The sequence below is a fragment of the Bufo gargarizans genome, chromosome 4, assembly GCF_014858855.1.
Source record: "Bufo gargarizans isolate SCDJY-AF-19 chromosome 4, ASM1485885v1, whole genome shotgun sequence".
Lineage (NCBI taxonomy): Eukaryota > Metazoa > Chordata > Amphibia > Anura > Bufonidae > Bufo > Bufo gargarizans.
Window position 1 is genome coordinate 73259166 of NC_058083.1, and position 72089 is coordinate 73331254.

General features: G+C 45.6%; 2 protein-coding genes across 2 annotated transcripts; one reads left to right on the forward strand and one right to left on the reverse strand.

Moving 5' to 3' along the window:
- Positions 1–22379: 22379 nt before the first annotated feature.
- RSAD2 (radical S-adenosyl methionine domain containing 2) lies at positions 22380–43547 on the reverse strand. Its single transcript, XM_044289196.1, has 6 exons — positions 43172–43547; positions 41316–41477; positions 39125–39354; positions 33035–33184; positions 30668–30700; positions 22380–24175 (listed from the first exon to the last, which is right to left on the reverse strand). Exons 1-6 carry the CDS (start codon positions 43479–43481, stop codon positions 24011–24013), a joined length of 1050 nt encoding a protein of 349 aa, XP_044145131.1. The 5' UTR covers positions 43482–43547; the 3' UTR covers positions 22380–24010.
- A 9541-nt stretch (positions 43548–53088) lies between these two features.
- On the forward strand, positions 53089–59853 carry CMPK2 (cytidine/uridine monophosphate kinase 2). Its single transcript, XM_044289195.1, has 5 exons — positions 53089–53878; positions 56201–56312; positions 58164–58365; positions 58448–58681; positions 59429–59853. The coding sequence occupies exons 1-5, from the start codon at positions 53210–53212 to the stop codon at positions 59547–59549; spliced, it is 1338 nt and encodes a 445-aa protein (XP_044145130.1). The 5' UTR covers positions 53089–53209; the 3' UTR covers positions 59550–59853.
- Positions 59854–72089: the final 12236 nt, after the last annotated feature.

The window sequence follows — 72089 nt, forward strand, 5'->3', positions numbered from 1 at the left end:
GTGTGGTTGTTTTTTGGCTAAAGCCTACATCAGGGTGAAGCTGTCACACCAAGTGCATTTAACCAGCAATAGTCTGTTCATTTTTTGGCCATATACTAAATCAGGGGCAAGCTGCGCCTGTCACCAAGTGCATTTAACCCTCAATGGTGTGGTTGTTTTTTGGCCATATACTACATCAGGGGCAAGCTGTGCCTGTCACCAAGTGCATTTAACCCTCAATGGTGTGGTTGTTTTTTGGCTAAAGCCTACATCAGGGTGAAGCTGTCACACCAAGTGCATTTAACCAGCAATAGTCTGTTTATTTTTTGGCCATATACTACATCAGGGGCAAGCTGCGCCCGTCACCAAGTGCATTTAACCCTCAGTAGTGTGGTTGGTCAAGCTATCACACCAAGTGCATTTAACCAGCAATAGTCTGTTCATTTTTTGGCCATATACTAAATCAGGGGCAAGCTGCGCCCGTCACCAAGTGCATTTAACCAGCAATAGTCTGTTCATTTTTTGGCCATATACTACATCAGGGGCAAGCTGCGCCCGTCACCAAGTGCTTTTAACCCTCAGTATTGTGGTTGGTCAAGCTGTGACACCAAGTGCATTTAACCAGCAATAGTCTGTTCATTTTTTGTCCATATACTACATCAGGGGCAAGCTGCGCCCGTCACCAAGTGCATTTAACCAGCAATAGTGTAGTTATTTTTTGGCCATATCCCAGTCTAATTCTGTCACTAAATCCATACCGGTCACCCAGCGCCTAAATACTAGGCCTCAAATTTATATCCCGCTAAATCTGTCGTTACCGCTGTACTGTTGTGGCTGGGCAAGTTATTTAGTGTCCGTCAAAGCACATTTTTTGTTCAGGGTTGAAATACAATTCCCAATTTAGCAATTTCATAATTTAGTGGTTTCTGCTATATCAGAGCTATTTGAAATCTATCCCTAAAAGGGTATATAATATTCAAGGTGCACATAGGGTCATTCAGAATAACTTCACACACACGCTACTGTGCATTTCCAAGTCCAATTCTGTTAGTAAATCCATACCGGTCACCCAGCGCCTAAATACTAGGCCTCAAATTTATATCCCGCTAAATCTCTCGTTACCGCTGTCCTGTTGTGGCTGGGAAAGTTATTTAGTGTCCGTCAAAGCACATTTTTTGTTCTGGGTTGAAATACAATTCCCAATTTAGCAATTTCATAATTTAGTGGTTTCTGCTATATCAGAGCTATTTGAAATCTATCCCTAAAAGGGTATATAATATTCAAGGTGCACATTGGGTCATTCAGAATAACTTCACACACACCCGCTACTGTGTATTTCCAAGTCTAATTCTGTCACTAAACCCATACCTGTCACCCAGCGCCTAAATACTAGGCCTCAAATTTATATCCTGCTAAATCTCTCGTTAACGCTGTCCTGTTGTGGCTGGGAAAGTTATTTAGTGTCCGTCAAAGCACATTTTTTGTTCTGGGTTTAAATACAATTCCCAATTTAACAATTTCATAATTTAGTGGTTTCTGCTATATCAGAGCTATTTGAAATCTATCCCTAAAAGGGTATATAATATTCAAGGTGCACATTGGGTCATTCAGAATAACTTCACACACACCCGCTACTGTGTATTTCCAAGTCTAATTCTGTCACTAAACCCATACCTGTCACCCAGCGCCTAAATACTAGGCCTCAAATTTATATCCTGCTAAATCTCTCGTTACCGCTGTCCTGTTGTGGCTGGGAAAGTTATTTAGTGTCCGTCAAAGCACATTTTTTGTTCTGGGTTGAAATACAATTCCCAATTTAGCAATTTCATAATTTAGTGGTTTCTGCTATATCAGAGCTATTTGAAATCTATCCCTAAAAGGGTATATAATATTCAAGGTGCACATTGGGTCATTCAGAATAACTTCACACACACCCGCTACTGTGTATTTCCAAGTCTAATTCTGTCACTAAACCCATACCTGTCACCCAGCGCCTAAATACTAGGCCTCAAATTTATATCCTGCTAAATCTCTCGTTAACGCTGTCCTGTTGTGGCTGGGAAAGTTATTTAGTGTCCGTCAAAGCACATTTTTTGTTCTGGGTTGAAATACAATTCCCAATTTAGCAATTTCATAATTTAGTGGTTTCTGCTATATCAGAGCTATTTGAAATCTATCCCTAAAAGGGTATATAATATTCAAGGTGCACATTGGGTCATTCAGAATAACTTCACACACACACGCTTCTGTGCATTTCCAAGTCTAATTCTGTCACTAAATCCATACCGGTCACCCAGCGCCTAAATACTAGGCCTCAAATTTATATCCCGCTGAATTTGAATACAATACATTGGGCCAAATAATATATTTGTTGTTGTGGTGAACCATAACAATGAGAAAAACATCTAGTAAGGGACGCGGACGTGGACATGGTCGTGGACATGGTCGGACATGGTGGGTGACGTGAAGCCTCATTCTCTGCTATGACATGCAGACTGATTCTCTGCTGTCATGAAGCCAGATTGTCTGTTACGGGACCTCTCTGCTCTGCCTGTGTGCTAGGCCTAAATATATGCCAATGGACTGTTGCAGTGGTGGGTGACGTGAAGCCTCATTCTCTGCTATGACATGCAGACTGATTCTCTGCTGACATGAAGCCAGATTGTCTGTTACGGGACCTCTCTCCTCTGCCTGTGTGCTAGGCCTAAATATATGCCAATGGACTGTTGCAGTGGTGGCTGACGTGAAGCCTCATTCTCTGCTATGACATGCAGACTAATTCTCTGCTGACATGAAGCCAGATTGTCTGTTACGGGACCTCTCTCCTCTGCCTGGGTGCTGGGCCTAAATTTATGACAATGGACTGTTGCAGTGGTGGCTGACGTGAAGCCTGATTCTCTGCTATGACATGCAGACTGATTCTCTGCTGACATGAAGCCAGATCCTCTGTTACGGGACCTCTCTCCTCTGCCTGGGTGCTGGGCCTAAATTTATGACAATGGACTGTTGCAGTGGTGGCTGACGTGAAGCCTGATTCTCTGCTATGACATGCAGACTGATTCTCTGCTGACATGAAGCCAGATCCTCTGTTACGGGACCTCTCTCCTCTGCCTGGGTGCTGGGCCTAAATTTATGAAAATGGACTCTTACAGTGGTGGGTGACGTGAAGCCTGATTCTCTGCTATGACATGAAGACTGATTCTCTGCTGACATGAAGCCAGATTGTCTGTTACGGGACCTCTCTCCTCTGCCTGGGTGCCGGGGCCTAAATATCTGAGAATGGACTTTTCCAGTGGTGGGTGACGGGAAGCCAGATTCTCTGCTATGGAACCTCTCTCCAATTGATTTTGGTTAATTTTTATTTATTTAATTTTTATTTTAATTAATTTCCCTATCCACATTTGTTTGCAGGGGATTTACCTACATGTTGCTGCCTTTTGCAGCCCTCTAGCCCTTTCCTGGGCTGTTTTACAGCCGTTTTAGTGCCGAAAAGTTCGGGTCCCCATTGACTTCAATGGGGTTCGGGTTCGGGACGAAGTTCGGATCGGGTTCGGATCCCGAACCCGAACATTTCCGGGATGTTCGGCCGAACTTCTCGAACCCGAACATCCAGGTGTTCGCTCAACTCTACTTTTGAGGAATGGCGCCATTGGTTAGAGGGAGCCAGACACCCTATTACCGTGTTTACCGACCATAAGAATCTGGCCTACTGGGAATCGGCCAAGCGTCTGAACCCGAGACAGGCCAGATGGTCTTTGTTCTTTTCTAGGTTTAATTTTGTGGTTATGATCCGCCCTGGGGTTAAAAATGTGAAGGCGGATGCCCTGTGACGTTGTTTTCCGGGGGGGGGGGGGGACTTTGAAGACCCGAGTCCCATTTTGGCTGAAGGGGTGGTCGTTTCTGCTCTTTATCCTGATTTGGAGGCAGAGAATCAGGCAGCCCAAGCAGAGGCTCCTGATCTTTGTCCTCCTGGGAGGTTGTTTGTGCCTCTCACTTTACGGCACAAGGTTTTTAAGGAGCACCACGATTCTGTCCTTGCTGGGCACCCGGGGAGTAGAGCCACTGTGGATCTCATTGCTCGGAGATTCTGGTAGCCGGCTCTTCGTAACACGGTTGAGGGTTTTGTGGCAGCCTGTGAGACCTGTGCTCGTGCCAAGGTCCCTTATTCACGGCCATTGGGTTCTTTCCTCCCGTTACCCATTCCTTCCCGTCCTGGGATGCATCTGTCCATGGACTTCATTACTGACCTGCCTCGTTCCTCAGGGAAGACTGTGATTATGGTGGTAGTGGACCGTTTTAGCAAAATGGCGCATTTCATTCCCTTTCCTGGGTTACCCAATGCTAAGACGTTGGCACAAGCGTTTGTTGATCACATTGTTAAATTGCATGGCATTCCTTCAGACATTGTTTCTGATAGGGGCACGCAATTTGTGTCCAGATTCTGGAAGGCCTTTTGTTCTCGCTTGGGGATTCGGTTGTCATTTTCTTCAGCTTTTCACCCGCAGTCAAATGGTAAGACCGAACGCGTCAATCAGAATCTGGAGACATATCTGCACTGTTTTGTGGCGGAGAATGAGGAGGATTGGTATACGTTTTTGTCCCTTGCTGAGTAGGCTTTAAATAACTGTCGCAAGGAGTCCTCTGATAAGTCACCATTTTTTGGTGCATATGGGTTTCATCCGCAGTTTGGGACATTTTCTGGAGAGAGGTCTTCTGGTTTACCTGATGAGGAGAGATTTTTCTCGTCTTTGTCATTTATTTGGCAAAAGATTCAGGGTAATCTGAAGAGGATGAGTGAGAGATATAAGCGTGTGGCGGATAAGAGACGTGTGCCTGGTCCAGACCTGAATGTGGGTGATCTGGTGTGGTTGTCTACAAAGAGTATCAAACTGAAGGTTCCCTCCTGGAAGTTGGGTCCTAGGTTTATTGGGCCTTTACAAGATCTTGTCCGTCATCAATCCCCTTGCCTTCCGTCTTGATCTTCCTCAGACTTGGAAGATCCATAATGTTTTTCACAGATCCCTATTAAAACCTTATGTCCAACCCACTGTACCCTCCTCTTTGCCTCCTCCTCCGATTGTTGTTGATGGTAATCTTGAATTTCAGGTCTCTAGGATTGTGGATTCTCGCATTATCCGTGGTTCTCTCCAGTACCTCGTTCATTGGGAGGGTTATGGTCCTGAGGAGAGGATGTGGGTCCCAGTGGCGGACATTAAGGCCACTGGTCTCATCAGGGCTTTCCATAGGTCCCATCCTGAGACGGTGGGCTCTGAGTGTCCGGAGTCCACATGTAGAGGGAGGGGTACTGTCACCACCAGTTCTGTTAAAAAGGTCTGGCAGACGTTCTTCTCTACCTCTTGTATGACCTTCTTTGTTTTGGTTTCACTTTGTCATCTCCTTTCCTTCTGCCAGGTGTCACTTATTTAGACTAATCGTCTTCCTTTATATTCCCTCCCATACTGCCTCACTTTGCGGTTTATACTACTTCCTGGATGAAGTGATCACTGCTGGAGGCTGCTGCTGCTGTTTGCTCAGATAAGTCTTTTTCCTTTATTGTGTTTCCTTGCTGGCTTGATTCTAGGTGACCCTGACTCCGTCCGTATTAAGTGCAGGGAGCCGGTGGTCGTGTCCCCTCACTATTCTAGAGTTTTCAGGTGTCACACAGTCTTAGGTACATGGGCATGCAATCGTCTAACATTGAGACCCTTGCATGGGCATAGCAGTCAGGGAGAGCTCTTAGGGTTTTATAGGGCCAACCTATATGCTCCTTAGTTTGGGATCAAGCCAGTCGGATGTTTATTTATAAGTTCCAGCTATCTGCAACATCATCCGTGACATATGGTCTGATGAAACCAAGGATGAACTTTTTGGCCATAATTCCAAAAGATATGTTTGGCCAAAAAACAACACTGCACATCACCAAAAGAACACCATACCCACAGTGAAGCATGGTGGTGGCAGCATCATGCTTTGGGGCTGTTTTTCTTCAGCTGGAACAAGGGCCTTAGTTAAGCTAGAGGGAATTATGAACAGTTCCAAATACCAGTCAATACTGGCACAAAACCTTCAGGCTTCTGCTAGAAAGCTGAACATGAAGAGGAACTTCATCTTTCAGCATGACAATGACCCAAAGCATACATCCAAATCAACAAAGGAATGGCTTCACCAGAAGAGGATCAAAGTTTTAGAATGGCCCAGCCAGAGCCCAGACCTGAATCCGATTGAAAATCAGTGGGGTGATCTGAAGAGTGCTGTAATAAAATCAAAAGGTGCTTCAACAAAGTATTAGTTTAAGGGTGTGCACACGTATGCAACCACATTATTTTTATATTTTTTCTTCCCTCTACCTAAAAGATTTCAGTTTGTTTTTTTTCAATTGAGTTGTACAGTTTATAGGTCACATTAAAGGTGGAAATAGTTCAGATTTTTTTTTACATCACAGTAACCTGACATTTTAACAGGGGTGTGTAGACTTTTTATATCCACTGTATATACCGCAAAAGGATCCAGAGAGCTCCACATTCGTTGCTTAAATTGCTTTGCTAGATTATCTTTAGCCTGACAGCTTAGTGGGTTTGTCCTTTCTCAGAGGGAGTGTCCTTTCTGCTGAAGCTCTCTCCCTATAAATGCCACAGCAACAGAACATACAGCTGGTGACAGTTCAAGATTTAAACTGAGCATGTTCGAGCAGCTCAGTGAGATAAGGAAAAATAAGGAAAAATAAGGAAAAGAACAAACAGCAGGTAACACGTTTTATTGAATAGCTCACTTGCTATACTAATTACATACAATTACAAATTCAAAAATTTGCTGTGGGGCCTAGTCATTTCTAGTTTTGCCACTGCTCCACAGCAAAGGCAGGATTAAAGTGCTCACCACGAGGCCTCCACACTCGAACCCGACCGTGGTTTGATCCCCCCAAAAAACCTGGATTCATTGCTAAAGACGATACATTCCCATCTGTACCAGTCCAGGCTTGTCATTCACAAAGCACTGCAAACGAAGGCAACAGTGGCTGGCTATCAATGGCAAGGTATATAATGGGCACCTTGACACCAAATTTCCTTCTGCTAAGCACCTGGACAGGCGCGTACATACAGGGGTCGCAGCAGTCGCAGTTGCGACCGGGCCCGGCACTCCAGGGGGCCCGGCCGCCTCTGGACCCCTGGCCCCTGCAGTAGTACTGTACCCAAGAAGGCAGCTGGGGCCCGCAGATTTTTAAAGTTTTATTAGTATATGGCCGGTCGGGCCCCGGCCTCTGTGCCTGGCCGGTGATGCAGAACACTGCGCACTCGCAGTAAGTAACTTACACGGCGGCCCCTCCTCCATCCAGGGCTGCTGCCAGTGCCTCGCTCGAGACCCGTGACCCTCGCACCAGGTCTCGCGGGATCACGCTGCTTGACGGGATGACGCAGCCGACGCACGCCAGAAGACGGGATTATGAACAAGACGGCGGGAGCAGAGCAGAGCAGGTTCAGAGTAGGTAAGTTGTTTTTTTTTTGTTTTTTTTTATAACACAGGGAGCATCTGGCACAGTGGGAATCGCAGCAAATCCTTCATAGAGGCCCGACCCCGGGGGCAAATGTAATTAAATATTTGTCAAAATGCAAAAATTAAATAAAAAATGGAATACATACACAGGGGACAAATGGAATATATACAGAGGGGGCAAAATGGATAAATAAATAAATATATATATATATATATATATATATATATTTATCCATTTTGCCCCCTCTGTATATATTCCATTTGTCCCCTGTGTATATATTCAATTTTTTGCCTCCACTATATATAGTTTCCATTTTGCCCCCTGTAACTGTGAGAGGGACACATATCTGGCCATAACTACAGTGAGGGGACACATATCTGGCCATAACTACTGTGAGAGGGACACATATCTGGCCATAACTACAGTGAGGGGACACATATCTGGCCATAACTACTACTGTGAGGGGGCAAATATCTGGACATAACTACTGTAAGCGGGACACATATCTGGACATAACTACTGTAAGCGGGACACATATCTGGACATAACTACTGTGAGGGGGGACATATCTGGACATAACTACTGTGAGGGGGGACATATCTGGCCATAACTACTACTGTGAAGGGGCACATATCTGGCCATAACTACTACTGTGAGGGGGCACATATCTGGCCATAACTACTACTGTGAGGTGGCACATATCTGGACATAACTACTGTGAGGGGGACACATATCTGGACATAACTACTGTGAGGGGGCACATATCTGGCCATAACTACAGTAAGGGGGCACATATTTGGACATAACTACTGTAAGCGGGACACATATCTGGCCATAACTACTGTGAGGGGGACACATATCTGGCCATAACTACTGTGAGGGGGACACATATCTGGCCATAACTACTGTGAGGAGGCACATATCTGGACATAACTACTGTGAGGGGGGCATATATCTGGCCATAACTACTGTGAGGGGCCACAAGGAGGACATAACTATTTTGAAGGGACCACAGGGTGGGCTTAATTACTGTGAGGGTCCACAAGGTGGGCATTAGTACTGTGTAGTAGCACTTAGGGGAAATGTATGCCATACATTGGCATGGCTCAGTGTTACAGGCCAGCACATCGCCCCCTGCTGGTGATTTGACAGGGGCAGTCACCATCCCTTCCTTATGTGATTATTCTTTTTTCTCTATCACCACAGGGACCTTGTTCTGGATCCAGTGGACATCACACCGATGCCAGCGACACCCTGGATGAGGTAGGACTGGGAGGGGGCCCCATGGATCAGTTTCGCACCGGGGCCCCATGGATTTTGTGTACACCACTGCACCTGGAAATGGTCCGGGCAGAGAAGGGGTGTGTAATGAAGAGGCCACCTGTGTCTGGATGGTGGACAATGAAACTGTGGGATCTGTTAATGCTTATTGGTGGATCAAACGATCCTTTCTACTGATGGACTGTCTGGCCCTGTGAATGTGCCCTCATGTAACCACTGCTCCCCACACCAAGGTCATAGATGGCTGGCAATTAGTCAAAATTACCATCATGCTTCTTACATACCGATGTTTCATCCCCTCTCAACATCTGTCAACTGAACAAAATGTCTTCAAGTGCATCATACAGGCACGTCTAGCTGTCAGCGATCTCTCGCCAAGAGTTACAGTACCCAAAAGTAACCTCTGAGAGCCTTTTTTTTTTATAGGGTGAGCACTTTTATGCCCTTTTTTAGCATGAACTAGTGTTTAATCAGACCACACCTGTAATCATTTAAATATCTGTCTGAGACATAACTGCATGCCGAGTTCTTCAGCAATCTGACATTTCTATCTGGGTAAGTTATTTTTATTTTATTTTTTTTCGTCAATGAGTGTATTTTCTTTTTGTACGCCATATATTAAGCTAAAGGCTTCTGACCTTTCATTTGTTTTTAACACTTCTGCAGTTAGTAATAAAATGCAAACCTATGCTGAAAAAGACCACACTTTCCATTTAGTCTTACCCTTTTACATGCGATAAGCATTTAATGTTTTAAAAATGCTATCACTGTGCCACCTGGTGGGTAAAAGAATATTGACGCTCATTTACAAGTATTCATGCAAGGTGAAAACCTAATGGTAAATTGAAACAGACTTCAGTGGTAAATGATGTGGATCAATTAACCCCTTAAGGACTTAGGGCGTACCGGTACGCCCTGTTTCCCGAGTCCTTAAAGGGGTTATCCCATCATAATGATCACTGTTAAATCTGTTAATGATTTGACAGTGATCATTTTTGTAAATATACTTTATTAACAAATTCCCACCGATTAGGATAAAATTCACCCCCACTTACCTTATTGTTGTGACTCGGTCTCCCCTGGTTACGACCACCGCTCTTCTCCAAAATCCCGATGGTCGCGCTTGCCCAGAAGACTCCTTCTTTTCTCCCGGCCGGGCCGCTCGCTGTTCTGAACGCGCACGCTGCCGCGCATGCGCGACGGTGACTTCTTCCCAGCCAGTATAGTACAGAGCTGCGAACGCACACGCCGGCTCTGTACTATACTGGGCAGGAATAAGTCACCATTGCGCATGCGCGGCGGCGTGCGCTTTCAGTCCAGCGCGCGGCACGGCCGGGAGAAGACTTCAATCAAGATGAAGCCCGCCCCCAGCCAGAATCCAGGAAGTGAACGCACGGTGGCAGCAGGTAAGTTTAAAAACGCAAAGTGGGATAACCCCTTTAAGGACCCAGGGCGTACCGGTACGTCCTAAGTTTAAATTTGCATTGCGGCGCGGCGGGGGTTAATAGGAATAGGAGCATCCTGTCACAACGCCGGGGGAATCCCATGACCCCACAGTATTGGTGATCGCCGCAAACCGCAGGTCAATTCAGACCTGCGGTTTGCGGCTTTTACCTTATCCGGCGGGCGGCGGTGCCATCGGGTCCCCATGGGGCTGTGGGGGGGTTCTGATGGCATGGAAGGCAGCGCAATGTCTAAGGAAGGAATCGCGCTGCCTTCCGGTGAAGAGCCTGTGAGATCCAGCACCCTGGATCTCACAGGCCCCGGAAGCTGTATGAGTAATACACACAGTATTACTCATACAGCCAATGCATTCCAATACAGAAGTATTGGAATGCATTGTAAAGGAATATACCCCCAAAGGTCAAGTCCCAAACTGGGAAAAAAAATTAAGTGAAAAAAAAGTTAAAAAAATAAAGTTTTCCCACAAAAAAATTTAAGTTTCAAGTAAAAATAAACAAAAACGTCATTTCCCCCAAATAAAGTTAACAAAAAATTGGTAAAAAATTGGTAAAAAATAGGGGGGGGGGGGAGTATACATATTTGGTATCGCCGCGTCCGTATCGACCATCTCTATAAACATATCACATGACCTAACCCCTCAGATCAACATCGTAAAAAATAAAAAATAAAAACTGGGCTAAATAAACCATTTTTTGCCACTTTACATCACAAAAAAGAACAACAGCAAGTGATCAAAAAGGCGTTTGCCCACCAAAATAGTACCAATCTAACTATCCCCTCATCCCACAAAAAATGAGTCCCTACCTGAGACAATCGCCTAAAAAATAAAAAAAACTATGGCTCAGAATATGGAGACACTAAAACATAATTTTTTTAGTTTTAAAAAAGCTGTTATTGTGTAAAACTTACATAAATAAAAAAAAGTATACATATTTGGTATCGCTGCATTCGTATCGACCGGCTCTATAAAAATATCACATGACCTAACCCCTCAGATGAACACCGTAAAAAAATAAAATAAAAAAACTGTGCTAAATAAACCATTTTTCGTCACCTTACATCACAAAAAGTGTAATAGCAAGCGATCAAAAAGTCATATGCACCCCAAAATAGTGCCAATCAAACCGTCATCTCATCCCGCAAAAAAATAGACCCTACCTAAGATAATCGCCCAAAAACTGAAAAAACTATGGCTTTCAGAATATGGAGACACTAAAACATGATTTTTTTTTTTGTTTCAAAAATTATATTATTGTGTAAAACCTACATAAATAAAAAAAAGTATACATATTAGGTATCGCCGCGTCCGTATCCACCGGATATAGAAAAATATCACATGACCTAACCCCTCAGATGAACACCGTAATTTTTTTAAAATAAAAACTGTGCTAAATAAACAATTTTTTGTCACCTTACATCACAAAAAGTGTAATAGCAAGCGATCAAAAAGTCACACGCACCCCAAAATAGTGACAATAAAACCGTCATCTCATCCCGCAAAAATCCTACCCTACCCAAGGTAATCGCCCAAAAACTGAAAAAATTATGGCTCTCAGACTATGGAAACACTAAAACATGATTTTTTTGCTTAAAAAAAGAAATCATTGTGTAAAACTTACATAAATAAAAAAAAGTATACATATTAGGTATCGCTGCATCCGTGACAACCTGGTCTATAAAAATATTACATGATCTAACCTGTCAGATGAATGTTGTAAATAACAAAAAATAAAAACTTTGCCAAAACAGCTTTTTCTTGTTACCTTGCCTCACAAAAAGTGTAATGTAGAGCAACCAAAAATCATATGTAACCTAAACTAGTACCAACAATACTGCCACCCTATCCTGTAGTTTGTAAAATGGGGACACTTTTTGGGATTTTCTACTCTAGGGGTGCATCAGGGAGGCTTCAAATGGAACATCGTGTCAAAAAAAACTGTCCAGCAAAATCTGCCTTCCAAAAACTGTAAGGCATTCCTTTCCTTCTGCGCCCTGCCGTGTGCCCGTACAGCTGTTTACAACCACACATAGGGGGTTTCTTTGAACTACAGAATCAGGGCCATAAATATTGAGTTTTGTTTGGCTGTTAACCCTTGCTTTGTAACTGGAAAAAAATTATTAAAATGGCAAATTTGCCCAAAAAGTTAAATTTTGAAATTGTATCTCTATTTTCCATTAATTCTTGTGGAACACCTAAAGGGTTAACGACGTTTGTAAAATCAGTTTTAAATACATTGAGGGGTGTAGTTTCTTAGATGGGGTCACTTTTGTGGAGTTTCTACTCTGGGGTGCATCAGGGGGGCTTCAAATGGGACATGGTGTAAAAAAAAACTGTCCAGCAAATCCTGCCTTCTAAAAACCGTATGGCATTCCTTTCCTTCTGCCCCCTGCAGTGTGCCCGTACAGCGGTTTACAACCACAAATGGGGTGTTTCTGTAAACTACAGAATCAGGGCCATAAATATTGAGTTTGGTTTGGCTGTTAACCCTTCCTTTGTAACTGGAAAAAAAATATTAAAATGGAAAATCTGCCTAAAAAGTGAAATTTTGAAATTGTATCTCTATTTTCCATTAATTCTTGTGGAACACCTAAAGGGTTAACAAAGTTTGTAAAATCAGTTTTGAATACCTTGAGAGGTGTAGTTTATAGAATGGGGTCATTTTTGGGTGGTTTCTATTATACAGGGTGGGCCATTTATATGATACACCTTAATAAAATGGGAATGGTTGGTGATATTAACTTCCTGTTTGTGGCACATTAGTATATGTGAGGGGGGAAACTTTTCAAGATGCGTGGTGACCATGGCGGCCATTTTGAAGTTGGCCATTTTGAATACAACTTTTGTTTTTTCAATAGGAAGAGGGTCATGTGACACATCAAACTTATTGGGAATTTCACAAGAAAAACAATGGTGTGCTTGGTTTTAACATAACTTTATTCTTTCATGAGTTATTTGCAAGTTTCTGACCACTTATAAAATGTGTTCTTTGTGCTGCCCATTGTGTTGGATTGTCAATGCAACCCTCTTCTCCCACTCTTCACACACTGATAGCAACACCGCAGGAAAAATGCTAGCACAGGCTTCCAGTATCCGTAGTTCCGTAGTTTCAGGTGCTGCGCATCTCGTACAGGGCCGTCTTTACCAAGGGGCAAAAAGGGCAGCTGCCCCGGGCCAGTTGCTCCTGGGGGGCCCAAGGCAGCTGTCTCTTGAGCCCTGCTAGCCACTGCCCCGGGTGTCAGGCTGTCAGCTACACAGGGGGTGCTGCCATGCCTGCCGGCACTGAGTCCAGGCATTGTACTGTTAGAGCTGTGAATGTGATCTAGGACCTTAGATGACATCATCACCATGTGACCAGTAACCTAGCAATATTACTGGTCACATGGCTATGAGGTCATCACAGGTCCTACCAGGAGTGTTGCTGCAAGAGAAGCTTGCCTTAACTGTGGAGCTTTTTTTGTCCAGATTACATCAGAAAAAGGTGACAGGGGCTGTTATGCTAATATACTGTAAACTACTGTATAGTGGGGTGCTGTATACTGTGTGGGGGCCTGTATACTGTGGGGGTCTGTATACTGTGTGGGACTGTATACTGTGGGGGGCCTGTATACTGTGTGGGGGGCCTGTATACTGTGTGGGGGCATGTATACTGTGTGGGGGCCTGTATACTGTGGGGGGCTTGTATACTGTGTGGGGCCTGTATACTGTGTGGGGCCTGTATACTGTGGGGGGGGGCTGTATACTGTGGGGGGCTGTATACTGTGGGGGGGCTGTATACTGTGGGGGGCTGTATACTGTAGGTGCTGTATATTGTGGAGTGCTATACTGCTGTACTGTATACTGTGGGGGGCTGTATACTGTGGGTGCTGTATAGTGTAGAGTGCTATACTGCTGTACTGTATAGTGTGGGGGCTGTATAGTGTGGGGTGCTGTATCGTGTATCGCTTGGGGTGCTGTGTACGGTGAGGTGCTATACTGCTCTACTGTATACTGTGAGGTGTTGTATACTGTGGGGTGCTGTATACTGTGGGCTGCTATACTGCTCTACTATAAACTGTGGGGTACTGTATAGTGTGGGGTGCTATACTGCATACTGTGTGGTGCTGTATACTATAGGGTGAGCCGAGCCCTGATCTCCTTCCTGCAGAGCGGTGCCCACTTCCAGCCTGAGCCCAGAGCACTGATCCTGAGCCACTGGAGTCTTCAGAACTGGAAGTATTTACAGTCATTCACTGTACTCTGCCAGATGTGTGGATTTTTGTGTGTGTGTGTTGTGGTGGAGGGCTTGATTGCCTGCTAAGGTGTGGGAAGGTGGGATCCAGGGGGCCCAAGTAAATTTTTGCCCAGGGTCCAATCAATATTAAAGACGGCCCTGATATATGCTGTGAAGATACAAGATGTGCAGCACCTGAAACTACGGATACTGGAAGCCTGTGCTAGCATTTCTCCTGCGGTGTTGCTATCAGTGTGTGAAGAGTGGGAGAAGAGGGTTGCATTGACAATCCAACACAATGGGCAGCACATTGAACACATTTTATAAGTGGTCAGAAACTTGCAAATAACTCATGAAAGAATAAAGTTATGTTAAAACCAAGCACACCATTGTTTTTCTTGTGAAATTCCCAATAAGTTTGATGTGTCACATGACCCTCTTCCTATTGAAAACACAAAAGTTGGATTCAAAATGGCCGCCATGGTCACCACCCATCTTGAAAAGTTTCCCCCCTCACATATACTAATGTGCCACAAACAGGAAGTTAATATCACCAACCATTCCCGTTTTATTAAGGTGTATCCATATAAATGGTCCACCCTGTATAAGCCTCGCAAAGTGACTTCAGACCTGAACTGGTCCCTGGGTTTTTGAAAATTTCTGAAAAATTCAAGATTTGCTTCTAAACTTCTAAGCCTTGTAACATCCCCAAAAAATAAAATATCATTCCCAAAATGATCCAAACATGAAGTAGACATATGGGGAATGTAAAGTGATAACTATTTTTGGAGGTATTACTATGTATTATAGAAGTAGAGAAATTGAAACTTGGTAATTTGCAATTTTTTACAAATTTTTGGTAAATTTGGTATTTTTTTATAAATAAAAATGTTTTTTTTTTTTACTTAATTTTACTAGTGTCATGAAGTACAATATGTGACGAAAAAACTATCTCAGAATGACCTGGATAAGTCAAAGAATTTTAAAGTTATCAGTACTTAAATTGACACTGGTCAGATTTGCAAAAAATTCCTTAAGGTGAAATAGGGCTGAGTCCTTAAGGGGTTAAATATTAAACCCAGGCTTTATAATATAAGGGCTTATTCATGTTACATCAGAAAGCTGTGGAAAAAAAATAAACATGTTTTACTGTGATTCTGTTCTTATCGCACAGAAACCAAAATTATGGTACAACCTCGGCAAAAAACACTGTGCCTTTTTGCTGCACCACCCCACCCCATGCGAATATTGTAAGTCTGTCTGCATATAAGCTGCGGATGAAGCTGCGGGTAAAATGTTCTGTAAAGCATCATTTTCAGCATTTTCTTGAGGATTTCCGCAATAAAATGGAGATTTTGCTACTGTGGAGTACTGGCAGATCTGCTGTAGATTTACCGCTGCAGAAAATCCACAAGATAGCTGCCACGTGTGGCTAGACCCTTAGACTGGATGCATAGCAAAGTCCTAACTAGTTCCAGTTTTGGGACCTAGGGCATGCTCAGTCTTGGGAATCATGCAGACAGCCGCTGGCTGTTCTGTGCTTGTTCCCTGCAACACTTCCTGTGCTTTATTGGTTAGATCATGTGACCTCACTGACCAATCCTAACCCTTCTGCATGTATGTAAGTGGCTTAGCCTCCTTCCCAGATGCCTGAGTTTCAAGGTCCTTGTGTCCTGCAATGGTTGCTGATTTATCTGCTTGTGTTACTGTGTACCTTACCTGTGCTTGTGTTTCTGGACTCCGCTACCGGTTTGATCTCTGCCTGCTTGCCTTGACTCTTCTGTTGCTGACTCAGACTACCTGACCTGTACCTGTGCCGCTTTGCCCTGACCTATTGCTTGTTTGTCTTCACCTCTGCCTCATCCTTCGGTCCTGCACTGTCGCTCCTTGTTACTACACGGCCTGCTGACTACGTATGTACCTCTGGTACCTCCTGGACCAGCTGCCTCATGTGCCAATCCTTCTCAAGAACTAGCGACCTGGAGGTATTGTGAAGAACGAGGGGTTCACTTAGACAACGTCCTTAGAGAAGGTGGGACGTATGGCACAGTGGGTTCATACCCGCTGATTCGTGACAGTACACTTAGGCCATGGACCCCGCTGGTCACCCAAAGCCTGTCCTTCAGGAATTGTTACATTAAATGAGACGTCAGTGCCTCAGGATGTCATGATGCAGTTTATGCAAAATGTCACTGCTAGTCTGGATGCCATCTCTCCTCCAGCTACTGCAGGGTTGCTAGTCGCTGCTACCCCTGCAATAACCATACCGGTGAATCCAGATTTGTGTGCCGCTGGTGTGCAACTCCCTCTGTCATCACGCCATGGTGGGGATCCAAAAACCTGTTGTGGCTTTCTGAACCAGTGCCTGATCCACTTTCAGTTGCATGGGCAGATGTTTCCCACTGAGCGGTCAAAGGTTGCCTTCATTGTGTCCCTGCTGTCTGATGAGGCCCTTGCTTGGGCAAATTTTATTTGGGAACATGTAGGTCCAGAGACCACTAATTTGCAGTCTCTCCTGGCTACCTTCTTTGAAGAGCCTGGCCACACGTCCTCCGCTGCATCAGCTCTGCTGCGTCTACGACGGGGTTCCTTGTCTGTGGGTCAGTACGCCATCCAGTTTCGTACCCTGTCTGCCGAACTTGCATGGACCAATAAGGCACAACTGGCGGTGTTCTGGGAGGGCCTTTCTGACCGGATAAAAGATGAATTAGCTGGTCCACTCTGAATGACATGATCACCTTGGCCACAAGAATGGATATGCGTTTCAGGGAACGTTCTAAGGAGGTTGTATGCACCAGAAGATCCCCTGCTTGGCTCCATCCTTCCAAAGGCCGGTTCTTCCTCTAGTGTCCACCCCTTCTGTAGAGTCCATGCAAATAGAGCACCTTCGATTGTCTGATCAGGAAAGTCTACGCCGCAAAGCTGAGAACCTGTGTCTGTATTGTAGAGGCAAGGCCCACTTTGTGTGTAATTGTCAACAGAAGCCGGGAAACGCCAATGTCTAGGATCAGTTGTAGAGGTAGTCCTAGACAAGGAGAAGACCTCTCCAAAAATTTCAGTTCCGGTGATTATTTCTCACAAGGGAGTCACACTGTCTGTGCCTGCATTCTTGGACTCTGGGTCAGCCAGTAACTTCATTCAGCAAGTTCTGGACTATCGGTACAGGCTGCCTACCATCCATCTAGAAAAGCCTCTGTCAGTGGCTTCTGTTAATGGACTGCCACTTCCCGAACCTGTGCTTTCTGTTACTATGCCCCTTAAGTTGCAAATAGAGGTTCTGCATTCAGAGATGATCTCCTTCTACGTGCTTCCAGCGTCCATGAATCCGGTTATCCTTGGTCTACCCTGGCTGCGTCAGCATATTCCAGTTCTGGACAGGCACTCCGGTCAGATTCTGCATTGGGGATCATCCTGTCAGTCCACCTGCTTATCGGAGGTCCGACCTGCTTCCTCGCCTACAGTACCTAAAGACCTGCCTGGACTTCCGCAGCAGTATGCCAGTTTTGCAGATGTCTTCAGTAAGAAAGAGGCCGAGACCCTGCCTTCTCACCGTCCATATGATTGTCCGATTGACCTTTTTCCTGGTGCCACTCCTCCTCATGGTTGAATCTACCCACTCTCACTTCCTGAGACCTAAGCGATGTCTGATTACATTAAAGAGAATCTCAAGAGGGGGTTTATCCGGAAATCTACTTCGCCAGCCGGTGCTGGGTTCTTCTTTGTACAGAAGAAAGATGGATCCTTACGGCCCTGTATCAACTATCGGGCTGACGAGTAGAAGACACTTGTGACGGTCACTACGAGTATCTCGTTATGCCCTTTGGTCTGTGTAATGCTCCCGCGGTATTCCAGGAGTTGGTAAACAATATCTTGCGGGAACTGCTCTATGTCTGCGGGATAGTGTACCTGGACGATATACTAATCTATTCTCCTAATCTGACCACTCACCGGAGGCATGTACGTTTAATTTCACAGTGATTGAGAGAGAATCGACTTAATCCAAAACTCGAGAAATACATCTTTGAAAAATCCACCGTACTGTTCCTCGGATACATCAGCTCTGATGCCGGGTTGCAGATGGATCCTGAAAAATTGAATGCAGTAATGGTCTTCACGCCATACAGCGCTTCCGTGGATTTGCTCATTTCTATCGTCAGTTCATCCCAAATTTTTCATCTCTTACGTCTCCAATCTCTGCTCTTACTAAGAAAGGGGTGAATGCCAGAGTCTGGACTCCTGAGGCCGAAGCCACTTTCGTCCAATTAAAAAGGTCCTTTGCTTCTGCACCTGTTCTGAGTCATCCCGATGTCTCCTGCCAATTCTTCTTAGAAGTGGACGCCTCCTGTTTTACTACAGAAAGGTTCCAAGGGCAAGATGTTTGCATGTGGATTTTTCTCCAAGCTCTCCTTCCCTGCTGAAAGGAATTACTGTATAGGAGATAGAGAGCTTGAAGCCATAAAACTAGCCTTGGAGGAGTGGCGTTATCTTTTGGAGGGAGCCCAGTATCCGGTGATAATCTTCACAGACCACAAGAACCTTACATATCTGCAGACAGCCCAGCGTCTGAACCCTCGCCAAGCCAGATGGGCACTCTTCTTCTTCCGTTTTGATTATGAGCTTCACTTTCGCCCAGCCGAGAAGAACATCAAGGCGGACGCTCTGTCTCGGTCATTTAACTTCTCCGACCAGCAGGAGGAGCCCCAGTACATTGTAGATTCTAGATCCAGTGGCTCCTGTCCTGGTCAAAGACATCCCTCCCGGGAAGACATTTGTGCCGTCTGCCAAGAGAAAACGTATTCTAGCTTGGGGCACAACTCCAAACTGGCTGGTCACCTAGGGATCCGCAAGACCTTAGAACTTTTGTCTCGCCACTACTGTTGGCCCACACTGCCTAAGGATGTGCGTGATTATGTATTTGCCTGCATCCATCTGTGCTCAGAATAAAGCCTCCAGGACCAAACCACCTGGTCTGTTGTTACCTCTTCCTGTTCCTGATGCCCCATGGCAACACATTGCCATGGACTTTGTTACCGATCTGCCGTCTTCTGCCGGATGTATAGTTCTCTGGGCGGTTGTGGACCGGTTCTCCAAGATGGCATACATTGCTCCTTTGGCTGGGCTGCACTCGGCTGCTGAACTTGCATGGTCGGTCTACCTCAGCATATTGTTTCCGATCGCGGAGTCCAGTTTACCTCTAAGCTCTCGAGAGCTCTTTGCCGGCTGCTCAAAATTGAGCTAGACTTCTCTTCCGGTTATCATCCCCAGACCAATGGGCAAGAAAAGCGGGTCAATCAAATATTAGAGAACTATCTCCGGCATTTTGTTTTGGCCCAACACGACAAACGGTACAATTGCTACTTTGGGCTGAGTTCTCCTATAACAACCACTCTAGTGAGTCTACTGGACTCTCTCCATTCTTTGTAATTTATGAACAACACCCTCGTACTCCTCTCCCTGTTCCTGGGTACCAGATGCAGATTCCTCTTTCAGGGATTTTTTGAAGATTTGGCGTGACACCAAGGACTGCATCAACAAAGAGAAATAGATGAACGCCTCAGTTCTCATCTGGAGATAAGGTATGTCTCTCCTCTATAGATATCCCCTTAAGGGTTCCCAGTTTCAAGTTTGCTCCTAGGTTGGACCCTTTGAAGTATTGAGGAGCATCAACGAAGTGACATATCAGTTATGTCTGCCTCTCTCTCTGCGGATTCTTAATGCCTTCCACGTGTCCTTACTGAAACCAGTAGTTTTTAATCGCTTCTCTATGGCTCCCTCTACTCCGGTATCTGGAGATTCTGACGAGGTATTTGAGGTCAAAGACATCCTGGACATTAAAGGGGTTGTCCGGGTTCAGAGCTGAACCCGGACATACCTTCATTTTCACCCAGGCAGCCACCCTGACTTGAGCATCGGAGCAGTTCATGCTCCGATGCTCTCCTTTGCCCTGCACTAAATCGCGCAGGGCAAAGGCATTTTCAAGAGTTCAGGTGACTTACCGGGCTCTCCATGGAGCTGCCAGGAAGCCTGGTGACGTCACCAGCATTGATGGGTGGGTTTTAGTGCTGCCCTAGCCAGTAAAACGGCTATGGCAGTGCTAAAGCACGTCTATCTGAGCCGGTGACGTCACCGAACACACTGCTGGGCGGAAGCTTCCGCCCGGCAGTGTGTTGTTGTAAACAAAAGAGCCCATTCCCTGCGCAATCTAGCGCAGGGCAAGGGAGCGCATCGGAGCATGAGATGCTCCAATGCTAGCATCAGGAGGGCTGCCTGGGTGAAAATATGGGTATGTCTGGGAACCCGGACAACCCCTTTACGTAGCGTTGTAAGAAGACCTACTATATTGTGGACTGGAACGGCTTTGGTTCTGAGGAGAGGTCTTGGGAACCAGAGGAAAACATTTGCAGTGTCTAACTCAGGGATGGTCGTGGGGCCCTGTATAATTTTGGCTATTTGTAGTATGCATTTTAATGTATTTCTGTGTGAACTGTAGTTCCTTATAACAGGCTGTTTTATTTGTGGATGTCATTACAACCATTCACCCCTGGGCGGTGCTGGCACTATATATATATATATATATATATCTTAGGGTGTGTCAGATCTGGGTAGAAGGAAGTTAGCTGAGTAGTAAGGAGAGAGGTAGTGATGTGTGGGGAGCAGGAGAAGCAAAGTCCAATATGTAGCTGCCATTTTAGCCCCTTGGCCCTGGTCAAGCTGAGGGAATATGGAAAACATCCTTACAGCAACCTAGCACAGACCAGCGTAAACTGTGGATATAGAGAAAGTCTAGTGGAGATAAAAGCAGCATTAGCTTATGGACTCCACAGCATCAGTGACCGGGAAAAGCCTAAAAGCACCTGGACACAGCCGGATAACCAGGCGCAAGGTTGTCCATTACCACATACCTCTATGGACATTGTGGTCCAGTATTTCTGAAAGCAACCAGTGCAAACAGTGAAGCAGAGGATTCATGCCTGCCGTTAGGGAGACTGCCCTGTGGGTTGCCAAACACAAGTAAGAGTCGTTATTATATCCAGTATCTGGCTGCTACAGTGTGGACATAGTGAAGACAGTAAGAAAGAAACTCTCTCATACCAGCCAAAGGAAAATCTCAATGCACCTATTGTCAGGCCTGTTACTAGGATTGCAGCTAAGCCAGTCGTGTATGCATCATATGGGTTGTCACCCTTGCCATGTAAATGTACTGCACTAACTACCTCAAGGCAATTGATTAAGTAAAAGTTCAGTTGTTTACAACCATTGACTCCTCATCCTTTCTACCACCTTCCTTTGCACCTGATGGTGCTGGCGTCACAAACACCAGGGACCCTGCCTCCACAGAACCTTAAACCATTCCACCCATGCTTGTATTCCTGGACTCTGCTACCTGTTCGATCCCTGCCTGCTTGCCTTGACTCTCCTGTTGCCGACCCGGAGTGCCTGACCTGTACCTGTGTCACCTGCCCTGACCTATTGCTTGTTTGTCTTCGCCTCTGCCTCATCCTTCGGTCCTGCACTGTCGCTCCTGGTTACTACTCGGCCTGCTGACTACATCTGTACCTCTGGTCCACCTGGACCAGCTGCCTCGTGTGCCAATCCTTCTCCAGAGGTAGCGACCTGGTGTTCCTCTCGGGAAAGCCTATCTCCACCATTAGGGGTACTGTGAAGAACGAGGGGTTCACTTAGACAAGCCCTTATAGGAGGTAGGACGCGTGGCACAGTGGGTTAATTCATGACAGAATGGGTCCGCATCCGTGATGCGGTGCATAAACAGCCGGGGTTTGCAGGCCGCAATACGGGAATGGCCGTCTCCATGAGCCCTTACCTTACTACATGTGAATGGCGGTCTGGAAAAGCTCATTCACATTATTGTACTATAATTTTCATGGGTTTTTGGTGTCTACAGTGAGGATCACAGCGACCCAAGACTACTATAATAATAAAGGCAACAACAGTGAAAACATCAGGATTTTATTCTGCATAACGCCAAAACAATACAAAAATATGTAAACTCATAAGCATTAAGTGCAAGACGAGGAACGCAATCATATTAAACAAATAATTCATTATGATAAAGCTGAAGTACTAAAAATAGAAACTCTGCACATTTATCTTAAAAATATAATTTCATTATCCATCATATATAATTTCTATAAAAAAAACTGACATTTGTTACAATATATATCTTTCCTCTGTGCAAGGCTGGAAAGAATATCCTATTGCTACCTGGAAACCATCAGCAAACAGTCATTATGTGTCGCTATTAGAGGGTTTATTCTATTTAAACTATTACTATGCACTAAATAGAACATTTCAAATGAAGCTGGTAGCCATGCCTCACTCAAAACGAATAACACTGGACGTCCATTTGAGTGACCATTCATGATAAAAGGGCAGAATCGATGAGATAATCACTTGACATGAACATCATTTATAATATATGACACGTCAGATTAAGTTAATGTCTTTTACAATAAATATGTTCCATTAACGTTGAGATTGTATTGTTGCTATAGTCTGTTAAAATCTTCACTTTGAGGAGCATAATATTCATTATTCTTTAAGTTCATGGATGTTGACCTTGTTTAGAGTTCTTGTTCATAGACAAACCTCCATAAGAGATGGAAAATATGGTAACTTCAACTCTTTGGTGAGAGATTATCATAAGATTGGAGTGCAGTTTTTCTAGATCCTTGGTTTTCAGAGGTACTGTACATGCTATGTCTCATGTCTTCTGGAGCATACTCATACTGACCTCATGCTGTGCACTATTGTACAACCATAGCCTTCAGTGTACTTGCATGTAGTTTATTCTAGTAGTGGGTTCCAGGTATAGTAATGTGAAGAAATACTGTTCTAGATAACAGGACGATCTGTAATGCCCCAGAGTGACATCACCACTTCTGCACCTCACTACTATCTCCTATGGTTAACCTGACGTCATCCTATGTATTTATTTCAAGGTCCTGCATCATGTGTATATCTATTTCTTTGCAACTGTTAATGTTCATGTAATTTACCTGGTTCCCCAGTAGGTGGCAGCAGGCATGGCAGAACTACACTTGCAGAGGATGGAACCTTCTTTCCATTCTCTTCTCTCCCTCTAGGGAGGAGTTTAGATAGTAAGGCGTGGAGTTGCAGTTTCCTCCTGCTTGGGGAAGGAAGCAGGAGCTAGTCCCTGCTGGACGGGCCCTATCTACACAAGCTTGAGCACCTCCAGCTCTGATGGGTAAGGAGGCCAAAGCCTAAAGCCTCAGAGACCAGGAGTAATGTTCCCTGGACAAAGCTAAAGACAGACCAGACCACAGAAAGCCTCCCAGGATCCAGCGTATCCAGGTAGGAGCACTGTGACACAGGCACAAGACATTAACGGACATTGTAGGCCACCCTACACCACTCTGGCATTCCTACATCTGGGTACCACCACATCAATAAAAGGGGCACTGTGCCCTTGTTACTTCACTGTAACTGGCGTCACGACAAAATATTTATACCATCACCACAAACAGGAACCCTCAGCCGCGGTCAAGCCCGCTGCAGATCCTATAAGTCACAGCTGCCATAATGAGAAGACACTGAGGGCTGTTCACCAGTCCAGCTTCAGATCCGCCTTGCTCCACACGTATTTTCCTCCTCTTTTAAAAAACATCTTCTCGTCAAAGCCGCTAAACTTTATGGCATTTTCGACCCCAACGTCCAAGACTGACTTTGATGGATCTTTGCGGCCGTTTCTGCAGTCAAGGAAGCGCATCTAGAATAAAAGTGAAGTTCATATAATGAATTGGATCCTTTGTAGTATATGCAAATCAAAACTTTAGGGTATTTGACGTGGGTCTTCTAAGATGGACAACGCCTAGCGAGTCGAATAGTACATCTGGTAACTACTAGTGTTGAACGAGCATGCTCGGCTGAACACCACGTGTGCTCGAGCTTGATGCTTGAGTCAGTGTATTTAAATCTAATTTAGCCTTTATTTCTATCCAGAAGATTGCTGTACAATGAGGGAATCCCTCAGTGTGAGTCTGCAGCTTAGGAGTCCCTGCTCTGACTCCATATATAGCAATATGGAGTCAGTGCTTGGGGACACCCCAGTGTATTTAAATCTAATTTAGCCTGTATTTCAGAAAAGTTTCTGCCAGAATTCAAACTCACAACCTTTTGCATTAGAGGCAAGGCACCTAACCACTCAGCTATATTAGCTACATAGCCAGTTAAAAAAAAAAAAAAAAAAAAGAGACTTCTACTGTACTGTACTTCTACTAAGACCTATACAGTAGAAGTCTCACATATTTTTTTAATTTTTATTTTTTATTTTTTTCGTGACTGGCTATGCAGTTATATAGTGTAGTGGTTAAAGTTTTGGGCTATGATGCAGAAGCTGTGAGTTCAAATCCCGTCACAAACTTTTTCAGAAATAGAGGTTAAATTAGATTTATATATTTTATATTTTTTTCAGTAATTGTAAAAAATGTATGGTACAAAATAAATGTGTAATTACTCGAAAAAAATTATATATATATATATATATATATCCATAACAAAAGGTCAGGCAGCACTCCTTAGTATGCAGCTGAAGCTGTAGCGGTGCCCGCAGTGATCCCTCGATCCAGGACCAGCAATATAACACAGAAAAAACTGCGGCACTCCTTAAAGTAGAAAAATGTGCAATTTATTCACACATGTCAGCAGAGACAACGTTTCGGTTCTCTCTCAGAACCTTTTTCAAGTCAAGTGAACATAAAAAGTGCATATGTGCATATATAAATACATCATCACTTGGTGCCTAATTGATTCAACAACCAATGCAATAGCAGTGCACTCCCCTTGGGGGTAAGCTACAATTCATGTGGTCAATTCCTAAAGTTAACATGGATACCAATCTATCCTAAATACATGTAGGTGAAGTTTAAAAAAATATATATTTCATTGAAATCCTCATAATTGCGTACAGGTGCATATAATAAAGTGAACAGTGCAATTAAAATCATGACTGTAATACCTTCTCAGAGTAAGTTATGGAGAGAAATATCGGGAAAGGCGTCTTCACTTGTATGGAGGCTCGCGCCACTGTTCCGCGTCTGCTACTCCCCACTGCGCATGTGTCGATCCTTCTTCCCTCGTGACGCCGTACATAACCACCCTGCGTCACATCTAGGCGGAGTCCCACATGATGACGCTCGATCGGCCGCCCCAGCACCATCCCCGCACGCGCTGCGTGCGACAATAGGCTGCGTCAGTCGCACCGAGCCACATCACTGGTCTATAACCGCCATCTTAAATCAGGGCATTCATCTGGGCAAAATATTACAACTCTGTTTTCCCATAGTTCTTCTCCAAACTTATAATCCGCTATAGGCAACAGTCAACATAACATTTTAAACAATGCCTACAGACAATTAAGCCACATGTTTAACATGAACATGACCATAGCTTCTATTAATTCACTATATACAGTATGCGATACACATCAAATCACAGGACTATGAACTTGAGATTAACTGACCATTTCTCCCGTTACCCTAAATTCAACGTTTAGCCCTTTTGGTTTCAAAGTATCTAGTCGAAAAATCCACCTGAGCTCAATTTTCTTTAATATATTTAATCGATCCCCTCCTCTCACCAAAGGTTTAACGTGGTCAATGACCATAAATCTCAAGTCACTCTCCTTGTGATTTTTTTCTACAAAATGTTTCGATACAGGCAAATCAGTTCTTTTACTCCTGATGGACTGTCTATGGTTATTCAACCTGGTCTTTAAATCACATGTCGTTTCACCGACGTATAGCCTTTTGCAAGGACACCACAGTACATATATCACCCATGACGAGTCACAGGTGAGATAATGCTTTATGTTAAAGATCTCTCCCGTGTCTGGATGTGTAAACCCTGATCCTTTCACCATCAGTTTGCAGTTCACACATCCAAGACACGGGAAGGAGCCCGTGCGCCTTGTCTTCAGAAACGTCTGTCTTAATTGTCCCTTTTCAGGTACTCTGGAGTGTACAACCTTGTCCCTAATGTTCCCTGCTCTTTTGTATGCCATCATAGGCGGATTCTTAAAGGCTGCAATATTCGGGTGTCCACTACTCAGTAGCCCCCAATGGCGCCTCACTATATTTTCAATATTAGGGCTCAACTCATTATATGATGATATAAACGGCAATCTATCATTCGCCTGTCTTTTTTTGGGGGCCAACAGCTCCTCTCTTGAAGTTTCTCTAGCTCTGTCCGCATGTTTTTTCACTAACCTTCTAGGGTAACCCCTATCAACAAAGGCTTGTTCCATCTTATTCATTGCCAAATTCATGTTCTCTTCCTTATCAACTATTCTCCGTACCCGGAGTAACTGACTGAACGGTATAGAGTCCACCATCCTCCGTGGGTGACCACTTGTAAAATGCAATAATGTATTCTTATCCGTGGATTTAATATTCAAATCCATATGCAGCTGATCATCCTCAATATATACCTGTGTATCTAGGTACTGCACCCGGTCAGCCGATGCCGTTAACGTAAATTGGATCTCCCTATCTAGAGAGTTCAAAAATACGTGAAAGTCCATCAGCTGATCCATGGTGCCACCCCAAATGAGGAAAATGTCATCTATGTACCTCCACCACGTCAAAACTTGGTTGAAGTGGGGAGATACATAGACGAGACGTTCCTCAAATGACCGCACAAAAATATTTGCATAGGTGGGCGCGGCGTTGGACCCCATCGCCGCGCCCATCGTTTGCAAATAAAACTGTCCCTGGAACTCAAAGTAATTGTTCCTCAAAGACAGCTCCATCAATGTCAATACAAACTGTCGTGCTGGGGCGGAATAATCCGAATGTTGTAACATCTCAGCCACAGCCGACAGTCCCTTTTCATGATTAATAGACGTGTATAATGACACTATGTCAAAAGATGCCAAAATCGCCCCTTTCGGAACCCTCGTTCCTTTAATCTTGGTGATGAAGTCTCCGGTGTCCCTAATGTATGATTTAGCACCCATAGCGTACTCCCTAAGTATTTTGTCCAAAAAAACATTTATGTTCGACAGAATCGAATTCCTGCCCGAAATTATTGGCCGTCCTGGAGGGTCGACCAACCTTTTATGTATCTTTGGTAATACATATATAGAGGGTGTAACCGGAGACTTCACCACCAAAAACTCTTTAAGTTGTTTATCAATGGTCCCATCCTGTACTGCGGCTGTTAAATGTGCATCAATTTTCCTGGCAATATCGAATCTGGGGTCCCTGACCAATGGTTCATAGACACCAGGTTCACACAATTGCCTGTGTATTTCCTGTATATACCGAGAGGTGTCCATAACCACGATCCCACCACCCTTGTCCGCAGACTTGATGGTGAGATCGGGGTTACTGGACAAACTCTCAAGCGCAGACATTTCCTGTGCCGTGATATTTAGTTTAGTGAAAATTTCACCTTGGGTTCTTTTTCTTAATATGGCAACATCTCTTTTGACCGCCTCTATAAAGCACTCTAGGGCATGCGAATTAACAAGAGGAAAAAAATCACTTTTTAAATGCAAACCAAACTGTTGTAACGTCAATTGATCATCAGAATAATCAGTCTCATTAGTGTTCATGGCACCAGGGGAACTGGAGTCGAACCACACCCTCAGTTTTAAATTCCTGAAGAGGCGGTTCAAGTCCAGTTCCAACTGGAACCAATCAGGTTTAGCCTGTGGACAGAATGATAGTCCTTTGTTCAGAACTTTCAATTCATAATCAGTCAATGAATAAGATGAAATGTTTATCACCACATTCGACTCTACTTCTTCTTTGTTATATTCATCTGTCTGGAGTTGTTGGTCCTCATTAATCTCTGTGCCCTGGTTTTTCCCAGATCTCCTGTGTCGGACACCTCCCCTTCTTGTGGGGCGTCTCCCGTAGCGACACGTGGGCCTAAAAAAGTTCCAGGCTGGCTAGAATTGAAATCATCATTTACATCGTTGTTTCTCGCCCATTTATTTGTATCTTTGTTCCGTTTTGGCATCTTTTTTGGCTGTGGACCCCGATCCATATGCCAAGGTTGTTCCCAAATATAGACTTGCCCAGACATATAATCATTTTGGTCTCTATGCCACTTAGACCTTTTAACTTCCTCAAGATCTTTTCGCATTTTTTCCAAAAAAGACCGTTGTTTCTCCAAGAACACCTCTGTTTCATTAATAGATACTGTTGCTTTAAGCTGTTGTTCAATGTCCTGCAATTTGCTCTTTAATACCAGCATTTCCTTCTGTGAAAACTCAATATTGAGCAACATAATGTCCATCGCATATTTATTTGAAATGGCTTCAAAGCGCGTTCTGAATTCACCATCTTGTACAAACATATTTGGCTTCAGACGGGATCGCATCCCTCTTGGTATGCGCTTATTTTTATAATATTGTGCTAACGTAAGCGAATGCAACTCTTCTTTTTTCTGTGTTATATATATATATATATATATATATACACACACACACTCCATATAGATATATATATATATATATATATATAAAATCATACTTCTGATAATGTTTTAGCCGTTATATATATATATATTATAATATATTATATATTTTAAATATATAATAATATGTATAAAATATAATATGGCTAAAAATTTGTGTATATATATACAAATTGAGTTTAGCCTCTATTTCTGAAAACATTTGTGACAGGATTTGAACTAACAGCTTCGGCATCAGAGCCCAGAACTTTAACCACTACACTATATAGCTGCATAGCCAGGCTCTAAAAAAAAAACTAGTAGTATGTATTCCTCTACAGTAGAAGTCTCATATTTCATTTTTTTTTTGTGAATGGCTATGCAGCTATATAGTGTAGTGGTTAAAGTTCTGGGCTGTGATGCAGAAGCTGTGAGTTCAAATCCCATCAAGCGTTTTCAGAAATAGAGTTTAAATTAGATTTATATATTTAATATTTTTTTTTGGAATTGTAAAAAATGTATGGCACAAAATAAATGTGTAATTACAAAAAAAAATCATTTGTGACAGGATTTGAACTCACAGCTCCTGCATAACAGCCCAGAACTTTAACCACTACACTATACAGCTGCATAACCAGTCACTCAAAAAAAACAAAAAAAACAGACCTACTGTATAGGTCTCAGTAGAAGTACAGTAAAGTAGAAGTCTCATATATATATTTTTTTAAGTAGTTGCCTATGCAACTATTATAGCTGAGTGGTTAAAGGGGTTCTGCAATTTGTTTAAACTGATGATTTATCCTCTGGATAGATCATCAGCATCTGACCGGAGGGGGTCCAACACCTGGGACCACCCCCGATCAGCTGGCAGTAGTGCTGCGGCCTTCTCACTGTTTACCGCTAGCCCAGTGACATCACGACTAGCATCAACTGGCTTGGGCGCGGCTAAGCTCCGTTCAATTGAATGGAGCTTAGCTAAGCCCAGGCAAGTTGATACTTGTTGTGACATCACTGGCCAGCGGTAAACAGTGAGAAGGCCGCAGCGCTACTGCCAGCGCCGCTGCCTTCTCAAACAGCTGATCGGCAGGGGTCCCGGGTGTAGAGGATAGATCATCAGTATAAAAAAAATGCAGAACCCCTTTAATTGCCTTGCCTCTAATATAGAAGGTCGTGAGTTCGAATCCCAGCAGAAACTTTTCTGAAATACCGGCTAAATTAGATTTAAATACACTGGGTGTCCCCAAGCACCGACTCCATATATGGACATAACTATATATGGAGTCAGAGCAGGGACTCCTAAGCCAAACTAGAGTCCTGACACCCTCCCCTCTGTAGAGCAGGCGGTGCCTGGGGTTCTCCCATCGACTTCCATTGTGCTCGGTAGAACACCCGAGCATCACAAAGTGTTGCACACAAGCACTTTGGTGCTCACGCAGCACTAGTAACTACTCCCCTCCTCTACTGATGGGGGCAGAATCACGACTTCTGTTTGCCGCTGATATTGGGAATATGAGGAGGCCAATACTGTAGAAGGTCAACATAACTGTTATGTGTGGCTTCAAAGAGAATACCCGCATAATCTAATATAAAACAGATGTCAAATTATTACATGTCTTGTACTGGTCCACTGTCACTCAGAGCAGAGCGGAGGGGCTGGGAAGTGTTCAGGGCAGAGTGACCAGGGCACTGAACATGAAGAACCCGCCTCCTGGACTCCTGTGGTCGTGTTGCACATGATATAATAACGACAACATCTGTATTACCCTAAGCATTATACACTACTATTGTAGAAACTTACATATTCATCCAAAATGAGGTATGAATCCCGCATCTAGAAGAGAATGAGCAGAAAAGGAAACCCATTAGAAGAGTCAGCAATGAACCGTGTCCATAAAGCTACAGGAGGTAAGTTGGTTTGGAATCATTATTACCAGTGAAAAATGAAACACTGCATGGGTGATATAAAGGGACACTTCTGTCAGAATGGGGTATTTTTTAAATCACACTGGGGGAGATTTATCAATAAAACTGTTGCAAAGGAAAACTGGGTTAGTTGCCCATCATTCAGATTCCACCTTTCATTTGCCAAAGGAGCTCTGAAAAATGAACGGTGGAAAATGATTGGCTGCTCGGGCAACTAAGCAATTTTTTTTAATTTTTGGCAGTTTTTTTATTTTAATTCTGGTGGTATAAGGCTACTTTCACACTAGCGTTTCTATTTTCCGGTATTGAGATCCATCATAGGATTTAAATACCGGAGAAAAGCGCTTCCGTTTTGTCCCCATTCATTGTCAATGGGGAAAAAACATAACTGAACAGAACGGAGTGCTCCAAAATGCATTCGTTCTCATACCGGAGAGCAAGCCGCAGCATGCTGCGGTTATCTTTCCGTCATAGGATGCGGTGCAAGACCCAAAATGCAAGTCAATGAGGACGGATCCGTTTTCTCCGAAACAATCTGACACAATAGAAACTGATCCGTCCCCCACTGACTTTCAATGGAGTTAATGACAGATCCGTCTTAGCTATGTTAAAGATCCGTTCATACGTGAAACGGTGCACACATGGCCAATGCATGTATATTGCGGACCTGTTGTTTTTGGGCCGCAATACAGGCATGGCTGGGCAATGGCCGTGTGCATGAGCCCAAATAGTTTTCCGGATAGGCCTAGATAAAGTGTAGTAGATAGACTAGGGCGACAAAATGAGAGGAACTTACAAACAACAGTTTATAATGACACTAAACATCAAACCAGGAAAATACCCTGTGGTATACTGAGACACCTGAAAAAGGATATATGCCGCTGTAGATACAATTGATATGATTGCACTAGCCGCACTGAGTAAGTGGGCTGTGAGTGCACCTCCAAAAAGTTCCGAATAGCACTGGGAGCGCACCATCACAAAAACTAAGGCTACTTTCACACTCGCGTTTTGGCGCGGATCCGTCATGGATGGATCCGTTCAGATAATACACCAATCTGCATCCGTTCAGAACGGATCCGTTTGTATTATCTGTAACATAGCCAAGACGGATCCGTCTTGAACAATATTGAAAGTCAGTGGAGGACGGATCCGTTTTCTATTGTGTCATAGAAAACGGATCCGTCCCCATGGACTTACATTGTGTGTCAGGACGGATCCGTTTGTCTCAGTTTCGTCACACGAACACCAAGCAGCGCTTTGGGTGTTTGCCTCCAGAGCGGAATGGAGACAGAACGGAGGCAAACTGATGCGTTCTGAGCGGATCCTTTTCCATTCAGAATGCATTAGGGCAAAACTGATCCGTTTTGGACCGCGTGTGAGAGCCCTGAACGGATCTCACAAACGGAAAGCCAAAACGCCAGTGTGAAAGTAGCCTTATACTCACTGGAGACAGATGGGTCTGTAGGCAGCCTTGAACGCTCTCCACCTCACCCCCCCAGATAGCGTTTCACCATGCGCTTGTTTTGGGAGTCTTCCTCCACATTTATGGTACATAGCAACTATTCCCGTTCAGGTGTGTGATATTTTGTGCATTATATTAAGGTTTTAAATACTTTCTAATTATGGTTTGACTGACTCTGTACTGTCCTTTCTATATTTACAAGGAAGGGGGTGGAACAACTAGGAGCAGTGCATAGGTAGGTGTAATGTGAGAAGCCCTGACCAGCTAATGTACATACGGGCGGTGTGGAGTAAGGATTCGGCTACAATTTGATCTTGGTAGTGTGCACTGAGGGTGGGCCAAAGCCAATCTGTGCACCCTTGCTCCTCCTGCCTCCTCTGCTGTCCCTCTTCTTGGTTGACAGGGCCAAGTTCTTGAAAAACTCTATTGCCTGGCTCTGTCACTCAAAAAGTAGAGTGAGGCCGAATGCACACGGCCGTGTTCCGCGGCCGAGATCGGTCCGTGGTAAAACGGCCTGGATTCATGGTCAGAGCAGGAACGCACGGCGTCATTGGTTACACAGTTATATAGTGTATTACTGTACAGCAGCGGCTGCATGAAGTGCATGGTGTCATAACAACCAATGACGCCGTGCGCTCCTGCTCTGACCATGAATCCAGGCCGTGTTACCGTGTGCATTCGGCCTGAGGGTGCAGAAAAATATTGGCATCAGTGATTAATCTGGAATTTAATGGAAAAAAATAATAAAATAAATAGTTTTGAGTGTTGGAAAAATACCTGTTGGTTGGATTCTGGAACTAAGCATTTAATATCCTTATGACGATCCAGAAAACCTTTAAACTCTTCATTGGTGATGACAAACTTCTCAGCCTGTCTCAAGGCTTCTTCTCCAGAATTCTCACCTCCAATAATGAGACACTGAAACACCTAAGAGGTAATGAAAACTACATTAAAGGGGTTGTCCCACGAAAAACATTCTACAGTTTTCAAACCAGCACCTGGATCTGAATACTTTTGTAATTGCATGCAATTAAACATTTAGCATCGCCACTGAGTTATTCAATAAAATGTATCTGTATAGCGCCACCTGCTGCTTGTTCTTTTTCTTATTTCTTTGTCCTGCTCACTGAGATGGCCGCACATGAGCCTCCTGAGCTGTGATAGTGAGAGCATGGACACGCCCCCTGAGCTGTGATAGTGAGAGCATGGACACGCCCCTTCCAGCTTTCAGCTTGATATAAATCTAGCAGAGCAATGAATGAGGAGATCTCTGGATCCATGTGAGGTGCAGGGCTGGTTCTAGCTTTGTTAGAAAGATTGTCATGTACTATATGATTTCTGATTTTCATTTTTTACCTTAGTCATGGGAGAACCCCTTTAAGAGATCTCTGGTATTGACCAATGACTACATCCGTCTACTACATCTCAGTCCACTCTGTACAATATGTACACATCAGTGTCCAAAGGCTTGGATTCATACCAGCCAAACCCACATATAACCAACATGTGCTTAAAGGGGTATTCCGATCATGTGAAGTTATCTCCTATCCACAGAAAAACTGTAACTATTGGAATAATGGGGATCCTACTGCGGGGACCCCCACCGATCACAAGAACGGAGACCCAGTACCATCTAGAGAACCCCCAAAATGAATGAAGCGGCCACTCAGGAATGCACACTGCCGCTGTCACGAGGGTGTCACGACCTATCGCTGACCCTATGGTGCCTGGGGTCAGAAGGTTGCCCGATTTCAAGGGATCACTCCATGACCTAGTTGTGGGAATGGATTCCGGTCCAGGTTTTCCTGTTTTGGTTTACTATCCTTTTTGTCCTATCTAGGTATCTGTAGTTTTCCTTTTAGCTGTTCTGGGTCTACCACTCCCAGCCACTATTTAGTCTCCCTTCCTACTTCCCTTGATGCCAGATATAGACCTTCCTTTCAGGTTATCTCTTCTGACCTCAGGTGGCGTTGATGTGGAGTTGCTGGAGCAGTTGGAACCAGTGCGGTTCGATCTAAGGTCCTCTTCAGTTTGTTGTATACTGTTTGTTGTCTCCCCTCTGGGTTATATGTGGTATTTGTGTTGTTTGTCCACTCCTTGTTGTTACCCTAGGCAGGGGTGTAGCTATAGGAGGTGCAGAGGTAGCAGTTGCTACCGGGCCCAAGAGCCTGAAGGGGCCCAAAGACACTTGTGCCGCATAAGAAGACACACAAAGCACTGAGGGAAGGGGGGCCCACGCTGAACTCTTGCACCGGGGCCTATGAGCCTTTAGTTACGCCCCTGACCCTAGGTGTCAGTGGTGAGGACTAGTGCTCCCACCGCCCTACTCACTACCTAGGGCTTCTTCCAGGGTAAGTCAGGGATGAGGCACGTGATCGGCGTACGGGTGAGCAACCCTTCTAGGGATGTCAGGGTAGCCAGGTGCCAGTGCTAGGTGAGTTAGAGGTCACCACTCTCCCTTGTGTTAGGGCACTGGTTTCCTTTCCCTCTGCGGAGCACGTCTGGTACCTGCCATACCAGACGTGATAGCTGCTCCATTCCTTTCTGTGGGAGTTCCTTAGATAAGAGATAACTTCACATAACTGTACTACCACCTTTAGGTCTCCTTCACACATAATTCATGTTTGAAGAAAACAAAAAATAATATTTGTACTATATTTCATAATTCTCATAGACTTACTGCTAACATCTTTTGCCTAAAACAACACAGCAAAAACACCAGTAAAAACTACAGTGAAAATCGGAAAAAATGCTGCAAATAAAAAAGGGAAATGTTAAATAAGCCTAAAGAGGGAAATGGAAGAGAGACCCAAATTCCTTCTGTATTGGCAGCAGAGATCTCTTTACCTGGGTGCGTACATAGCTCTCATAAGGCCCCACAGCAAAACTTAGTATGGGCTCCCCCCACGATGAATTGTGTGACAAATATAGATTTTTTTAAAATTAAGTAGATTATATTTTTAATATACAAAGTGATTCATAAATATGGCTCTCCTATGGATACAAATGTATGAAATACATTTATAAATCTCTCCCACACGGCTCTAAATCCTCAGCTTCCCTTCATATAGTACATGATAAAACTGTCTGCCTGCAGCCACCACAAGAGGGAGCTCACTGTATAGAAGGTTATACAGTTACCATTGAACTCAATGGAAACCGTAACATTTCTATCCATCGAGCTCAATCTAGTGGCATGTGCCAGGAAATGACATGGATTTATGTTGGGAACAAAAGAAGCTCATTGCCAGATCCCGCATCCCGCACAAGCCATATAGCAGTCACATAGGCCTCTTTCACACGAGCGTGTCTGGATAAGGTCCGGATGCGTTGCGGCAAACCCGCTCAAGTAGGTACGCAATTGCAGTCAGTTTTGACTGCGATTGCGTTCTGTTGTTCAGTTTTTATCACGCGGGTGCAATGCGTTTTGCACACACGTGAAAAAAAAAATGAATGTGGTACCCAGACCCTTCACAGAAGTTCAGGTTTGGGTTCAAGGTTGTGTAGATTGTATTATTTTCCCTTATAACATGGTTAGAAGGGAAAATAATAGCATTCTGAATACAGAATGCATAGTACAACAGGACAGGGGTTAAAAAAAAATTATATTTAACTCACCTTAAGCCACTCGTTCGCGCAGCTGGCATCTCTTCTGTCTTCTTATGTGAGGAATAGGACCTTTGATGACGTCACTGCGCTCATCACACGGTCCATCACATGATCTTTTACCATGATGATGGATCATGTGACGGACCATGTGATGAACGTAGTGACGTCAAAGGTCCTTTTCCTCACAAAAGAAGACAGAAGAGATGCCGGCTGCGCGAACAAGTGGATTAAGGTGAGTTAAATAATTATATATTTTTTTTTAACCCCTCCAGCCCTATTGTACTATGTATTCTGTATTCAGAATGCTATTATTTTCCCTTATAACCATGTTATAAGGAAAAGTAATAATGATCGGGTCCCCATCCCGAACGTCTCCTAGCAACCGCGCGTGAAAATCTCACCGCATCTGCACTTGCTTGTGGATGCTTGTGATTTTCACGCAGCCCTATTCACTTCTTTGGGGCCTGTGTTGCGTGAAAAACGCACAAAATAGAGCTTGCTGCGATTTTCACGCAACGCACAAGTGATGCGTGAAAATTACCGCTCATGTGCACAGCCCCATAGAAATGAATAGGTCCGGGTTCAGTGCGGGTGCAATGCGTGAGTTGAACGCATTGCACCCGCGCGGAAAACTCGCCCGTGTGAAAGGGGCCATAGTCTGCATCCATTGTAGGTGTGCCACTGATCCTGCCTATCTAGTCTCCAGAAGTACAATGCATCTGTCATACTGATTATAACCCAGTAACCCTATAATGGAGTAACTCTTTTGGTAGTCTATATGCTGGTGCTCTAGTAATGTATATACTCAAAATAAATCGTTTTTCTATAAAAAAAAAAATCCTTAATCCTTTAATCAGTCTACATGGTGTAGCTTGTATTGGGTCCATAGATCAGTGGTCAGAGGCTGTTAGAGACTGCTCTATTCACATCAGTGAATCATGGACTTGTATATATACGGTCCGCGTTCTCTACAGACAGCAAAAGGATCCATTGAATTCGATGGGTACATTCAGACCCCTGTTTTTTATGTGGATCGTTGGTTCTAGACAAAACACGCCCATGAAATTTTATATATACATATCATTTCTCGATATAGATGGATATTCACAGTTAAAGTGGACCTCTCACCACTCCTGACTAGTGATGAGCGCCAGGTGCCATATTCGATTTCGACGAAATTCGCGAATATTCGATAGAATATTCGTTTTATATTCGTCGAAATCGAATATTCGTCATTATTCTTGTTATCGCGATTAATATGCGATTTAAATAATCGTGTATTTCGATTTTAACTTAAAGGCTACTCTCCTATTGAAATAGAAATGCGATTAATTCAAGTTATAATAATCGAATTTCGATTTTAACTTAGCACTGCTATATTACATATTAGGCTAGAATTAAAGGGTTTCTACCACTTGGATTTGACATAATTAGGTGTCAGACACTAGCGCTCCGCTAGTGTCTGCTCTGCCAAACTATCCTGCTATAATATATTTTGGGGCAGCCGTTTACCTAAAAAAAGAACTTGTATTAATATGCTAATGACCCTCTAGGTGCTATGGGGGCGTCTTTAGCACCTAGAGGATCGGTCTACCTTCTCAAGATGCCGCCGCTCAGCGCCTCCCTCCAGCCCGCCCATCTGCTTCGGAATGCATCAAACGGACGACTTCACGCGCATGCGCCGTGCGCGGCTGTATTCGGCGCATGCGCAGTGAATGTCCGACCGCTTCCCCTGCTCAGACATCTCCACTGCGCCTGCGCCAGGCGCAGTGGAGATGTCTGAGCAGGGGAAGCGGTCGGACATTTACTGCGCATGCGCCGAATACAGCCGCGCACGGCGCATGCGCGTGAAGTCGTCCGTTTGATGCATTCCGAAGCAGATGGGCGGGCTGGAGGGAGGCGCTGAGCGGCGGCATCTTGAGAAGGTAGACCGATCCTCTAGGTGCTAAAGACGCCCCCATAGCACCTAGAGGGTCATTAGCATATTAATACAAGTTCTTTTTTTAGGTAAACGGCTGCCCCAAAATATATTATAGCAGGATAGTTTGGCAGAGCAGACACTAGCGGAGCGCTAGTGTCTGACACCTAATTATGTCAAATCCAAGTGGTAGAAACCCTTTAACGAATATGGAATATAGCAGTGCTAAGTTAAAATCGAAATTCGATTTTTATAACTTGAATTAATCGCATTTCTATTTCAATAGGAGAGTAGCCTTTAAGTTAAAATCGAAATTCTATTATTATAACTTGAAATAATCGAATTGCGATTTCAACGTAATTCTCAAATCCGACAGTACATTCGAGTATATGGAGACGTTCCCATGGTGATGGGGACGCTCCATGAGCATGGAAGTCGGCAGAAGCGGCAACGGGCACTGACTGGAGCAGGTAGGAAGCCAGGAATTCAAAGGACAGGTAAGAACAACTTTAGGGAAGTGGGAAAGAAAAAAATATAACAATAAAAAAAAAAAAAAAAAAAAAAAAGAATATTCGAAATATCGAATTTATATCACTATATTCGAAATATTCGCAAATTAGCGAAGTGCCGATATTCGCGGAAAAAAAATCGATATTCGAATATTCGCGCTCAACACTACTCCTGACATGTCTGTTTTAGCAATTACTTACATTCCCCATGTAATAACAATTCTGGAGCATCTATTCTTATGACTATGTTGGATCATTCCTCTATTATTCCTGTTAGAAGTTATAAATGAATTTCCAGCAGTCTGCCGTAAGGGTACAGAGGGGTGTTACCAGTCGGGGGAGTGTCCCTGCACAGCCTGACTCTATCCAATCAGTCCAAACTGGTACCCTTACTGCAGACTGCTGTAAATTCATTCATAAACTTCTAGAATGAATAATAAAGGAATGGCACAACATAGAGTCATAGGAATAGATGCTCCAGGATTAGTATTACACTGGGGATGCATGTAGTTACTAAAACAGACATGTCCGGAGAGGTGACAGCTCCTCTTTAATAGTGGGGGACTCTCATTAGGGAGCTGCTTCAAAGAGCATCTCTCTGGTAACATGTCTATGTCACATGTGAACATGCCATTGATTCCAATGTGCACCTTGTAATACTTCATCTCTCCTGTGGTGGTGCTGCTCGAGAATTGAACACTTCTCAGTCACCTTCCTTCTTAACAACAGGGAATGGTTCAACACAGACCACCCCTTTAAAGAATGTGACGCGTCTCAGATACTTTGCTTCTAATCTTTCTCAAAGCCATTTCTTAACCACCGCCATCTTACCTTCCAGCGTATTGGACTGATCATGGCGATTTCGTTTCTCATGTCCTCGTCCACATTGTAACTGGTGATGACAGAATTTATCTTGAAGGCCACGTTGTAGTCGCAGCACCACTGCCTGATCTTCATCAGTTTTTCCACGTGGTTTTTCTTCCCTTGTCCTCGGCCGATGAGCTTGTTGACGTCTTCATTGAAACTGTCGCAGGACACGGCGAGGATATCCAGAAGTTCTCCTGGAAAACCACGTTACTTCATTACTCGTTTGTGTTGATGAATCAGCATTTTCAGCCTGGACTAAGAATGCATTAACACAAACGCCCGTCCCTTCCCATTCACATCCTCTTTAGGCCTCATACACACTTTTGCTGATCGGATGCGGATCCCCATTCATTTCAATGGGGCCGCAAAAGATGCGACAGCACACCGCGTGCATCCGTATGTCCCTGCAAAAAAAGATAGAACATGTCCTATTCTTGTCTGCGTTGTGGACAAGGACAGAACATTTCTACAGGAGTCTGAAAAAACAATGGCAGCATGCACTCGGCTGAAATCCGTGTTTTACAGATCCTGCAAAACGCATACGTGTACAAGGCCTAAATGTAGGGCCGTAGGGCGCTCTCCTGACATTCGGCCTCTGTTATCCCTCCTGGAAATGGATGACTAAATTGACAGTTGGGGGGTAACATTCCCTTGTGAAAGGCTGGTGTCTCTAAACAGTCTGTCGTTGTCTGCACTGGGTTTGGACACTGCCAGGGAGTAGGGACATGCCCCATTGACAAGTGCAACGCTAGCGCCCAGTTGTCAGTTTATTCATACGTATCCAGGAGGAGTAACGTAGGAATGCATCTGCCGAATACTAAGAAAACATGCTCCAGATTTGTAATATTATGGGGAATGCAAGTAATTCTGAAATCAGACATGTTAGGCAAGTACTGTAGTAGGTGCCCTACTTAAATTGTGCCCAAGGGTGCTCCCACACCCACCGAACAAACCTTACAGCAAAGACATATGTACACTGATGAGGGGCACGTTAGCATACTGACACAAAGGAGTGTTAAAGGGGTTGGGGCATAAAACATATTTGACATTTTTCAAATTAGCACCTGGATCTGAACACATTTGTAATTGCATGTAATAAAAAAAAAATATTACAGTTAGTATAGCCACTGAGTTATTCAATAAAAATACAGTACATCTGTATAGCGCCACCTGCTGTTGGTGCTCAGTTTAAAGAGGACCTTTCACCAGGAAAAAGTATCTAAACTGACTATACAGACGTGTAGAGCAGCGCCCAGGGATCCCCCTGCACTTACTGTTATCCCCGGGCGCCGCTCCATTCTCCGGTTATAGCCTCCGGTATGTTCCTAGTTAGGCTCCACCCAGGGGAACCTGCCGGCGTCTCTTTCTTCTATGCTGTAGCACTGGCCAATCACAGCGCTCAGCTCATAGCCTGGCTGGCTAGGCCATGTGACAGAGTGACGTGACGTCACTGGCCTAGTAAGAGGCTGGGTGCTAAGGCCCCATCAAATTGCTAACTGGCAGAGGTTGGACCAACACCGATCAGATATCTTTAGGGTCTATTCACACGTCCGTAACTACAGTAAGTTCTCAAAAGCTAATTTCATATCCATTGCCACCAGAGTCACTCTATAAGGCTACTTTCAGACTAGCGTTCGGGGCTCCGCTTGTGAGCTCCGTTTGAAGGCTCTCACAAGCGGCCCCGAACAGATCCGTACTGCCCTAATGCATTCTGAGTGGACGCGGATCCGCTCAGAATGCATCAGTCTTGCACCGTTTGTCCTCCGCTCAGCAGGCGGACACCCGAACGCAGCTTGCAGCGTTCGGGTGTCCGCCTGGCCGAGCGGAGGCGTGCGGATCCGTCCAGACTTACAATGTAAGTCAATGGGGACAGATCCGTTTGAACTTGACACTATATGGCTCAATTTCAAACGGATCCGTCCCCCATTGACTTTCAATGTAAAGTCTGGACGGATCCGTCTGAGCAACTTTCACACTTAGAATTTTTTCTAAACTATAATGCAGATGGATCCGTTCTGAACGGATCCCATCGTCTGCATTATAGTAGCGGATCCGTCTGTGCAGACACCAGACGGATCCGCTCCGAACGCAAGTGTGAAAGTAGCCTTAAAGGGGAAAGAACTACACATCATCATTCTTCATGCCAGTCACTTACCATAACTTTTAAACCATTTCTCGGTGATCAGGCTGCCATTGCTCACAATGCTGACACTGGGCAACTTCAGCTCCTTTTTGCAGTACTCAACCAGTTTCCCCACAAAATTTCCTCTATCTTGCAGAAATGGTTCACCTCCTGAAAAATTTATTTTCTCCATGCCTACAAAGAAGAGTGAACAATGACTTAGATACCAATTCATAAGTTGGAAATTACTCTAAATACATAAGAAGTCCATAGATCAAGATTGGCACCCGTATGGACTCAATTTGTCTGACACTAGTCAAGATGATCCCATGACAGGGTGTCAACCAAAGATTATACCATGACACGGTGTCAACCAAAGATTATACCATGACACGGTGTCAACCAAAGATGATCCCATGACAGGGTGTCAACCAAAGATGATCCCATGACACGGTGTCAACCAAAGATGATCCCATGACAGGGTGTCAACCAAAGATGATCCCATGACAGGGTGTCAACCAAAGATGATACCATGACAGGGTGTCAACCAAAGATGAACCCATGACAGGGTGTCAAGCAAAGATAATCCCACGACAGGGTGTCAACCAAAGATGATCCCATGACAGGGTATCAACCAAAGATGATCCCATGACAGGGTGTCAACCAAAGATGATCCCATGACAGGGTGTCAACCAAAGATGATCCCATGACAGGGTGTCAACCAAAGATTATACCATGACAGGGTGTCAACCACAGATGATCCCATGACAGGGCCTCAGCTAAAGGAGAACACAAGACAAAAGTTACCTCATGATGGGTTGCTAGCCAACTTGATTTCTTACCATTGCATCAGCCAAAGGTTCTCCCATAACAATGCTCTCTATGTTATTTGCTATGATGTATGCCATTTTACCAAAGAACTACAACCTGTTTGTTTCTGTAAGAGTACCACCTTATAAAACCCTCTAATAGTAAGAATATGTTTACCCTCACTACTAAACTGGATCTTTTAGAAAAAGGTTTAGGGGGTCACTGGGGACTTTAGACATTAGGGGCCCATGAGAATGTTGCCCCAAACCGAATTTACAGTATCTGGTCAAATGGTTTGCTGCAATGCTTATATTGTTAATACAATTCTATTTCTTGAGGTACATAAATAGGTTAACGGTGCCGGGCTGGCTCAAGCTTACTACAGACTATTCCAGAAGGATTATCCTTGCACTGGACCTTCATCCCTGATTCGTTTATGGAGTTGAATGGCGGGGAAATGCCTTACACCCTATAATATGCCATCCATACGTCGACCTACAACAGTGTGCCAGCCATAAGTCACCCCATAACAGTGTGCCAGCCATAAGTCACCCCATAACAGTGTGCCAGCCATAAGTCACCCCATAACAGTGTGCCAGCCATAAGTCACCCCACAACAGTGTGCCAATCATAGGTGACCCTATAACAGTATGCCAGCCATGGGTGACCCTTCAGGTGTCAGCTGCCAACTATGTCAGGACTATTCCAAGAGGTAGGGACCTGGTGGCTCCCCAAAGTCCAGATCCTTGTACATGGGCTACACGACTATGGCTACATAACATGCATCAGCGAAAACGAACTACGTAACACTGTGCTAACCACAAGCGCCCCATTACATTGCATGACAGCCAAAGATCAACCAACAATAGCCCAGTTGCACAATTTGTTTTCATGTCAGAGACAACTGTGTTGTTCTAACATCTCCACATTGTAAGATACTCAAAAGCGATCACTCTTGCCCATTCCCAAACACCAGGAGCCAAGGTTAGGTAAAAAAATAAATAAATAAAATAATAATATATATATACACACACACACACACACACACACACACACACACACACCTGAATAAGCAGTACCTGCATCTTTTAGCATGGCCAGTCCTTTCTTGGCTTCTTCTATGGGTAACACAAAAGAAGTCTTTGCAGTGTGGAAGCAGAAGCCACATTTATAATTGCACTGCCTGGTGAAGTGATAGTTCACACTGATGGGCTTTACTCGACCAGGATCTTGGGGTGCCTTTAATTTCAGGGAAGAAACCTTCCTTGTCCCAAAAATCTCCAGCCAGCACCAGGATGAGAGCATCTTCATGCAATGCAGCAGGAATGTCATATTCCTCCAGACCGCTGTCAGCATCTCCATAACAGGCAGAAGACACAGGGACATCATCTTGGACAATTCTGAGTCTGTGAATGCAGATCTCCATCCCTGACTCCTTATAAATGCTGCTCTGTATCCTCCTACCAGCGATAACATAAGCACAAGTTTCAGTTTCCATTCTCTTGAAATAAAAATCTGAAACCTACTCACAAGCACCTCTAGTGGCACACTTTATAATTTCACTTTAACGTCTGTTTTTCTACTTTTTTTTATTTATTTATTTATTTCTTGTTTAGTGACTATTTATTATACAACTGAAATCGTGTAATTTTCCAGTGGTTTTGATCTGGTATTAAATGCACAGTGTGAACGTTGTCACCAGTTTATTAGAGGACTGCAGACAGAGCCATAGCTAGGCTTTCTTTCACCTGGGGCAAAGGTTCAATTTGCTGCCCTAGCCTTGTAAATACCAAGTGGCTTCCAAGTGCCCCTCTGGCACTCAGCACCTGGGCATGTCTCCTGGTTGCCCTTCCCTCACCAGGCCACATCCCTGATTGCAGTTGTTACAAGAGGAATCTTTTGTAAGACTGAAAATGGCAATCATTGTGGTTTTACCCCGACAACTTGCAAAATGTGGTCACCTATGAGAATTGATTGTACACTGGCTTTTCGTTTGTCAGGGTTGTTTGCTTATGACAACCTTTTATTATACTCACTTATATAGCACCAACATATTACACACTGCTTTACAGCGCTGCAAGGCAACAGTGCTAATCACTGCGCCACCGCATGATATAGACCAGGGATGCTCAACCTGCGGCATGGGCGTAGGAAGCGGGGGGACGGGGGGATGGATTCCCCCCAGGAAATAATGCGGGGGGGGGGTTCAGGTTTGGTCAAATTCCCCCCAGACCAGCGGCAGTGTGTGCGGCGGCGGCGGGGCAGGCACTGAGATGAGCGCTTCCATTGTGGAAGCGAAGCGCTCATCTCCATAGTGATCTGTTTGTATCGCCGTCCTCAGGATAGCGATACAAACAGAAGGCTGTAGAGGAGCAGGGCAGGGAGGTGTGTCCCTTTCCTGTTCCTCTGATAGGCTGCCGGCACTACTAGGCCGACAGCCTATCAGAGGCCGGCGTAGGAGGCGCAACGTCATCGCGCCGCCTGAGCCGTACAGCGCTGGAGTCGGGACACAGGCCGGAAAAGGCCTACATCGCATCGCTCCAAAGAGGCAAGTATAAGTGTTAATTTTTTTACTATATACAATACTTTGTTTTTTTACTGCCACATAATGGGGGGGGGGGGGTCTGGTATTACTGGCACATGATTGGGGGGGTCTGGTATTACTGGCACATGATTGGGGGGTCTGGTATTACTGGCACATGATTGGGGGGGTCTGGTATTACTGGCACATGATTGGGGGGGTCTGGTATTACTGGCACATGATTGGGGGGTCTGGTATTACTGGCATATGATTGGGGGTCTGGTATTACTGGCACATGATTGGGGGGGTCTGGTATTGCTGGCACATGATTGGGGGGTCTGTTATTACTGGCACATGATTGGGGGGGTCTGTTATTACTGGCACATGATTGGGGGGGGTCTGTTATTACTGGCACATGATTGGGGGGGTCTGGTATTACTGGCACATGATTGGGGGCCCTGTTATTACTGGCACATGATTGGGGGCCCTGTTATTACTGGCACATGATTGGGGGGCCCTGTTATTACTGGCATATGATTGGGGGGCTGTTATTACTGGCTGATGAGAGGCACTGGGGGGGGGGGGGGGTGATGAGGCACTGGGGGGCTGCTATGAGGCATGAGGCTCTTATCTGAGGTCTGATTGGGGGTCATTCATATTGGGGTCTGAGCTGAGGTGTGATCTGAGGTCTTATTAACATTGGGGATCTTATTGGGGCTGTTAGCTGAGGTCTGATTAACATTGGGGGTCTGATTGATGGTCTGACCTGAGGTGTAATGAAAAATATTTTTTTCTTATTGTGCCCACTTCCAGCCCGGAGCCCAGCTGCCCAGAGCACAGAGAAAGTACCCGGAATAACTGAAATATATGCCAATATAATTTCTGTGACCTGATATTTTTTTTGTTGTGAGATTTTTCACACACACACACACACACACACACACACACACTTAAAATTTAACGATATAAACAACTCGCAGTTTACTGAATAAGAATATACCCAGCGAGCAAAAATGCTGTCCCCCCCCAGATTTTTGGGGGTTCCCACACCCATGCCTGCGGCCCTCCAGATGTTGCCAAACTACAACTCCCAGCATGCCCTAATAGCTGTAGGCTATCCAGGTATGCTGGGAGTTGTAGTTTTGCAACAGCTGGAGGACCGCAGGTTGGGCATGCCTGATCTACACCATACCACCATCTATCACCTATTTCCATCATACACCACAGTAACGATCAGTATCAGACAAAATAAATAGCAAGGCCACATTCACTGGAGTTTTCAGGTCAGAATTTTGTGTCAGCATTTGCAAGCCAAAATTTGTAGGTGTGTGGAGTATGCCCCTTGTTCTGTTTAGTATGTTGACATGTTTCTTTATTAGTCTTTAAGAGAAAGATACTAGATGATCACTGTGAGCACTGTGTTTTGTGTATTACGCTTGTAATATATTAAAAAGGGGCTGTGTTTGCTTATAATGTCATGCGTATGCAGTGTTCCCTGTTGCATATTATATAAGGGTTGGCAGAAGAAAAAGGCAGGAGTGAAGGCACCTTTCCCTATGTGAGGGTGCCTGGGCAAAAGGTTATCTAGCTTGCTATTTCATGCGAAGGTGCAGGAGCTGGCTTCTCCTCTAAACTAAATAATTGGGGGGAAAAGAGCCTAGAGGTAGAAGAGATAACCAAGAACACAATTGTAACTCTGGCTGAATTCCGAATATCCTGTGCAGATGAGAGAAACTTCCAGAAAGTCAACCATCACTGCAGCATTCCATCAATCTGCGCTTTATGGGGAGTGACCAGAAATAATCCTCTCCTCGGTAAAAGACACATGAAAGCATATCTGGAGTTTGCAAAAAATCACCTAAAGGGCTCTCAGACTGTGAGAATCGTTAATTTCTAACGATAATTTGTTTTCCCTTAGTCCTAACAGCAGCACACAAATATCCCACCCTAAATACATTATGCTTGTTAAAAACACGGTGGGCTGGGGGGTGATCTCCTCCCTTTCAGGGAGCTGAAGATCGTTTATTGGTTCTTGGGCTCATTAAAAATTCTGCCGGTCCTACCAGTCCACAGGGGCAGTTAACCCCATCTGTGCTGCTGTTAGGACTAAGGGAAAACAAATTATCGTTAGAAATTAATGATTCCCTTAAGTCCTACCAGCAGCACAGATGGGGAGATAGCAAGAAGAATCCCCTAGGGAGGGTCCTCATGCCTGGCAGAACTAAGAACTGTCTGCCCAAAGGCTGAAAACTGTGCCATCCTAGCATCCATACTATAATGGGAGATGAAGGTTGACTCAGAGCTCCAGGAGGCCGCCTTACAGATCAACTCTAAGGGAAGAAGTCTTCTCTCCGCAACAGAGGTGGAGACAGCCCTAGTAGAATGGGCTCTCACAAACTCCGGAGGATCTAGGGATTGGGAGACGAAAGCCTCCCTAATGGCCTCCTTGATCCAGCGACTAATGGTAGCTTTAGACGCTTTATGGCCTTTAGACTTACTGGCAAACAGGATAAGGAGATTTTCATCTATCCTGAATTCTCTGGATCTATCCACATAGACCTGGAGGCACCTTGAAATATCCAGCGGGTCTCTTGCTGGAGTATCAGAGGAGGAGGCTGAAAACAAAACTGGTAAGGAGATTACCTGGTTGATATTTTGGAAGGTAGGCACCTTAGGCCTGAAGTAGGGTAAGAACTTCAGGAGTACTGTGTCCTGTAGGAAGATAATATAGGGGTGAATTGCAGAGAAAGCCTTCAGTTCAGAAATCCTTTTGGCTGAAGCTACAGCCAGAAGAAAAAACATCTTTAAAGTCAAAAATCTGAATTCCGCCTCCTCCAAAGGCTCGCAGGGGGGAGATGCTAGCCCCCTGAGCACTACTGAAAGATCCCACTGGGGAATGGGTTTCAGTATAGTAGGCTTTAGTCTTTCAGCTACCTTCAGGAAGCATTTGATGAGTGGGTCCCGAGAATGCGGCCTGTTGAGACAGGCCGAGATGGCACAAATCTGTACCTTTAAGGTGGCTGGAGAAAGACCTCTATCTAATCCATCTTGAAGGAATTGTAGTATCGCAGGAAGGGGCGGATCTGCGGACGCCACCTGCTTGGAATCACACCATGACATGAAGATTCTCATGATCCTGGAGTAGGCCTTCTTTGTAGACTCTGCTCTGGAATGCAACAAAGTTCTCAGGAACGACTCGGAAAGCCCTTCTATATTGGGAAGGGACTGATCAACCTCCAGGCTGTCAGGTTGAACCTGTGCAGAGGTGAGTATCCCACGACACCAGGGTCTACTCCGGGGGTAAACCAGGATCTCCTGGGCCAGAGCGGTATGATGGCTATTACCGAGGCCTGATCCTGACGGATTTTCATCAATACCCTGGTATCATGGAAAACGGAGGGAAGATGTAAGCCAGCCTGAACCTCCACGGTATCGACAGAGCATCTATCGCCAGGGGGTTGTCTTCCCTGTACAGGGAGCAGAACCTCAGCACCTTGGCGTTGAACCTGGTTGCCATAAGATCTACCTCTGGCATACCCCATCTGTGAACTAACTGCCTGAAGATCTCCGGATACAGAGACCACTCCATGGTCGGTAATCCTCGACTTAAGCGGTCCGCTATCATATTGAGGGAGCCTCGAATATGAGTGGCAGATAGATGGGAAAGGTTCGTCTCTGCCCACCGAAGAATTACCCCGATCTCCGACAGAAGGGGCAATGATCTTGTGCCTCCCTGCTTGTTTATATAGAGAACCGCAGTCATATTGTCTGACTGGACTTTCACTGCCTTGCCCCGGATCTGAGGGGCGAAGTGAAGGAGGGCTAGCCGGATAGCTCGCATCTCGCGGAGGTTGGAAGAAAGACGCCGCTCCAGAGGAGACCAAGATCCCTGTACTGGGGATCCGTCCAGGTGAGCGCCCCAGCCTACAAGGGACGCGTCTGTAGTCAATATGACCCAAGCTGGTTGGGTCATAGACTTCCCTGCTGGTAGCTGAAACCACCATCTGAGGGAATTCCGGGTTTGACCGGACAGGGAGCACAGGGAATCTAGCCCCGCAGGGCTGCTGTTCCATAAGTGTAAGACCTCCGACTGGAGGGGATGGAGGTGCCATAGCGCCCAAGGGACTGCGTCCGCAGCCACTGACATGAGCCCCAGCATCTTCATGAGAGTCCGGATAGAGACTCGACGGGGGACATAAAGGACCCTTGCCAGGTCCTGAATCCGCGCTCTCCTTTCTAGAGTCAACCGGAGGGACATCTCCACAGAGTCGACCACAAATCCTAAATAATGGATTGAAGTCGATGGGCTCACATTCGACTTCAGCCAGTTGATAATCCAACCCAAGTGGAGGAGAAAGGAGATTGCGATCTGAAGATGGTGGGTAAGGATCGGAACTGAAGAGGCTATGAAAAGCCAATCGTCCAGATAAGGAATAATAGTCAGTCCTTGAAGTCTCAAAGCTGCCACCACCACCTTGGTGAAGATAAGGGGGGCAGAAGAGATTCCGAAGGGAAGCGCGGCAAACTGAAAGTGCCTGCGAACCCCTAAAATCCGGACCGCGATCCTGAGGAACTTCCGGGAAGCGGAATGGATTGGGATGTGAAGGTACGCATCCTTGAGGTCCAGAGTAGCCATGACGTCTCCATTGTTGAGGATCTGGCTGACTGACCTTATGGTTTCCATCCGAAACCTGGTTTTCCTTATAAATCGATTGAGGAATCTCAAGTCGATTATCATCCGGAGATCTCCCGTTTTCTTGGGAACCAGGAACACTGGAGAATAAATCCCTAGGCCTCTCTCCCCTGCTGGCACCTCCTCCAGGGCTCCCTTGGAGATATAGTCCTGAATATAAGATTCTAGGATCCTTTGTTTGGCAGGCCCGAAGTTTCGCGTGGTGATGAATCTCTCCGGAGGGGGGGAGATGAGATCTACCTGGTAACCGGCAGAAATTATATCCTGAACCCAGGGATCTGCAATTTGCTGGGCCCAAAAGTCTTTGAAGTGGGAGAGACGGCCCCCCACGGGAATTTGGGGGAGGGGTACGGGAAAATCTAGAGGAGATACTGCAGGGGCAGCAGGGCTTATCCAAGAGCCTCGGAGAGGCCCATAGTCAGGAGGGTTTTGCCTCCCTGGTGGGTTTGCGGGGGCGTCTCGAGAATCTACGAGACGCCCCCCCCCCCCCAATCTCTGCGCCTAGCCTGCTGACCTGAACGGCCTCCGTCCTTTTTATCCTGCCTGGGGTGACCCCGAAAGGGCTGCTGGGGGAGACTCTTCCCTTTCTTATCGGAGAGTCCCTCCATGATTCTGTCCAATTCGGACCCGAACAGCCTATCTGGCTCGAAGGGGAGCCCGCAAAGATTGAATTTGGACGCGTTGTCCGCGATCCATGGCTTCAGCCAAAGCGGTCGGCGGGCAGCTGAAACCAGAGCCATAGTCTTGGCGGCCAGCTTCAGCTGCATTTGGGTGGAATCGACCAAGAAATCCATAGCTAGATTGGCTGATTTAAAGGCTGCCAAGATGTCGTCTCTAGAAACGCTCTGGTCCACGTCCGTCTGGATTTGGTTGAGTTTCGAGCGTAAAAAGCAGGCTACTTCAGTGGCCGCAATTGATGTTGATGCGGAGGCAGCAGCCGCTGCGTAACCCCTTCTAAGGGTGCACTCTGCCCTCCGGTCTAGAGGGTCCTGCAGACTAGACCCATCGTCTGCAGAGACCATAGTGCTCCTGGACAACTTGGCTATTGCCATGTCCACCTTGGGAACGGAACCCCACGATTCCACCAAGGGTTTAGCCATCGGATACATGAGCTTAAACTTCCTGGTAAGGACTGGGCCTTTCTCAGGCTTTCTCCACTCTGTACGCATCACAGAGAGGAGGGTCTCATCCGCTCTAAAGACACGCTGTGTCCGTCCGGTGGGATCGGAGGACTCCCCCATGTCAACATCCTGGTCCCCCGACCTGATGGACTTCAGCAACTTCTGCGTTTTCTCTGGGGGAAAAAAGCAAGAAGTTAATTCTTCTTCCTCGGAAGAAGACCCCACCGAACAGGGAGTAGGTCTCTCGACCGGTGCAGCCACTTCCATGGGAGTCTGAGAGGATCCTGGTAGCCTCTCATTAAGCAGGCGCACTACTCCCTTAATGGAATCATCCACGTAGGTCTTTGTCCATTGAAACATCTCTTGCATCGTGGGTTCCGTGGATGGCTGTGTGCGGCAACTCTCGCACCTTGAGTAAGGGCAGTTGTCATCCAGAGGTGTGTTGCACTCGTAACAGGCCAAATGCTTCCTTTTGGCCGTGGACTTCCGCTGATCAGAATCCTTAGGGGAAGCCATAACTGTAAGAAAAAGAACAAACAGGTCATAACACCTACAAACACCAAGTGGAGGTGAAAACAAGACCATATGGGCGCCCACCAGCACTGAAGAAAATAGAGCTGTGAAAAAACCCAAGCCAAGCAATATATTACTAGAATATATATCAAAGCACAGGGAACTTTGGAGCTAGCTTGTGAAAGCGGTACAACCAGAGCACTGAATGACAGGCTCTGGGCGCTTAAAAAGAGGAAGCCCCGCCCCCTGGGCGGGGCCTCAATCAAAACCAGCCCAGAGAAGTAATAGAGCCTATACCAGGCTCAAATTGACCCTATGTGTCTCCCCAGGCTATCCTGAACCTTCAGGATGTTTATGAGGAGAGCAAAAACGAACGGTGAGATTTATACTAAACCCCACCGCATCGGACGAAAAAACCGGAAGTGACGTACCGCACCTAGTGCGCGTCACTTCCGGAAGATGGCGGCGCCCACGGTGCCGCACACCTGTCGGCAAGGAGAGGAGGGGACACCGTAGAGACGCCGAATCAAGGCGGAAAAAGAGAGGGGGAGAACCCCCTTCCCCCGACGGTACCCTGTATCCGCAATAACGCCTAAAATAAAGGCAATAAAGGCAATAAAAAGGCAATAAAAAGGCAATAAAAGGGCAATTTCCTAAAGATGGAAAAAAAGAGCCCCTTAAGCACTCTTCAGCTCCCAGAAGGGGAGCGATACGCCAGTCCACCTGTCCAAAGGACAGAAAAAAACACGGTGGGCTGGGGGGTGATCTCCTCCCTTTCAGGGAGCTGAAGATCGTTTATTGGTTCTTGGGCTCACTAAAAATTCCGCCGGTCCTACCAGTCCACAGGGGCAGTTAACCCCATCTGTGCTGCTGGTAGCATTGTGAAGCATGGTGGTGGCAGCATCATGCTATGTTTTTTTTTTTTAAGCAGTTGGGACAGGGAGACCAGTCGGGTTGAGGGAAAGCTGGATGAGATATTTTTAAAGGGGTTTTCCAGGACTGTGAATGTCCTTGAGTGGTTCAGCGAAAGCCCTGATTTGAACCGAATTGAACATCTCTGGAGAGTCCTGAAAATGGCTGTCCACTGATGGTCCCTATCCAGCCTGACAGAGACTAAGAGGATCTGCAGAGAAGAATGGTAGAAAATTCACAAATCCAGGTGTGCAGACCTTGTGGCATCATGTCCAAGAAGACTGGAGGCTGTAATCATTGCCAAAGGGGCTTCAACTAAGTACAGAGTAAAGGGTCTGAATATTTAATTTTTTCCTTTTTAATTAGCAACAATTTCGACCATTCTGTTTTCAGTTTCACATTATGAGGTATTGATGGGGACAATGTATATATATATTTTTTATCTATCACAAAGCCAAAATGTACCAAAATGGGAAAAAGTGAAAGGATCTGAAGACGTTCCGAATGCATGCATATAGCAATAATACTTCTTTGAAATGCTATTCATTGCATAGTAATAGTTCCCTTGCGGGGGCCCAAGTTCGGCAGCAGTGGGGACCTATCAGACATCTAAAGCATACAGTATACTGCGCCTATGTAATAAGTGCTTAAGATGGGGATTCTCCATTTCAATGTAGCTTCACCATCACCGACAGAAATCATCCTTATCAAGAAATTTTAGGAATGATTAGTGATGAGCAGCATATGCAATATTCAAATTCGCAATATTTTGCTAATTTTTGGCCGAATTTTCACCATAAATTCGCAAATTCGAGAATTTGTGATCTCCAGTCATTATTTACTTGATTGTGAAAATCGGCAATGTAATATATTCGCGATAAAAATTTGCGATCAACACTAAGGGGTAGGCAACTTTCCTATTGGTTGCTAGGGATATTGCTAAGTGCCGATATTCGTGATAATTTTGCGATCAACACTATTCGTGAATACGAATATATAGCACTATATTCTAAATATTCACGAATTCTCAAAATGGCGATATTCGGGATTAAAATTTGAATAAACGCGCTCAACACTAGGAATGATGTGTTGTTCTAGTCCTGTCATATTTAGTTTCCTCACATGTCATGATCTGCTGTCAGATAAGCAACTGCAGACAGAACCTGCCAGCTTGGAAAATGAAAGTCTGCTGCATGACGTCGAAGTCAGGAAACAGAAACTAGGCGTGGAGAAAACACTGTCTGAACACATGAGTTTCTGTTCTCTTCGGTAATAGATTTTGCTTTCATTTCTCTTCCCTGTAGGAATAACACGAGGACATCAGTCACCAGTAGGTGGTATATATCGGACGTTTCTGATGCTAGGATGGAGAAGACACAGACTTGTTCTGCAACTCTACTTTCACATAAAATCTGGACTTACCAACAGCAGAAGGATGGCCAGTTCTTCCACAGACCTGGAGTCACAGATGTTTGCTGTGGAGCCAAGTAGTTATTCCCTTAGCCCCTTCTACTTTAGAACATACAATGGTGGACCTCCGGCTCCATCTATGACCCCCAATGACTGGCCAATGCTTGCTCAAGGACGACTTGCCTTTTCTGTATGCATAACTAAAGGTCACAGGGTTAAAACTGCAAGACTACACAAGTCATTAGGACAAGAACTATCTCAGCAGCTTCCAGGCAGTGAGATCTTAAGACTAATCTCCTATAGACCAAATGACCTACATGGGTCTCTAGAGAAGGGTTTTTTCATTATGCCCCCTCTTTGCTGCCCTGATGCACAGAAGAGACTATGTGACATCCTCAGGGAGTACAGAAAGGACATCCAGCTCTGCAGCTACAGTGAAGGAGAAGAAGCTGAGATCTGGCAATATATATGGGAAGTGAAAGGAGAAGCAAAGGAAGTGGCAAGAAGGTCTCCAGTACTAAGAGTGGATGAACCAATGTCCTCCCCATTTGTCGATAGTATTAAAGGGTCTGCTGTGTTCTACGCACTGGAAGATGCATGCAGTATATTAAAGGAGGTAAGACATGCATTTATACCTTTGTATTTAGAATTATTTGGAACTTAATTGTACAGAGGAAGTTCCTCCAGAAGCATTCTGCTGCAGACCCCTTTTACATGAAATGAACCAATAAGTGACTGCCATGTAATCCCCTCTTTATCCTTTGCATCTGCTGCAGTGCTGTGTTGCAGCTGCTGCAGAACATCACAATACATACCTCTGATGCTAGTGATTGGTGGACATCACAAACCAATACATACATAAACTTCTGCAGAACCTCATAGTGCACACCTCTGCTAATGCATAACCTCATGATGCACACACCAGGTACTAAAGAACATCATAATACAGAACTCAGCTGCTGCAGAACACCATAATACATACCTCTGCTGCTGGTGAACATCACAACTAGAGATGAGTGAACTCGCTGTTTTCAAGTTTGGGTTTGGCGTTCAGGTTCTAGTTCTGTGGGAATTATTATGGATTCAGTTATCACGGAATATAATAGAATTCTATGATGGCATGCACCACGGAAGCCTTTAGAGGGAATCCATTATTCATTCCGTCATCATAGAAGTCTATGGGCAGCATATCGGATCCGTCTGGTTTCCATTATGCAGAAGTCCTGTCCTGCAGGCTTCAGCGGTGCATCCCGTCATAGAATTCGGTTATATTCCGTGATAGTGGAATCCATAACGGAATTCCTACAGAACACAAACTTAAAAACAGCAAGTTCACTCATCCCTAATTATAACACATACCTCAGCTACTGCAGAGCCTAATAATTAACACCTCAGCTGCTGCAGAACATATCAATACACACCTCAGCTGCTGCAGAACATCATCATACACACTACAGATGCTTGGAACATCATAATACACACATTTCAGCTTCTGAAAAACATCATAATGCACACATTAGTTGTATAAGGGTACGGCCACAAAGTCATTTTTCTGCATGCAGTTTTGGAAGCCAATATCAGGAGTGGATCATAAAAGGAGAGAAAGTATAAAGGACAGATACAACTTCTGCTCTGTTGTGAATTCACTCCTGGTTTTGGTCTTCAAACTGCACACAGAAATCAGCCTGCATGGCCGTACCCTAATACATACAGTACCTAAGGCTACTTTCACACTAGTGTGAATATTTTCCGGTATTGAGATCCGTCATAAGGTCTCAATACCGGAAAAAAACGCTTCCGTTTTGTCCCCATTCATTGTCAATGTAGACAAAACGTAACTGAACAGAACGGAATACTCCAAAATGCATTCCGTTCCGTTCTCATACCGGAGAGCAAACCGCAGAATGCTGCCGTTCGCTTTCCATCCTGGGATGCAGAGCAAAATGGATCCGTCATCACCCACAATGAAAGTCAATGGAGCCATTTTCTCTGACACAATTGAAAACTGATCTGTCCCCCATTGACTTTCAGTGGAGTTCATGACGGATCCATCTTGGCTATGTTACAGATAATAACAGTATTATCAGTAACGGAAGCGTTTTTGCTGAACCCTGCCGGATCCGCTGGTGTGAAAGTCGTCTAAGCTACTGCAGAACCTCAATACACACCTCAGCTGTGAGAGAACCTCAGCCTTTTCCTTGCATAGCGCCATACATTGTATAGTGGCTGTGCTTGGCATCACAGCTCAACCCCATTCACTACTGTGGGACTGAGCTGTGCCAAGGTCGTGTGACCGAACAATCAGCACCACGTCGCCTAGGGAAATCTGCAAGAAGTCCATTGCACTACTGCAAGAGCAATTGCCTTCTCAAACAGCTGATCGGCGAGGGTCCTGGGTGTTGGACCCTCACCGATCAGATACTCATGACCTAACCAAAGTATTTAAAGGGGTAATCCCATGACTAATGTAAAAACTGAAAATCAGACATATCATGCATGACAATCTCTTTCTAACAAAGCTAGAACCAGCCCTGTACCTCACATGGATCCAGAGATCTCCTCATTCATTGCTCTGCTAGATTCATATCAAGCTGGCAGCTCAAGGGGAGTATCTTTTCTGCTGAAGCTAAGGGGGCGTGTCCATGCTCTACCTATCACAGCTCAGGAGGCAGTTCAAGGATGATACTGAGCATGTGCGGCCATCTCAATGAGCAGGACAAAGAAATAAGAAAAAGTACAAACAGCAGGTGGCGCTTAACAGACACATTTTATTGAATAACTCAGCTACTATACTAAATTGTTAATTACATGCAATTACAAAATAATTCTGATGCAGGTGCTGGTTTGAAAACTGTAGAATATTTTTTGTGGGAGAACCCCTTTAAGTCTCTGAAAACCCCTTTAACCTTTGAACCCTGTAACACTTTTTCTGCCATAGTCTTCTGCATTTATCCCTGAAGCTCAGAAGGTTTTGGCCTCAGTGGAGCAGCACAGAGTTCTGGAGAGAGGACACTTTCCCATCATTGTTATTGAGGGCCTTGATGCCACAGGTAAGCTGGCTCCACAGCGTCCGTTAGCTGCGCATCAGCTATGGTAAAATGTATTTTTTCCTATGAATAAACTTGTGATGGTCGCTAGCTAATTTTTCACTCATAGTAATGCAGCTATCCTGAGAGTCACATGCTACCAAATGAGGAACCCAAACCTAAACCACCAGAACAGGGTCAGCTCATTTTTTGCCATTATTGTACTAAGGCTTCCTGGATTACTTTCTGCATAATGAAGTAACCGCTGTAATTGCAGTACCCCAGACCTGGAGGGATCTGCAATTGCATTGTAAATAATGTGGGAAGAATGGCAAAAGGGTGGCAGGAACAGGGCTTGTAGGGGTGGGCTGTCTAGATGCGGAGAGGAGAGGAGGAACACTCCCGAGTTCCTGAAAAGGATTCTCATGAGAGAACAACAAGGACTTGCCATCGAGTAAACCCTTGAGAAGTTAGAAAGCAGAGTGAGATGCTAACACCTGCATAAAAGACACTGCTGCGAGGTGAGGGACTACAGCTAAGACACCAATCACCCAGAGTACCACTAGGCCAGTTACAAGTCAAGTCTAAACTTGATAATGGACATCTACCCTTACAAGTGCCAAATTGCAGCCATCCAACCTGCCGCCGTATTCTTTACCGATGCCAGAAAATTGTACTTGCTATTGAATGCATCACAAGTTATATGCTGCACTTAGTTCTTCTGGCCTCATTCTTCACTGCACCCATCCCGAGGGAGCAACAGCCTGAGGGAGTACACCGGGACACAACACCTCATCAGGGCCACTACCACTCCCATCCTCTGCACCAGCTACTCACTGCATAATGACCACGGTTACAGTGGGTGACATTACCAACACTTTCTACTGGATTTGCTAACCAACCCCAGCATGCCTTGCTCTCTAATGTTTTACAGGGCCACCTCTTCTTGTTGCACTCTTCTCTCTGCATTAGTCACGTCCCCTACGCCTCCCCTCTCTATATAACTAGGAAGAGCAAGTCATGGGAAACATTATAGAGCAAAGCATGCTGGGATTAGTTAGCAAACATGAAGTTCTGCATGCAAACACCCTGCCAGGATGCAGTGAAGCTAAGAACAGGGGAAGGAAAGTGCTGACATGATAAACAGGTATATGGGGCAACAATATGCAGCATTGGGGAACTCTAGGCAGGTAAAAAGTCATTATGCACTGAACAAAAATATAAACGCAACACTTTTGGTTTTGCTCCCATTTTGCATGAGCTGAACTCAAAGATCTGAAACATTTTCTACATACACAAAAGACCCATTACCCTCAAATATTGTTCACAAATCTGTCTAAATCTGTTTAGACAGCATGAATATTGCACAGGTGTGCCCACAATAAAACCCCACTCTGAAATGTGCAGTTTGATCACACAGCACAATGCCACAGATGTTGCAACGTTTGAGGCAGCGTGCAATTGGCATGCTGACTGCAGGAATGTCTACCAGAGCTGTTGCCCGTGCAATGAATGATAATTTCTCTACCATAAGCCGTCTCCAAAGGCAGTTCAGAGAATTTGGCAGTACATCCAACCGACCTCATAACCGCAGACCACGTGTAACCACACCACAGGTGTGTCGTAGACTGCCCACAATAAAATGCCTCTTCTAATCTAAAGGAATATCAAAAGTGGACAGCCCCTTTAAGGACCACTTTCCGTTGATCTAGCTTCAAAAACAAATGTATTATATAGATAATTACACCAAGGAATTGAATTGTAGGTTCTAAAGTGCTTCTAATCTAGAGCTTTACTTTGATTTCCACATAGACCGTACTGACTGATTATTATTAGGCTCCGATGTAGAAACTACTTGTCATTTCTGTCTTGAAGGAAAATCCACTCTGACAGAGTCTCTTAAGACTCACCTGAAAGCAGCATTGCTTAAATCACCTCCCGAGTCCATTAGCCATTGGAGGACAACCTTTGATTCAGAGCCATCACTAATCAAAAGAGCTTACTATGCCGTAGGCAATTATATAGGAGCTACGGAAATAGCAAAAACATCAAAAACATCTCCAGTGATTGTGGACAGGTGAGTGCAAAACAGCATTCAGATATAAAGAGGTAATTCCCAAAGGTAAAGGCTTCAATCAATGTCTGTATGGTCCACGTAGGTTCTGGCACAGTACAGCTGCCTATGCTATCGCTACAGAGATGGGAGGGGGCATCCATAACCTACCAGACCACCACCATGATGTCTACCATTGGCCAGAAGACCTTCTTAGGCCTGACCTTGTCATTCTGCTGACTGTTCGTGATGAGGAGAGAATCCGTCGTATCCGCCAACGAGGACTTCAAGAGACAAAAGAAGAGAAGGAGTTAGAAGCCAACAGTATGTTCAGACAGAAGTAGGTGCAACCATTGCCCATTATAGCAAGGCTGAGTGCAATTCTCCATCAGTTCTAATAGCAATGAAACTCAAAAGCCAAAAAGCTGCCATTAACCAAACCTCATTCATACACAAAACTGTCTTTAAAGAGCACCCAACGGTGGGATCAACCCTATTAAATCAGGTATACTTCCTGTTGGGGTTGATCCTGCTGATTAAAATGATACCTGTCTTGCAAAAATCGGCTGTGGCATTTCTGAGAAGAAAGACTTTTATGCTGTATGAAGCTGAGGGCTTCATTGCACCAAGGGGTGGGGCCTGGTCACTCGGTGCACCTCAGCTTTCCACTGCTGGCCACGCCCCTCAGTGCACTGAAGCCCTCATTTGTATAAAGACAAAAGTATTTTTTCTCTGGAATGCTGCAGACGATTTTTACAAGACATGACGTGTCATTTTTATCAGCAGAACCAACCCTACCAAACAGTATGCCTTGTGGATCCTATTGATAGGTGTTCTTTAATGAGTGGTGTCTGCCACAGCTTTTATTATTGAACCAATATAGATGATAATAACCACTGTAACCATCTCACAACTACCTCCCTGCTATCTGGTGCCAAACATGGCAGGAGAAAGGGCAAACTTTACTGAGATCCAAAGAGTCCCTGACCACAAATTATAGGACCTTATAACTACTGGGCTAAGGCCATCTGACCATAGCAGCTGGATCACCCACAAATACTTACCCTTTTCATTCTTTTTGTTCTAGAGTGGAAGAAGTGTACAAGAGGATGGAGGACCCCAGCTGTGTTATCATTGATGCCAGCCCCTCAATGGAGATGGTTTTACAGGAAGCGCTATCTGTTATAAAGAAAAAGTGTGACATCTAACTGAGATCATCCAAAATTGTATATAGGGAGGCACTATATCTCCCAGGAACAGCCCAAGCTGCTACTGCTCACTCACCTGTTCTGTAGGAGCAGCGAGAAACCTGCACCCTCCACTCACTTGTGGATTCTAATTTCTAAATGTGTACTCTGCTGCCCTCCAGTGGACATTTGTTATTACTGCTGCTTCTCATTGTGGATTGTAACTCTTTACCTACAGTACACACTATTCTATTACAGATCATAATAATGATGGAAAATTGTATCTTTTTGTTTGTCCAAACTGGGAAAAAAAATGTCAATTTCATTGTATTTCAATTTCATTCACTTGATATGTTTGTTTTCATCATTAAGGGAGGGTTCACATCAACATTCTGAATTCCGTTGTTGCTTTCCGTTATAACGGAAAATAACGGAATTCATAAGACGGAATTCATAACGGAAACCTTGGCAGGCATTCCGTTTTGATCCGTCATCATAGAGTCTATGGGCAAGCATAACGGAACCATCTGGTTTCCATTATGCAGGACAGAAAAGAAAGTCCTGTTGACAGAACTCTCTGTTCCATCCTGCATAACGGAAACCATACAGTTCCGTTATTCATGTTGTCATTTATCCTCGGATGCAGCTGAGGTAGGGTATTGGCTATCCTTAGAGACCAGCCGTGTATGGAGACTTATTGGGAATACGATACTCCATGGGAATAATATGCAAGGAAAAAGAAACCGCCACCTTGTTGAAGTGGCTTCCTATAAGTCAAAATTCCAACTTTTTAACAAGCCTTCGGGCATGACAGGATGCCAAAATAGACAAAGCTAAATATCCATATGTAGACAACTATTTCAGGAGTAGACATGGCCTTGCAGTTCGCCCGGCGGTTGTTTTGCGGTGAACTTTGCGTGTTCGCGATTCGCTGAACATGCGAACATATGGAGAAATTCGCGCCCGCCATATTCTTTTACATTGTGAAGAACTTTGACCCATGACACATCCATCAGGTGGTACAGGACAGCCAATTGAGACATTTCAGCACATGGATATACCCCCTACCTTATAAATAAACCCGATCTGACCGCCATTTTACATTCAGTGTTTTGCCAGTGTAGGGAGAGGTTTCTGTGTGGAGCAGGGACAGACTGTTAGGGACACCAAATACTAGCTAATAGGGCCACAAAAGTCCTTTTAAGGACTGGTATAGGTGTGCTATCGATAGGCGTGAGGGGTGCGATATACTTCTAATATACTTTTATAATGAGTCAAAAACACATAGCTCTATATAGTGATCACCTGGAAGTCAGGGGTTAGGGGCTAGGGGCTTACTAGGGCCATTTTTATATAGGGTAAGGTTCTGGACGGGGTCACTCTTATCAGGGCGGGTGGTCTGTGGTTAGGCTATCAGGGCCAGAATAGCACCCCCTGTAGGGCAATATCAGGGACAGTACTTTGCCCACCCTGTCCTTCAATACCACATCATCATCTAGCCTAGGGATAGATTTTTTTTTGCTTTCCCTCCCGGATTCATGGATGTGCACTGGAACCCCCGGATTGTGGTAAGACATATGGTTTCTGATTTAGTGCCGCCGAGCACTTGTTATTGCCTACCTCATCTATCCTTTTTGCTTAACTTTAATAATGGTTCGCCTGCCATTAAAATGAATGGGACCCGCCTCGAACTTGCGGTTCGCGAACATTCGATCACGTTCGCGAACCGTCCCGGCAGATGTTCGTCCATCACTATTCAGGAGCTTGCATCACATCAGCAGTGTGTCAGAGAAGGATGTAATGCCTTGGATGGAGACTTATTGACAATGCTCCATGGGAAGACCATATGCAAAGAGTTTTACTTTTTTGGTCCTACCATATGGTTATGGAGGATGAATGACATGCAAAGAGGTATCTCTCAAGGAAAGAGAACCATCTCACAAACGCCAAAATCAAAATCTGACTCAGCTAGCCAGAATCCTATTCGGTACTGATGAGGCGTAAACACCCCGAAACAGCTGTCTATGGATGAATATTTGGCTTGGCTATTTTCCCTTGTCATGTCCAAAGGCCTATTAAAAAGTCTGATTTCGACTCATAGGGAACCACTTCCACAAGGTGGCACTAGCAAGATGGTTCTCTTTCCTTGAGAGATACCTCTTTGCATGTCATTCATTCTCCATAACCATATGGGAGGACCAAAAAAGTAAAGCTGGCCACACCCTGTGGATAAAAGCTCCATTCCTGCTGATTTTGGCAGGGGCAGTTGATAATGCAGTGTGTAGGGGGACTTCATGACTGTTGTATAGATTAATTCATTTAATTTTATCCTTTTTTTTCCTTATGTTATACTATTGTAAAGATTGTCACAGCCTTGTTTTTGTGTGAGTGAAGCATAGAAAATAACAAAAAAGGAATGCTGTTCTGTTTGTCGGCCTGTGTACTAACCTTTGCTCAATTCCTGACTCTAAACCTCTGCTGCCTGACCTGACCTGTGGCTGATTACCGTATTGACTCTTTGCTGTCTGCCTGTCACACTTTGTGTTGGGAGGGAAACACCACACCGAGCATAAGAGGGAATGGGGGACAGGGAATCAGGCCTGAGAACTAGGGAAGGAAGATGGACTCCTCCTAGTCAAAACCCTAGCCAAAATCCTGACTGACTACCAGTATTAACAGACCCCAAAAGGTAGGTGTGTTGATATGCAGGAATACCTAGAGTCCTATCTAGCCCTATAGGACCCTGGTACTAATGGCAGGAACGAGACTACCTGTTCCTCCAAAAGGAAGAACAAACAGGAGTCGCCTTCAGGCCTAATACAAACAATAGGGTAATGCAACACACAGAACCCAAACAAAATACAAAAGTGGAAAGGAAAGACTTAACTTCAAAGGGGCTATGGAAGCACCAGGAACTCCACTGAGATCCACACACCAGCAATCCACAACTGAAACTGAAGCTATGAACCGCACAGCATTGTGGGAGACGCAACACTAAATAAGGAAGGTTAAATGACCACAATAGCAACACCTGAGGTGTGGCCATTACCAGAAACAACACAGACGCCTATTGATTCACAAGGAAAACTTGTCAGATCAAACCACGTGTTGCCAGTCTCACCGACCTCCTGCCACGGGAATGTCCGTGACACTGCCATGACCTCAGACTGTTTCTCAGATTTGCAAGAACTCTGTCTGCCACTGTCGTGATCCAGGGGCAATGTTATAGGCACTTAGGCCTCAGGTTTTTTAGCTTGCACTTTCTCTCCTTTTTCTTTTACATCTAAAGCAACTATCCTCCAGCAGTTCTGTGTTCTAGGGGCCCCTGTATGGAGTAGGGTGATGGCTCCTCTTCAGACCTAATGGCACTAACCACTGTCTTCCCAGGTGTCTCTTCCTCCTAACAAACCTAGGTTTCTTTTTTGGCTCTTTGATCGTGAGGAAAACTTCCTCTTCTCCCATTCTTTTCTTCAGCTTGTTAGTCACATTGCCTCATTGGCGGCCTAGGGTCTGCACTGGTTCTGGTCTGCTAGGACTAACCATCTCAACTGCAGCTGTCCTCTTCTGTGGCACACCAGCAGGGAGGGAGATTCTCTCTCCTAATGCTTGCTCTACGGCAACCCCTCAACATCAGAGGCTGCTCTGGTAGTGCGCCACACTGCCCCCAGCTTGAGACCTTGATGCAGAAATAATCTGCAGCCTTTCTGAAACCCTACTTCTCACTTCGGCCTTTTCTTTCTTTGCACACCCAAAGCAGGGACCTCATCACGCTGGAACGCAGGTCCTGTCCTGAGCTTCCAGTCAGCAGCGAGTGTTCACCGTGGCGCCATCAAATGGATGAGATGAGTTTATTTTTTTATTTTTGCAGAAGCAGAGAAGGTGGCACTAATGGGGGCATTATTCTTACTGGGGGGCACTAATGGGGGCATTCACTAATGGGGGCATTATTCCTACTGGGGGTTACTAATGAGGACATTATTCTTACTGGGAGGCACTAATGGGGACATTATTCTTACTGGGGGCACTAATGGAGACATTGTTCCTACTGGGGGGCACTAAAGGGGGCATTATTCCTACTGGGGGGCACTAATGGGGGAATTATTCTTACTGGGGGGTCACTAATGGGAGCATTTTTACTACTAGGGGCACTAATGAGGACATTATTCTTACTGGATGGCACTAATTGGGGCATTAATCTTACTGGGGGTCACTAATGGAGGCATTATTCCTACTGGGGGCACTAATGAAGCCAGTATTCTTACAGGGAGGCACTAATAGGAGCATTTTTTTCTTACTGGGGGGCATTAATGGAGGCATTATTCTTACTAGGGGGAAATAATGGGGGCTTTTTTTTACTGGGAGCACTAATCGGGGCATTATTCCTACTGGGGGCACTAATGGGGGCATTATTCTTTCTGGGGGTCACTAATGGGGGCATTTTTACTACTGGGAGGCACTAATAAGGATATTATTCTTACTGGGAGGCAGTAATGGGGGGCATTATTCTTACTGGGGGCACTAATGGGGGCATTATTCATTCTCGGGCGCACTAATGGGGCCATTACTCTTACTGGGGGGCACTAATGGTGGGCTTTAATATTACCGGGGGGCATTAATGGCGACATTAATATGATTTGGAGCCACAGTATGACAGCAACTTAACACCCTGTGTTAAGCCACGCCCCCACAACCACACCCCTTTGGGGTGTGGCTTAACTTGGTTAGTATGTTTTGTTGGGAAAGGTGGCAACCCTACTCACATCATGTGTTGGATTTTGCTAACACAGGGATGCCCAACCTGCAGCCCTCCAGCTGTTGCAAAACTACAACTCCCAGCATGCTTGGGCAGTCTACAGCTACATACCTCCCAACTTTCAAAATTAATCAGACGGACACTACACTGCAGCAATTTTTTTTCTGCACTAGGCCACGCCTCTAACTCCACCCAAAACATAACTAAACAGCTAATCCCACCCCTAAAGCCCAGTTATAGCCCAGTTATGTGCCCCCTCACAGTAATATACCCAAGTTGTGGCCCTCACAGTAGTTATGCCCAGATATGTGCCCCTTGACAGTAATATGCTGAGCTGTGCCCCTTGACAGTAATATGTCTAGCTGTCTCCCTGACAGTAATATGCCCAGCTGTGTCCCTCACAGTAAAATGCCCAGCTGTGCCCCCTGACAGTAATATGCCCAGCTGTGCCTCTGACAGTAATATGCCTAGCTGTGCCCCCTGACAGTAATATGCCTAGCTGTGCCCCCTGACAGTAATATGCCCAGCTGTGCCTCTGACAGTAATATGCCTAGCTGTGCCTCTGACAGTAATATGCCTAGCTGTGCCCCCTGACAGTAATATACCCAGCTGTGCTCCTGACAGTAATATGCCCAGCTGTGCCCCCTCACAGTAATATGCCTAGCTGTGCCCCCTGACAGTAATATGCCCAGCTGTGCCTCTGACAGTAATATGCCTAGCTGTGCCCCCTGACAGTAATATGCCCAGCTGTGCCTCTGACAGTAATATGCCTAGCTGTGCCCCCTGACAGTAATATGCCCAGCTGTGCCTCTGACAGTAATATGCCTAGCTGTGCCCCCTGACAGTAATATGCCCAGCTGTGCTCCTGATAGTAATATGCCCAGCTGTGCACCCTCACAGTAATATACCCAGCTGTAGCCCCTCACAGTAATATGCCCAGCTGTGCCCCCTGACAGTAATATGCCCAGCTGTGCTCCTGATAGTAATATGCCCAGCTGTGCACCCTCACAGTAATATACCCAGCTGTGCACCCTGACAGCAATATGCCCAGCTGTGCCCCTGATAGTAATATGCCCAGCTGTGCCCCCTCATAGTAATATGCCCAGCTGTGCTCCTGATAGTAATATGCCCAGCTGTGCACCCTCACAGTAATATACCCAGCTGTAGCCCCTCACAGTAATATGCCCAGCTGTGCCCCCTGACAGTAATATGCCCAGCTGTGCCTCTGACAGTAATATGCCCAGCTGTGCCCCCTGACAGTAATATGCCCAGCTGTGCCCCTGATAGTAATATGCCCAGCTGTGCCCCTGATAGTAATATGCCCAGCTGTGCACCCTGACAGCAATATGCAAAGCTGTGCACCCTGACAGCAATATGCCCAGCTGTGCCCCTGATAGTAATATGCCCAGCTGTGCCCCCTCATAGTAATATGCCCAGCTGTGCCCCTGATAGTAATATGCCCAGCTGTGCCCCCGATCAGGGCCGGTGCATAGATTTTTGCCAACACAAGCGAAGCTACATTTTGGCTCCCCCCCCTCGCAGCTCACCTGCGAAGGGGGGCGCCCACCTCAGGTCAGACCAGCAATCAGACCCCCAATGTTAATCAGACCTCAGCTCACAGCCCCAATCAGACCCCCAATGTTAATCAGACCTCAGATCAGACCCCCATGTCAGCCATCAGCCCCCCATGTCAGCCATCATGCCGCCATGTCAGCCATTAGCCCCCATGTCAGCTATCAGCCCCCCATGTCAGCCATCAGCCCCCCATGTAAGCCTTCATGCCCCCCATGTAAGCCTTCATGCCCCTATGTCAAATCAGCCCTCCATGTCACATCAGCCCTCCATGTCACATCAGCCCTCCATGTCACATCAGCCCTCCATGTCACATCAGCCCTCCATGTCACATTTCTCCCCCTCCATGTCACATTTTTCGGCCCTCCCCCAGGGTGCACCCTAAGGCAGCCGCTTGGTCTGCCTTATGGTAGCACCGGCCCTGAGGGTAAGACACCAAGCTGCAAGAACATTTACATATACATTGGTCTACCAGCCTGAGATACAGGGTAACTGTACGTTATAATACGTGGGCTGGAATAGGAGGTAGATGCCTATAGATATCACATACAGATCATTGTATCAGATGACGCTTCATAAATAATGTAACCAAATATTGCAGAGAGCAGATCCATATAGATACAAAGTAGTAACAATGTAACAAGCGGAGGAACAAGAAGATATCCAGAAGGAAGGATCTAATCCAGAGACTGATCCCAGGACAGGAGAGGCATAAGAGAGAGGGAATAAAGGAGGAATGGAGAAGAATGAAGAAGAATGAAGAGGGAATGAACAAGGAACTGCTCCTTATTCTAACGCCAAACATTCCAAACTCCTCGTCCAAGAGAAGATATAGGGTACATGCATAGGTATAGAGGGATGCACAGAGACAAGAGTACAGGCATGCAGGGGTGCACACAGACGTATACAGGGATACAGGCATGTAGGGGTGCACACAGACGTATACAGGGATACAGGCATGTAGGGGTGCACACAGACGTATACAGGGGTACAGGCATGTAGGGGTGCACACAGACATATACAGGGGTACAGGCATGTAGGGGTGCACACAGACATATACAGGGGTACAGACATGCAGGGGTGCACACAGACGTATACAGGGATACAGGCATGTAGGGGTGCACACAGACGTATACAGGGGTACAGGCATGTAGGGGTGCACACAGACATATACAGGGGTACAGGCATGTAGGGGTGCACACAGACATATACAGGGGTACAGACATGCAGGGGTGCACACAGACGTATACAGGGATACAGGCATGTAGGGGTGCACACAGACATATACAGGAGTACAGGCATGTAGGGGTGCACACAGACGTATACAGGAGTACAAGCATGTAGGGGTGCACACAGATGTATACAGGAGTACAGGCATGTATGGGTGCACACAGACATATACAGGGGTACAGACATGTAGGGGTGCACACAGACATATACAGGAGTACAGGCATGTAGGGGTGCACACAGACATATACAGGGGTACAGACATATAGGGGTGGACACAGACATATACAGGGGTACAGGCATGTAGGGGTGCACACAGACGTATACAGGAGTACAGGCATGTAGGGGTGCACACAGACATATACAGGAGTACAGGCATGTAGGGGTGCACACAGACATATACAGGGGTACAGGCATGTAGGGGTGCACACAGACGTATACAGGGGTACAGACATGCAGGGGTGCACACAGACGTATACAGGGATACAGGCATGTAGGGGTGCACACAGACATATACAGGAGTACAGGCATGTATGGGTGCACACAGACATATACAGGAGTACAAGCATGTAGGGGTGCCCACAGATGTATACAGGAGTACAGGCATGTATGGGTGCACACAGACATATACAGGAGTACAGGCATGTAGGGGTGCACACAGACATATACAGGGGTACAGACATGTAGGGGTGCACACAGACATATACAGGAGTACAGGCATGTAGGGGTGCACACAGACATATACAGGGGTACAGACATATAGGGGTGGACACAGACATATACAGGGATACAGGCATGCAGGGGTGCACACAGACGTATACAGGGATACAGGCATGTAGGGGTGCACACAGATGTATACAGGAGTACAGGCATGTATGGGTGCACACAGACATATACAGGAGTACAGGCATGTAGGGGTGGACACAGACATATACAGGGGTACAGACATATAGGGGTGGACACAGACATATACAGGGGTACAGGCATGTAGGGGTGCACACAGACGTATACAGGAGTACAGGCATGTAGGGGTGCACACAGATGTATACAGGAGTACAGGCATGTAGGGGTGCACACAGACATATACAGGAGTACAGGCATGTAGGGGTGCACACAGACATATACAGGGGTACAGACATGCAGGGGTGCACACAGACGTATACAGGGATACAGGCATGTAGGGGTGCACACAGACATATACAGGAGTACAGGCATGTATGGGTGCACACAGACATATACAGGGGTACAGGCATGTAGGGGTGCACACAGACGTATACAGGGGTACAGGCATGTAGGGGTGCACACAGACATATACAGGAGTACAGGCATGTAGGGGTGCACACAGACATATACAGGGGTACAGACATGTAGGGGTGCACACAGACGTATACAGGGGTACAGGCATGTAGGGGTGCACACAGACATATACAGGGGTACAGACATGCAGGGGTGCACACAGACGTATACAGGGATACAGGCATGTAGGGGTGCACACAGACATATACAGGAGTACAGGCATGTAGGGGTGCACACAGACATATACAGGGGTACAGGCATGTAGGGGTGCACACAGACATATACAGGAGTACAGGCATGTAGGGGTGCACACAGATGTATACAGGAGTACAGGCATGTATGGGTGCACACAGACATATACAGGGGTACAGACATGTAGGGGTGCACACAGACATATACAGAAGTACAGGCATGTAGGGGTGCACACAGACATATACAGGGGTACAGACATATAGGGGTGCACACAGACATATACAGGGGTACAGGCATGTAGGGGTGCACACAGACATATACAGGGGTACAGGCATGTAGGGGTGCACACAGATGTATACAGGAGTACAGGCATGTATGGGTGCACACAGACATATACAGGGGTACAGACATGTAGGGGTGCACACAGACATATACAGGAGTACAGGCATGTAGGGGTGCACACAGACATATACAGGGGTACAGACATATAGGGGTGCACACAGACGTATACAGGGGTACAGGCATGTAGGGGTGCACACAGACGTATACAGGAGTACAGGCATGTAGGGGTGCACACAGACATATACAGGAGTACAGGCATGTAGGGGTGCACACAGACATATACAGGGGTACAGGCATGTAGGGGTGCACACAGACATATACAGGGGTACAGGCATGTAGGGGTGCACACAGACATATACAGGGGTACAGGCATGTAGCGGTGCACACAGACATATACAGGGGTACAGGCATGTAGGGGTGCACACAGACGTATACAGGAGTACAGGCATGTAGGGGTGCACACAGACATATACAGGGGTACAGGCATGTAGGGGTGCACACAGATGTATACAGGAGTACAGGCATGTATGGGTGCACACAGACATATACAGGGATACAGGCATGTAGGGGTGCACACAGACGTATACAGGGGTACAGGCATGTAGGGGTGCACACAGACATATACAGGGATACAGGCATGTAGGGGTGCACACAGACGTATACAGGGGTACAGGCATGTAGGGGTGCACACAGACATATACAGGGGTACAGGCATGTAGGGGTGCACACAGACATATACAGGGGTACAGGCATGTAGGGGTCACCCACACAGGCACAGGTTACTGACATGTATTCGGTATGGGCACAGGGAAATCCAGGGGTGCGCACACTTTGGGGTGCAGGACATATAGTTATCTCTATTTCCAGCAGTGGCAGGACAGTTAAAGTACGGGCTGCACATAGCGCCCCTGTGCGGGGCCACTTACCCAGTGCCAGGTGCAAAAGGGGCAACAGCAGGGCGCTGAGCCCGGGGCAGCTCATCACTCCCATGCCGACCCCGGTGCCTCCATCTGCTTCACACGCCTGAGTGCAAACCGGGCATTCCCGGAGCCCTGCGATGCTGCGGGCGCATTCCCTGAAAGAAGCCCGCACCCGACGGGTGAGAAAAGCGGCGGCGCCCGAGTGTATGAGCCTCAGGGCCGGTGCAAGGATTTTTGCCGCCCTAGGCAAGATAAAAATTGCCGCCCCCCCTCTATCAGATGATCTGCCCATATCATGACATCACATATGTTCCACCCCTTTCTCAGCATTTAAATTAAAAGAACTGCTATGTTTCCCTTAGGGTTAATCAGGCTTCTTGTAGCTGTCTCCCTGACAGGTGCTAGAGGTGCTTCTGCGATTCTCACTGTGAAAATTACAGTGGGAAGACGCGGAACATAGTTTTGAATGCGTGCGCATGCACATTTGCAGCAGAGAGGAGGATCGGGGAGAAGCTGGAGAAAGGTAAGTGGCTGAAGGGGTTTTAACCCCTTCAGCCCAGTGGGAGGGGGGCACGAGGGTGCCCCACTCCTAACAACTATATAGTGCCAGAAAAATGAGTTTGTTTTCCTGGCACTATAGTGCTCCTTTACCACCAGTACTGCACAATGTCTGTTCTCTGCAGGAACAGGCTATAGACACCAGTACCACTACATTAAACTGTACTGGTTCTGGAACTATAGTCTTCTTTTAGGCTCCATTCACATGTCCGCAATTTCGTTCTGCATTTTGCGGAACGGAATTGCGGACCCATTCATTCCTATGGGGCCGCACGACACGGAATTGCAGATCCGCACTTCCGGGTCCGCACTTCCGTTCCGCAAAAAAATAGAACATGTCCTATTCTTGTCCGCAATTGCGGACAAGAACAGGCATATTCTATTAGTGCCGGCAATGTGCGGTCCGCAAAATGCAGAACGCACATTGCCGCGGCTCCGTGTATCCGCAAAACACGTTACGGACGTGTGAATGGAGCCAGGGTCAGCTTTTCTCTCAGACCAGTCCAGTCACACGAGTTCATGGCTCCCCAGGTTCCTTTGGCAGCGCGCTACGCTCTCGTTAATACAGCCACTTCCGGGAGCCGGCCCCTCCTCCTTCCAGCTCTCGCCGGCTTCCTCTGCCTGACCCGACCTGTATCGCCAATACCCAAACAATAACAAAGCTCCTTGCTATAAGGTGCTTTGTTATTGGTTATTTCAGGCACAGGCATTATCACTGCGCTGCCCGTACCGTTCACAGCACTCATTGCGCTGATGAATGTGGGGAACTTTTTCCAGGGAGTAAAATGTATTATTTAGTAAAAGCAGTTGTGTGCCTAGGTTGTTTGGCACCCGGGGAAGGTCCTTTCTCTGGCACCCCCCCCCCCCAAATACTTTAAAAAAATCATACCCCCTCACAGTAGTATTGCCCTCATTGTACAACCTTCACAGTAGTTTTGTACAGATGTGTGCCCCCTAACAGTAGTTATGCCCACATTGTGCCCCCTAACAGTCATTATGCCCACATTGTGCCCCCTTCATAGTAGTTATGCCCTCATTGTGCCTCTCTCACAGTAGTTATGCTCTTTCTGTGGCCCTTTCACAGTATTAATGCCCTATCTGTGCCCCTTCACAGTTGTAATGCCTTCTTTGTGCCCCCCTCACAGTAATAATCCCCAGTGTGCCCCTTCACAGTAATAATGCCCCTTAATAGTAGTAATGCCCATTGTCCCCCTTTACAGTAATAATGCCCATTGTGCCCCCTTAATAGTAATAATGCCCATTGTGCCCCCTTCACAGTAATAATGCCCTCTGTGTCCCCTCCATAGTGGAAATCCCCATTGTACCCCCTTAATAGTAGTAATGCCCTCTGTGCCCCCTTCACAGTAGTAATGCCCTCTGTGCACCCTTCAGAGTAGTAATGCTCTGTGTGCACTGTGCCCCCTCCATAGTAGAAATGAGTATTGAGTCCCCTTCACATTAGCAACGCCCTCTGTGCCCCCTCCATAGTAGAAATGCCCATTGTGCTTTCTCCATAGTAGAAATGCCCATTGTGCCCCTTCACATTAGCAATGCCATTGTGCCCCCTCCAGAGAAGAAATGCCCATTGTGCCCCCTCCAGAGTTGAACTGCCCATTGTGCCCCCTTTGCATTAGCAATGACCATTGTGCCCCCCCTTTGTTAAAAAAAAGCACAGTAACTACTCACCTTGTCCGGTTCCCG

Bases quoted from the DNA above. Each gene is read 5' to 3' on its own strand.
- RSAD2 (XM_044289196.1), bottom strand. From the start codon at position 43,481: ATGATGTCCCTGTGTCTTCTGCCTGTTATGGAGATGCTGACAGCGGTC. The intron at 39,355-41,315 runs GTAAGTGACTGG...GTGGTTTTCCAG, and splicing joins GAAATGGTTTAAAAGTTATG to GAGAACTTCTGGATATCCTC. The intron at 30,701-33,034 runs GTATTTTTCCAA...ATTCTCTTCTAG, and splicing joins TTCCAGAATCCAACCAACAG to ATGCGGGATTCATACCTCAT.
- CMPK2 (XM_044289195.1), top strand. From the start codon at position 53,210: ATGCTAGGATGGAGAAGACACAGACTTGTTCTGCAACTCTACTTTCAC. The intron at 56,313-58,163 runs GTAAGCTGGCTC...TCTGTCTTGAAG, and splicing joins TGAGGGCCTTGATGCCACAG to GAAAATCCACTCTGACAGAG. The intron at 58,366-58,447 runs GTGAGTGCAAAA...TGGTCCACGTAG, and splicing joins TCTCCAGTGATTGTGGACAG to GTTCTGGCACAGTACAGCTG.